The sequence below is a fragment of the Barbus barbus genome (assembly GCF_936440315.1).
Source record: "Barbus barbus genome assembly, chromosome: 4".
Lineage (NCBI taxonomy): Eukaryota > Metazoa > Chordata > Actinopteri > Cypriniformes > Cyprinidae > Barbus > Barbus barbus.
The window spans coordinates 36773660-36834607 of record NC_136732.1 but is presented as its reverse complement, the minus strand read 5'-3'; the positions used below and the strand labels follow the sequence as shown (position 1 = coordinate 36834607).

Sequence of the window (60948 nt, the reverse complement as noted above, 5' to 3'; positions counted from 1 at the left end):
TGCCTGAATTTATAAAAACTGTTGTATTCATTGAAGTGCAATAGACTGAGGAGCAAAAGGTAGCCTACTTCAGACTGAAAAATGTTGTTTTGCTACAAAATCAGTCTGCATTCAATCTGCACTTCTACCTTAAGTGAACAAAAAATGGTCACAAATACAGATTACTGAGACATGTTCATACTTGTTCAAGAGTTCAGCAGAGTTGCACACCACCTACAGTACCTTTGTGATCATGTCTCAGTCATTGACATACTCGCAACCACACTACCTGTCCTCTACTCCAGAGTGTGTTTGGGGCAAGGACATGTGAATCCTCCGCAGGAAATGAGAAACTTTATGTGGCTGGCTTACTGAACAGGAAAGAGGGAGTTTCCTTCCAGAGGATGAGGAAGAGGGAGGACTGCAGCGAGAAAGAAAGACAGACATGTGAATGTTTGTAGGCCTCGACAGAGACGGTGTGAAATATATCACTGAGCACATTCCAATAAATTTAAGCTTTTCTAACTGTTTTGTAAATGGTTTTTAGGTAAGACTTTATTTCGATAGTCCACTTTAGACATTCTACTAACAGTAAGTAACTTTGCAACTACGTATCAACTAGCAGTCATTAGAGTATTAGTAGACTGTCTGCCTAATATCTTCTAACACTTTATTTTGAATCTTTGCAAGTATATGTCAGCTTATTCTACTAACCCTAAACCTAACAGTCTATCCTGAGAGTTATTAGACATGTAGTTGCAAGTTAATGAGAATTAGTTGACATGTAGCTGCAAAGTTACTTATAGTTGGTAGAATGTCTATCAAAATAAAGTGTAACTGGTTTTTATAAAATATGGTAATATGTAATTGTAATAGTGTATAATAATCGGTTTGGCTGCATAATAAATAATATATTTTATAATAATACATTTTGATAGAGAAAATTATTTTAGTTTAAATTGTTTTATCAGTTTTGAATGGAAAAAAAATCACTGCTTTCCCACGCGACACAAATGATGTCTCACAGTTTTTTCCGAGGAATAGAAAATTGACCAACTATTTGAAAGACGTTACTAAATCAAACCTGTCTTATAGCGACAAAGTGAAAGCCTTAAGCTCTGTAAAAAAAATGTGTCAGGAGAGAGGCCCAGTCGGAAACGCTCTGTCTGCAAATCATTTTGCTCATTTAGGTTAGAAAATTTAGAAAAAGTTTTGCAAACAGCACCTTAAGTATTATGTACTAGCAGATCTATAAAAGGAAATCCAGGAGTTTCGCAAGCAGTACATAATTTTAAACTAAAAGAATCAGAGGAAACTATAGCAAGCAACGCCGTTGATATAGCATTCAACACACTCCATGTTTACAACCATGCTAAATGCACCATGTGACGTTAAACTGTCCATTATGTGCTCACTAAACAACGATGAGTAACTAGGACATTATTTTATGACCTAATGGCAGCTGATTCATCTCTTTATCCTAAAATAATGTAATATTAACCTTTTATTCCAGGACAGCATTCCAAGAGCATGCCCAAATGGAACATCACTGAAAGTACAGAGTCCAAAGGCATCAGTAAATTTTCTCTTGCCCCACCCAGAAAACATGCTTGCTTTTTTTCTGGGTTGGGGCATGTTGTCCTGCTCACAAATCTGAGGGTGATTACTAACCTCTTGGTTCCCGTTTCATCCTCAGTTCTCAGAACGAGATTTCTTAGCAATTATATTTAGTGGTAGTTCAGTTTTGTGGAGTCTAAAAGTGATCAGAGGTTGTGCAAACTGGAAGGGAGGGAAGAAACCACCAGAGCCCAAATGGGTGTGAATCAACCACTCGGTGTTATTCATAGAAACTGCATGGAGAGCTCTTGCAGTAGTTGATGTTACACATTCAGTGGTGCACGAGACTAAAGGAAATCTCTCTGAGATTTAGGATACCTTTTTGCTGCTCACTAGGACAGATGTCAAGAAATGTGTACTCACGTGAGTGAACAGCGATGAAAGCAGAAGTTTCTTTTTGCAGGTGAGAAGGCAATTCCTGTCAGTTGTATTCTCAGTCATGTGTTCCTGTCTGCTGGTTTTGTTAATTGATTTCACCCACCAACTTTCCGGTGACCTGATTTGTTGATGAGGTGCAACACAGCTTGAACCACATAGTAACATTGCAGATGCACCTATTTGATAAGGAACCTCATCTTGTCAGAGTTAACAGAGTTTATTGCTTTTGTGGAACAGCAATTGGTTAATAATTTTGTAAGGTTTTTCTTCCTAATGATTCAGTTGAACCATACCCTCATCTCTTTCTCTCTCTCTTCCTGTTGCTAACTGTCTTGCTCTTCTGAAGCTGTGATGTGTGTGCTAGAACAGGAAATGAATGCAGACAGAAGAGGCAGGCAAGCTGAAACTGGCACAAAGCTCTAGCGTGTATACACACTCGCCCACATACATACACACACTGGCCCTGAGCAACAACTGTCAGAGCTGGGACTTTGAGCTATAGGTGAAACGACTGAAGCCTGTCTAAGACATTAAGCGGACTGAGGAAGGAAAAGAGATTTAAAGAAAAAAGAAGACGAACAGGAGACAGATCTTACAAATGTAACTTGAAGAAGAAGAGAGAGAAACAAAGGTGTGGAGAAGATGGTGCGCCGATCCTGCCTCAGCAGGTAAACTTAATGAGTAATAGTTTGGTTACTTTAGTTGTACATATTATTCATTCTGTCTCGAGGTACTTTGCATTTTATTTTTAGTCTTATGACTTTTCCTTAAAATCTGAGATACCTCTTACAGCTACCTTCCCTTTTCCTGTCGTGTTGCATGACAAATGGCTATCTGTGCACATAAATAGCAGCTTTTTGCAGTTTACAAAGAAAAGGCGAAGTGAGCCATCTTACGCTGCGATGTGAGACCAGTAAATCAGTGCATAGTGTAAGCAGCACTTGATTTTTTTGTCGCTTTATGTGCTGAATCTGTAATAAGGATAGGAGTTTTGTCAGAAATTGATCACCACTATCACCGTGAAATGAAGATAGACTATATTGTGATGCCAGCATTCAGCTTCATATGCTCAATGGAACCTGTGAAGAAAGATAAGAATCATTTTGCATGCATGCTTAATCTATTCTAAGTGTGTACAAACAAGCTATTCCCTTTGAGAGGATATGTTTTAGACATTTTTGGTGATGTGTAAACTGCACAGTGAGTAAGTGTGCTCTTTCTGCATTCCTGAGGTGACTGGGTTGGTGGGTGTGGGTGTGGAGGAAAACTGGAACACCGCAGATCTGGTACAGCTGTCCGAGTACACTACACATTCTGAAGAGAATCAAATTTCTCCCTCAGGTCTTTGCTGTGCGCACACCTCAGAATAACCCTTCTGACTTTCTGAGGCCATTGCTTTGTGTGGGTTAAAATCTGAAAGCACAGCAGGTTTTGTTTGGATATTTTAACTGTACACATCTGAGATTGGCCAAATGGTTAACTTTAGAAAATTCTGTCGTTTACTCACCCTTCTTTCTTTCATGGGACACAATAGGTGATGTGAGGTAGAATGTCCAGGCTGTTCTTTTCCTTACGGCAAAAGCAGATAGATAAGTGGCCCAGATTGAAAAAGAATTGTAAATGTAGTCCATATGAATTATTCACTACATTCCAAGTCTTCTGAAATTTTACGATAGCTACACATGAATCAACCAAAAGATAAAGGTTCCTTATTGGCATCAATAGTTACATGAAAAACCTTTAACATCCATGGAACCTTTTTAATGCACAAAACATTCTTTAGATTATTTGAATTTTATTCACACAAAGAAAAAAAATTCTTCTATGGCATCACTGCAAAATCCCCTTTTTGGAACCTTTATTTTTAAGTGAAAAGTTGTTTGTTGCTGAATAACTCCTCCACTTTCATCTTGTTGATTTCCATCATGTTTATGCAGACAATGAAGTTGGAGATCACTGACATCAAACCTGGTGCATGTTTGAATGCCCACATGCACAAATTAGATTTGATCACTTTCAACAAAAAAAAAAAAAGTTAAGGCTGGAATATAAACTAAACGACTTTTAAAATCTGAACATTGCCGACTTTAATAGTCAGCGAGGAAAACTGGCCATCATGGATTAAACGACTGAGAATCATACACTACCAGACCTTAAAGTCCTTCCGATCACAACAAACTCACACAGAAATGTGCGCAATGTTACTAGGAGACACTTGACAAATGAAAACAACGTGTTCTAAAATCAGCTGTATCGTATGTTTAAAATCTTCTAACTATAGAATCAGAGTCGGACCCCCCAAATATTGTCTAACCATTATACACGACATGACTTTCTATGAAATCTGTCAACTCAAATCTGCAGACTGGCTCTGATTTTCTGCAACTACTCTCAACTTATCCAAACTAAATCGGGTGAAAATGGGGGGCAAAAGGTGCACTGCACCAATATACCCAAACTAGCTAGTTCAAACTTATGCGCCCTCCAGAAGCTTGCCTTGTGGTGCCACCCCAAAGAGACACAAAACTGACCTTTTCCTGGACTTTTCCCAGCTGGTGGAATTACCTGCCTATAACAATATGAGCAGCATTTTTAAAAAATGTCTAAGGACACATCTTTTTCTCCAGCACTTCACCAATTAATACTAACACTTACCTATTCTATTCTATTCTATTCTAAATAAAAAACCCTAGCTATGGGTACTCTGCTAGACTAACTGAGACTTGTCACAGTACTTGTATACTGTTGCTCTCTAATTGGTCTGTTTGCGTCTATTGTTCTCCTCATTTCTAAATCGCTTTGGATTAAAGCATCTGCTAAATGATTAAATGTAAAAGTAGTGTAGCCAGCTTTTAACAGATTTTTTTTTTTGTTCCGTATACTTGACATACAAAGAACTATTCAAAACATAATAGGGATGCTGAAGACCTTGGGCTGACTATATGTGACAGGAGACAATATGAAGTGTTAGGACAACCCTAAATCTAATTTTAAAAATGACCGGGTGCTGGGGTGAGTGAACACATCACATAAAGACCCATTTTCCCCTGCCTTGAACATCCTGTAAGAGAACCAGACAGCACAGCAAGGTCAAAGCAAGCCAGGCTACAGAAAAACAAGGAGTTTCCGTGTTTAAACAGTGTCTAAATGGGAAAGGCCTCCTCCAATTGTTCTACGCTAACAGACATTTTTAACTGGAAGGACCCCTCCTCCAACATGATGAATCACGCATTGATGTTTCTCTCATTTTTGCTCTGCTGCTGTTCATCTCCTGGCTTGAAAGTTGTCAAACAGGTTCTGGCTCCCTGTTTGTGAAATACATTAAGTAACCAGTCTGAAATCTAAGTTGATATACAGTAACTGCAAATCAGTATGGAGAAGATGCATTCTCGGAATCAAATGTATAACAGTGATTTTGGCCACTTCCTTCTTGGATAATGCAATGTCCTCCCCTTTGGTAGACCGCAAGGCCTCCTTTCGATCCATTGCCACCCCTTGGTTTATGAAGCGAGAAGGTGGTCTGGCCTTCTGTTTACTTCCCCATTTAAGAAAGGACTGCTGTGTTTGTCTACAAACTCTCTTGGTAAAATGTGCAAGGGTGGTGTTTCTTCGTCTTGTCTGACTCTCAGGAGACTTGTCTTGACTTGTTAAAAAACAGCAGCTGATGTTGTTTTGGCAAGAGGCTGATAAAGTCTACTACAGACTACAAAGATTTTTCTCCTTTCATATGGCTAAGAGCCAAACTTGATTTTGCCTTATTTTTTCATTGTAAGGCAATCGATTTCCAGTTTCCAATGGTGTGATGCAGGATCAGTTAAACGAGTTATTAAATTCATCTTTCTGTGAAACATAAATACCAAATCAGTTCATAATATATAGTTGTTTCAATTTACATTACATTTCAGGCTGTAAGGGTGCAAACTGCTCACTTAAAGAGTGCTTTACATATCTCACTAATTAACTTTTGAGAGTTTCTCAGACATTTTAAATTTGAAAAATTGGCTTCCTTTTAATTCACGAGTTGGAAAATGAACACAACTGTCCCGTATGAAGTTGGAATTTGAATGATGGAATGCATAAACTAAGTACAAATGTATCCATATCAAACATCAAAGCTTTTTAAACTTAAAAAAAAACAAACTTTAAAATGCCAAGTCTCATATAACAACTACGTCACTCACTCTCATAAGATAAAGACATCAGGTCTGACAAGAAATTCTTGAGGCCCTTTTAATGTTAGCTTACATACATCTATGTTAAGTGATTAAACAAAAGCAAATACTCAATGTGTTCAATACATGATTTGTATAATATTAAAATAATTATTTAGAAACCATTTATATAGGTCTATTTTGCCCCAATAGTGTCTGAAATGCTGCTTATATGTTGAAAGAGTCACACACAGAGCATATGCATCTGCATGGAATCAGTGCTGTGACTAGAGATAAAAGAACTGCATTTAAGATCCTTGGAGAATTGTTTGATTGAAGAAGCAAGCTTGCTTTGATTTGACACCGCTTCAAACAACTACTACACACTGAATGTTTAAAAGGAACATGGCACATTGGGGTTGAGGGACTTGACATCTTAGCATGACAGGAAGCTCCTGACCAAGTTCTGAAGCTTCACATTTATTTAGACAACCATGCATATACTTATATGACCATAGATATAACCGGAACACACAAATCAGCAGAAAGCAAATTTGTGTTGCTGACAGTGCAGCATGTGTTCCTTTCTCTCTCTCATTGTATTAGACATGCAAGAGGAAGGAAGTCTTTTATAAACAGCTACCACGAAAACTAGACTTTTAAATTATCAAGTGATATAGTGGTCATCAAATAATAAAAAAAAAAGGTGCAGCAATGTAATATTTACATTCGAACTGACAAAATGCGTCACCTCTCCAGTGCTTTGGCAATCAGATCAATCAATGCTCTTTAAAATGTCAGTGACATAATATCCTGTGTATATCTCAGATCCAAATTTCTTTTTTTTGTTGTTAACAACTGTTTATTGAGTTTTATTTTGTGGAACAGTAGTACAAAACAAAAATCAGCTGTACAAATTTAAAACCCATCCCACCCCTTGGTAGACTTACAAAAAAAAAAAAATCAATAAAATAAAATTACAAATAATAATAATAAACACATTCATTAATATTAATAGATAAACTAATAACAATAAGTTTACAAAGATTTTAGAAAAGAAGACACAACATTAAAAGCTGAATGCCATGAATTTACAGTTTTCATGTTAGATTTATGCATGCATTAAGTAGAGAGTTCCATTGAGATAAAGTCCAACAAATACACAGTCCAGGTTCATCTGTCCATTGTGTGAGGAGGATTCCAACGGTTGACAAACAATTTTTTTGTTGCTGTGAGAGCAGCTAACATTAAAGATCTTTGTTGGACGGACAAGGTGAAGTCCCAAAAGTCATTCATGAAAAAAATGGCGCGGAGTCAAACATATCTCAGTACCCAACAAATATGATAGGTCCTGTGTGAGCTGAGTCCAAAAAGGTGAGAGAGGGGGGCACTCCAAAAAAAAAAGCAAAAACTTGCCTAAAACTCCTTGGGAACAGAGATTACACTTAGGAGAAGACGACAGATTCATATAAACACGTTTCATTGGAGTCAAGTAAACCCTATACAGAAATTTCCAATGAATCATTTGGTGATTAGGGTTTTTAGAAGATAATTTAAAAACACACCCCATACCTAATCGGAAAATAAAACATGCACATCCTCATTAAGATCCTTAGCCCAAATAGTTGTAATAGATAAAGGTTTGTATGAATGCTCAAGAAGAAAGAGATAGATGACTAAAGCTGAGGAGGGAGATTCCTCAGAAGGAAGGATTAGTTTGTACAAAGGATGAACAGGCAGTTGAGAGTTCCAGGGCACCCCATACGCCCGTAGGGCCAATCTAATGCTCAAATACATAAAAAAGGAGGTGCCTGGCAGATTATATTGAGTTTTAAGATTCTGGAAGGATTTTAAACCACTATCATCATAGATATCTCCCAGAGTGTTTACCTTACTATGAGTCCATTGCGCACAATGAAATGGAGTACTGCCTGACAAAAGGTTATTATTGTGGAAAATAGGAGAATGCCTATGCCATTTTGTAACTAGTTGTGAACATCTTTCAACATCCCTCCATGTGGAGAGGAGGTGGGTTACAATGGGACCAAACCGAGATTTACACTGCCTAAGCGGAACTCCCGAAAAAACAAGATGCTTCAATTTATACGGCTAAACAATAGATTCCTCAATTGCTCTCCAAGACACAGAAGCGTCAGGATCAAACCAAACTGCTAAAGGGCGGAAGGAAAAGGCTTGAGCATACAGTCTAAAGGCTTGAGGGAAAGAAAGACCTCCATGTAATCTACTTCGGGTAAGGTAGTCAGTTTAATACAAGGACGTTTCCCATCCTATATATACCATGCAACAAATGCATCTAGTTTATTCCAGTAGCCAACCGGTGGAGCAAGAGGAATCATGGAAGAAAATAAATTAATACGTGGGAGAACATTCATTTTAATCACCGATATATGGGCCTGAAAAGAAGTAGGAAGACGAGACCAATTTTCCAAATCTGAGGATACTTTGGCTAGAATACTATTATAGTTTTTTTAGATGATTTCCTGCAGGGAAGGAGAAACATCTATCCCCAAGTACTTAAAGTTTTGAACCAATGGAATAGATATAGAAGGGACATGGAATCAATTTAGAATTGAGGGGAAGTAAACATGACTTACTTCAATTAATTTTAACCCCAGAGAGAGATCCAAAATGGTCAAATAAATTCAGCACATGAGGAATAGAATGTGACGGCTTCTCCAAAAACAATAAGATATCATCAGAAAACAAAGAAATATGATGATGAGTATTCTGTATATTTATGGGAGAAATAGTTTCAGATTGTTGGACCGCTTGAGCTAAGGGTTCCAAGGATAGGGCAAATAACAGAGGAGACAGCGGGCAACCCTCACGAGTACCTCGATGTATAGAGAATGGGTTAGAGCGAACAGCACCTGTTAGAACAGTGGCTGCTGGATTGGCATACAGAACTTTTATCATATTTATGAAACTCGATCCCAGACCCAGATGCTGTAGAACCGCCCATAAATAGTTCCATTCTAGCTGGTCAAAATCTTTCATCGCATCTAGAAATAATACTGTGCAAGGGGAGGACAAACTATTATTTGAATTAATAATATGATTAGGGCCGGGACTTTATCGCGTTAATTTAGATTAATTAATTACACAAAAATAACGCGTTAATTTTTTTTAACGCATTTTAATCGCACTTATTTTTGCACCACGGAACGTTTCTCACTGGATGAGTTTCGGTGGACCGATTATACTGGAGCACCAACTAGCGTTCAGAATTCCAAGAACGCAAAGAACGGACTTGTGTTCTCGTGGAGACCGGTCTTGCCAGGCTTCCTTGGAAGAACGAACTCGGAAGGACGCGAGAACACAGAACGCACACTTATGAGAACTGAGATGTCCTGCTTAACTGACCGCATAGTCTCAGCATAAGAAACGGCCAATGAACAATAAATATTACAAAATGTCATAACTTATTAAAACATTTCATACTATTATAGATATTACTTTCATATAATTGTATTGTTTTATTTTACAGCGTTATATGTTTTACTGTTCAGATTCATTTTAATATGCCAATAAAAATGCAGACTTTCTCCGGGTCTTATAACTTTATTAAAATTAACCAAAACAAAACGATAAATGTTTACTTTCAACTTGAAGAGCCGTTAAGTATTTGTGAGAGCGACTTTAAAGCTTACAGGCTTCCGTACACCGGCCACCCACAGCGTTTTCTGGGATTTCTAACGGCTCGATTCTCTCAAGTCTGCACTCGATGCATCCTCAGTTTCAAGAACATATCCGGGCACTTTCATGCATACTCTGTACTTGCGTTGTCATTCTATATATATCTATGCTTGCGTTCTTGAGAATTGGAACTGAACTTCGACGGTTAATGATGACGTAGAACGAGAACACAAGGACGCAAGATCGCTGAAGAACGCATACCTCATTTCATAAATGAGCTTAGAATTATTGCTTCTTCTCTACATACACTTGAAAGTAATAAAGCTATTACATTAGCTAATTTTTTCAACCAATTTAGTGACTCATAATATATTGTAACCCCTTCTGTATTTTCTTTTTATTTATTTGTTTTATTTATTTATTTAGTTTATTTCTAAATCATATTTAATTATTGATGTTAATGATGTACAATGTAAATAACTTAGTTGTGTCTGCCTTGTATCTGAAATTGTGATTTTTTTCTATGTCTTAAGTTTGTTCAGTTAAAGCCTATTTTGCTTGTACATTTTTTGATTTTCATAATAAAAAAAATAAAAAAAACCCAGAGAAAAATTCAGCAAGAATCCAAAAAAAAAAAAAAAAAAAATAGCTGAAGAACGCATATTGAGAAACAGCCAAAAACAAACCGCAGTGAACATGGACGGGATGGGAAATGTAAAAATCCATATAAAAAAAAACTTACTTCTCACTGTTCTCAGGTCAAATATTTATATGCGATTAAAATGTGATTAATTTCGATTAATTAATTACAAAGCCTCTAATTAATTAGATTAATTTTTTTAATCGAGTCCCGGCCCTAAATATGATATAACCTGCATAAGTTATCCGAAGCTGAGCGAGATTTAATGAATCCTGTTTGGTCATGATGAACTAGCCTATTCATAAATTTCTCTAGACGACGAGATAGTACTTTAGCATATAATTTAACATCAGTCCCTATCAAAGAAAGTGTCCAGTAACTATAACAGGAAGTCGGATCTTTATCTTTTTTTAACAAGAGAGAAATAACAGCTATATTAATAGATGGGTGAAATGAGCCTTGAGTAACTGAAAAATGTATCATATCTAACATGAGGGGGCCTAAATCGGACCAAAAAGTAGTGTACAATTCGATTGGAATGCCATCTATGCCTGGGGATCTCTCCTTGTTCATAGATCGAATTGCTAACTCCAGCTCCTGAAGAGAGATCGGTTCAGCCAGGTATTCTGAATCTGAATCTGACAGCCTAGATAAATCAAGGTTGGACAGAAAAGATGCAAAAGAGTCAGGGTCACCATCAGCAGTAGTAGTATAGAGGTTAGAGTAAGAAGAGTGAAAGGCGATATTAATGTCTTTTGGGTCTGTCATAATGAGCCCAGATTGGGATTTCACTGCTGAAATATTAGCAAACTTTTCACTGTTGCGTAATCTTAGGGCTAAAAGGTAACTTAGTCTACTCCCTTGAAAATAGTAATTCTGCCAGGATCTTTGGATCAGGAATTCTGCCCTGGATCTCAGTAATGAATTGAGTTCGGACCTAACCGCCATGATTTTACTGAGTGTATTGTCTGAGAAACAACGCTGATTATCTCTAGTCAGATTCTGGAGCTGTGATTCCAGTTCAACTATCTTTTTGTGTCGGTTTTTCTGAAGGAAAGAGGCATATGAAATTGAGTTATTCCTTATAAACCCTTTAACTGCATTCCAAAGTGTTCGAGGATCATCCACTGAACCTTGGTTAATTTCAATAAACTCAGCAAATTTATTTCTGAATTGACTGTAAAAGTTTTCATCCTGTAACAATTTAGGGTTAAATTGCCATCTAGTGGCACGAGATGGCCGAGGGATCAAAGATAATCTGCACAAATTTCCATCATGATCCGACAAAGATAAGGAACAGATATCGGCATCCCGAACTGCTGAAGATAAAGAAGTAGAAATTAAAATATAGTCAATTCACGAATAGGATTTACGAGTAGCAGAAAATAAAGTGAAAGACTTAGCAGAAGGGTTTAATAAATGCCAACTGTCCACCAAAGAGGATGAGGTTACACATTGCCGAAGTTTGTCAGAACACAAAGCTTGAGAGTGTGATTCCTTTGCTCCAGATCTTTCTAGGATATGCAACATTACAGAATTAATATCTGCACCCAATACAATTTCAAAATCTGAAAACTTCAAGAGATAGGTTGACAAAACAGAGAAAAAAGTAGGCTCAGGAGTACAAAGGGCATAAACTGAGAGAAATACAATATTCCTATTCTCCACTATTGTTTTTATGTGTTATTCTACCATCTGTATCACAATCTTTATCTAAAATAGTAATATTTAAAGTCCTCCGCATCAATATTAGGACACCCTTGGTTTTAGTATCCGAAGATGAGTGAGATACCACTTCATAAAACGTATTATTACACCTGTGTATGTCCTCCTCTTTCAAATGGGATTCTTGAACTAACAATATATTAATCTTTCTTCTTCGCAAAAAATACAGAAAACCTGTACGTTTGTGAGGGCCATTTAGCCCATTAATATTACAACTCAGAAAATTAAGGTCAGTCATAGGTATCAAACAGAATTACTGCATAATAAGACAAAATACAAGTTTGAAAATAAAACCAGTTGAGTCACACGGTGTACACACGATGCGCTCGCTCCACTTCAATCTCTTTGCCCGCCAGAGACGGGAGTCCATTCGGTAGGGATCTTTTCAAAAAGCCCATAGGGTCGTCCTTTTCAGAACATTCTGGCAATCCGAGCAGACGCAGATTGCTGCGCCTATTGCGATCCTGTAAGTCCACAACCTGTTGCTCGAGCGCAGCAACGTGCCTATCGTGATCAAACTTTCTTTTGCTCTCTCATCTCCCCTGTAAGAAGATCCAGTTTAGAGCATAGCGACTGAACAACTGACATGTGAGAAGCAAACTCGTTCCCCATAGCCGTCAACTCGGTTCTTAGAATGTCCTCAAAGTGTGTAACAGTGTTCGCCATCTTGTCCATCATATCGCTTGAGTTCGGTGACTTGGATTTCTTCTTAATCGGAGAAGTCGACGAAGACAACTCCTGATGTTTATGACTGCATGCCATCAGGTAAAGCACAACCAATGAATAAAACTTAAAACAAAACGAAAAAATCAGCAAAAAGAGGCCAAACGTATGGAGCTCTACGCAAGTGCGACTAGGTTCATGAGCACGTCACGTGACTCCCTCAGATCCGAATTTCTACATAAATTGCTGGCAGCTGATTCCAAATAGCACTTTGATTACTGACACTATACTGTTAGCTGTCTTTCGTATTACAGTCAACTTCCTTTCCTTTACAGGCAGTAGTCAAACCACATACAAAAGATTACCAAGTGATAGAGGTCGCTGAGCAAACATTAAACTGCTGTTGTGTCAAGGGTGAATCTCTTTAAGTACTTTGAGTACTCTGTAAACCGAGAAACTGTCAATTAATATAATCCTTTAGACACATATACATTATATAGATGTAATACTACTAATAAATGTAATACTAATAACTTAAAATATATATAAAATGAATGTAATTATAATGTGATTTGAATTACTATTACATTCAAAAAAGGTGCTCTGATCTTTCTTGAGAGCCTGTGGAGGTTATGCTTGATTGATTGCTTCAGGTCACTGATCAGAACTGGGGCATTTAACCTAAGTTATTGGTCCATATCAGCGCACCATATCACAGTTGCCTGCCTTAATTCTCTTAGGTTAAACATCAGCTGTTAAAAGGTGTAGGTTAGAGGTCTCCACTGTTAGCTAAAAATGACTCAGAGGTCTTGGAATGTGATACCGATGCAATGAAATACTGTGCTTGATTAGAATTAGCAGTGACTTCACCATGGCAACACAATTTTGCAACAGACCCTTTCAAAAAATGTATTTTATTTATTTATTTTTGGACACAGTCCTATGGTGAAAAGTAAAAAAAAAAAAAAATAAATAAATAAAATCCTCGCTCTTTCAGTATTTTACTAGCAATTTCTAGTGTACTTTGTTTTCTACTATGTATGACAGTTCATACAACTTGAATATATACCACTGTGCGAGGAGCAAAATGATGGCTTGATGGGCAAAGCCTGAACAGCTGGACCCGTAGAAAGGTTAGCCAAAGTGCTGTTGTTTTTGCATTTAAACAGCAGGTGCCCTTTGCTCATGACTCAAATGTGAGGCAGCAAATAAACAGTAATCCGTGTCTTCTGCTCAAATAGTTTTTTATAATCCTCTCATTTGTTTTCTACCCACAGGAGGGCCTTTTATGAGCCTTGATTCCAGCTTGATTTCCTCAAGGGGTGAATGGGTGAGACGGGTAAGATGACGTCCTTACACAGTCTCGGCCTGGTACTGGTGGAGTTTGAATATGAATATGAGGGCCGGGATGGTCACATGGTGTACATTAAACCCAATGAGCGCTACATCCTCCTGGCCAAAACAAACGATCATTGGTGGCATGTTTGCAAAGATGAACGAGCCAAGCCATTTTATATCCCTGCTAAATATGTCAAGGAGCTTCCACCCAACATCCCTTCACCTCTAGACTTCAGAGAGCCTCCAGGTCCTAATGTGAAGCCAGTGGTGCCTGACCTCACAGAGGCCCGCAAATCCAATGAGGTGACAATTAGACCTCGCTCCAAAGGGAATTACCACAAGACGGAAAACCGCATGTCTACATTTGGAGTTCCTTTGGATTTACACGAGCCTCCTTCTTACAAACATGGCGGACCATCAGACTCCCTCATCTCCCTGAGCACGGTCTATTCCTCAGATTCATCGCATCAGAAGAAGAGGATGAGTCAAGCAACCAATCTGCTCTTCGGCTCTCGCACTGAAACAGCGCCTGATAAGTTTCGAGTGCCTAGCTTCAGCCCAGCTGACCCTCTCCATAAACCCATCCCTGTCAAACCTGTGGAGCTCCCCGTCATCAAGAACCTAAATGAGACCAAACCTCACACGAAGTCTCCCGAGCTGGAATCCCCAATAGAGCCAGAAAGTGAAAGCTCTAGCTCAGAACCACTGCCATCACCAGACTCTGAGAATATTTATGAATCCATATCGGATCTGAATCTGGACCTGCCCACACTGACAGACAAAGCACCTGCTGGATTGCCAAACCCTCAGACCAACACATCATGCTCAGCCCCAAAAATAAAGGTACAGTTTTAGCTATATTAGAAAAATTCTTATTCCTTTCCAGAATTTTAAGGCAGCAAATTTAGGGAAGCAGAAAATAAATGAATTGAAATTTGACAAACAAGTGTAATTCTTAAAGGGATAGTTCACCTAAAATGAAAATTACGCCATGATTTACTCACCCTCAAGCCATAGGTGTATATGACTTTCTTCTTTCAGATGAATACAATTGGAGTTATTGAAAAAAGCTTGGTTTCTCTTTCAAAATGTCACTGTTAATGGTTCCTTAAACCATACTGGCCTATTTCTGCACAGACACAACCAATGCTGATGCTAAAAGATATAATAAATAATTTAAACCCAGTTACTTTCACATACAATGTAATTTTAAAATTTGTCTACTGTCTTGGACAGAGAAAAGTATGAAACTTAGCTAGAATGGAATATCATCATACTACAAACAGTCTGCTTTTATACAAATTAAGTTCTGTATTGGAGTAAATAATGACTTTTGACATTTAAACTTTGTGTATTTTTGACATATATTATCTCCGCTTGGCAGTATTAGTATGCAACAGGGCATAAATCTGTATGAGGGAAAGCAGTAGAACAGGAAGTGTGTATCAAAGGAAATGTTATCAAAGTGGGCCACTAAGAGGCGATGTTGGCATGCTGCATAAATCAAAGCAAAGCAGTGCATTTTTCGTTAAGAACTGAGTTTCAATATAAACGAACTTGCACACATAATCTTCTACTTTCACTAACAGAGTTTACAGACAGACAGCCATCTTGATGTGATCAGGTCACCATCAAAGTGGCATTTTGTCCACTTAAGAAGTAGTTACTCAGCTGTTTTTGGAGCCATTATAAAGCACAGGAAACAATGGGAAATAAAGGAGAACCGATTTGCAATAATGCTCTCCGACGCGACATCAGAACAGGATATTACAGCTTTTCCTACAGCAAGGGAAGGATATAGTGCAGTGCTTTAGCCAATGAAAGACATCTAGAACTCTCATCCTATAAAAACCATGTGTACATAACAGCATGATAGCCACTGCCCTGCAAACTGACAAACCGTATCCAAAGAAAACATAATAATCCATTTGTAATGTTTATAATGCACTTGCCTGTTGCTTACAGGTTATCAGGCGCCCATCCCTTTTTCTTGTGTATGTGTGTGTGTGTGTGTGTGTGAACAAATTTTAGAGGTTTGAACACACTGTGCCACAGAGTTCAATTAATAAGAGCAAAGGCATGTCACAACAGGGTTAGGTTTTCTTTTGTGTCAACTGTCTCTTAAAGAATACAGAATAGAAATGCATCTCACTTCTAGCAGGCTATGTTTTCTGAACCTGAAATATAACATGAGACTACATTTATAATTGTGTTATTTGTTTCAGAATACATTTGTGCTGGTAGAGAAAAAAAAGTATTATTTGGCTTGTTGCATGTATACTTCAAAGGGGAACATGTTAATCTCCTGGGACACTGTTGGGATCTGAGTCAGGCTTGGTGTTGCAGCTGCAAGGCTACTACTGTTGGCACAGATGTTTTTAGATTCTCAGTTTCAAAAACAGTAAATGATCCTGAAGCTTGAAATTCGTCAGAATGCCAGGGAGGAGATAAAGACGAGTATGAAAAGATAGAGAGAGAGAGAGCGAGAGGGGTTTTTATTGTCATTTTCAAAATTGTGTCATTCTCTTCTACATTGGTAATTTAATTTGTTTGTCATAAAGCCACTGAAACATTGAAACTTTGTGGGAGGAGAGTGAGAGTGAAAGAGAAATGTTTGGCCTACTTTTTTTTATATATATATAAAAATAGCTTTCTATAGAAAAATGATTAAAGATGAAAATTTTCATTTTCATTTCAGTTTCATAACAGAATTCCAGCATTTGTACAAAATTCCAGGGAATCTAGTAGTTCATTCTCATGCTCTCAGTTTCTCTAAACACTGCCTCATTTCAAAGCATTTAAGTCAATCCGTACCATGATGGTAGATGAACAAACTCAGAGTTACAGGATTAGATTCGAGTTGACAAAACCAAACCACTCCAATCCGGCTTTGTTGGTACCATGATTCTGATCATCAACTTTCTTTGTCAACTCAGGCTTTGATCCTGAGTTTGTGGAGCACGTGCACATGAATGTGTGACATCACTGGTGAACAGCCAATCACGACCCTTGGTTAAGAGATTGAAGAATAGGATTAATTGAAATGCATTTACAATGAAAATAGTACTTGTTCATGAAAGAGTACAAATAAAAGAAATGACCTTGCTTTATCAGTGAATTCACAAGTGAAACTTGTTAAGATATATAGTTGGGAACATTAAGTGATAGAGACTCGAACATGTAAGGTCACATAGTCATTTTAAAAGCTTTATCTATTGTTTCTACAGCTTATTTATATTATATTCTAACTGTTTATATATTAACATTCATTTAAAATAAATGATTTATAAAAACTGTTAAACTAAAATTGCTTGTGTGTAATGGAGTAATAATAATATAAATCATATAATTATATAAATCGTATAAAATAACTAAATTTTTGGTTTTGGCCAGACATTTTTTTTTTTTTTTTAGTACTAGTGACCTTTAATTCGGAGCAAGAGAAACTGGGGGAGTGACTTTTTTGTGTCAGACATGTGTCACTTTGCTCACATCTGACTGGTCCAATTTCAATTTGAAATCTCGAACTCTGAACATAACCTGCCCCGGAGCAGGTTAGCTGTGGAGTGTAAGTTACTATGGCAATGAACGCAGATAAAAGCCAAGCCACTTTCATGGTACCTAAAACCAAGGATTGGTGCAAACTAAACTGAAATGTACCTGGCTTGCAGGCTAATCCAGCTTCATGGTACAGGCCCCAGATCTCATGAAAGTGCGTATAAACGAGAATCAGTGCAGTTCCACTCTTGTTTGGGAATAGCTAGGAATGTGTTTGGAAATGAAGGGGAGCTCTCAGTGCACCTGTATCAGGTTTCAGAGCCATTGTTAGACTGTCTACATCAGTTGCAGACAAAATGTTTCTCACAAAACCAGCACTGTATTAAGCTTCAAATATATCTGAAGGTCCTCCGATGACTTCATGCTGCTACATAGTTTACAGAGGCTATAATTCACGAGAATGACCATGAGCTTAATTCTGGTGTTAAGGGAACATCAACATATTTCTATCATGGACTTTTACCGAGTCACTATATGCCTATAAGCTATTGTAATTATACCTCTATTTGTCTACTGGCAACAAGCAAGAGATCATATGACAGCTGGTCCAATCCTGCTAAAATGCCTCTCAGCCACTGGCACGTTTACAAAACAAAGGAGGAGTTCTTCCTGAAGTCCTTCAAATCTCATTTCAGTGCTTTAAACCCAAACAAGTTCAGAAGAACTCCCACCCTCTACCCACACATAAGCACTGTGTGAATACACAGCCAACCGTGTCGTGTCCTCTGCCTCGTCCATGAGCGTGACAGATGGCCTGGATACTGTTAAGAGCTAAATGCAGGAATAAACTTACAAAGGACACACCACTTTCGGTTTACCCCGCAAATATTCTTCGTATTTGTCTTTGTGAACCATAAAACGCTGGGTGTTTGGGAGAGAAAGAGTTAAAATAAAGAGCAAGCTGGGTCGCCGCTCCCTAGTTCACCTGCACAAGCGACTCTCTTCTGAGGAGGAACAGGTGAGATTCATCCGAGACGTCCGGCGGAAATCAAAGACAGGTATTATTGCGAATACACACTTTTCTTTTTTACTGGGTTCTCGACGCGATGAAGGCAGAACTCAACTGAGTCGCATGGTTTTTAGAAGGATTTAATGATTATAATAAAAGAGTATGCTAGACTCCACGACTTTGAGCGTGAATAGTCTATTGTTTACAGGAAACTAGGAATCAGTTTTATTTGTATTGCGCTTTTCACAGTATATATTGTTTCTAAGCAGCTTTACAGTTGCCTTAGTATCTACACCTTTGGTTACTTGCATCTGTGAAGTATAACACTGCTTTAAAAAACGATCTTAAACCAGTGAAAACTGTTTTTACTGATCTACCTTGTATAATCTGATCTCCCAAAATTGCTACAACAGGCTAACAAACCAACCTGACCAGGCTAGGAGATCAGCAAACCAGCTGTTTTTCCCTCTTAAATTAAACATTTACAGATATAAATATAAAGTGGACTTAATGTCCACACCTTGTTTTACCATTAAGTCCAGGTTCATTATTGCTGTTAAATGATTGCCATTACTGTATGTTTTTATTAGACAGGATAATCAGTTCTCACTATTCATTATAAATACTGAAACAATACTGAAATTAAAACTCTTAAATTCCAGGTTGAAATTTATATTTTTGTGTAAAATAATATTGGGTTTTAATTTATCATTTAAACCTGAAATAGGCCTATATTGATATTTAAAAGAAATCTTAAGTGGCAACGGAAAAGCTGGAGAGCTTTTGTAGACTCCAGAGCAGATTTATTGTGCTTTGCCTTTGAGGTATATCTATTATTTAACTGATTAATTGTGCATCAAATTAATCTGTTTTGACCTCTCAGTGAGGTGGAGCTGTTTTGAGCAGATAAGGCCACTTGCTTTCTGAATTGCTATAGTATAAGGATTTCATTGATTGATTAAATTGCATGCAGACTGTTTAATTATTACTTATTATGGCCTTCTGATTTTTTTTTTTTAGCACTTTTTTTTGTGATTTAAATTTCAAATTGATCAATTCTGCTGACTCTTTTGGATATGAATATTATGCAGTTACAACATGAGCAAGCTAAAACCTCTGAGATGCATGCAGATGTGTTTAAATTTAGCATGGTATCCTCAACTTTAGATAATATTTTGACCTGTAATCAACCTTTTAATGAATCAGTGGGATTTATTTTGTGACTAATATTTGTGTCATCTGGTTTAATACAAATTCTTTTACTTTTAATCAGACACGTGTATTTATTCAGACCTAAGTGAGGAAGCGATGAGGAAATCATTTAAAGTACTTTGTTTGTGAACACCGGTATAAGAGTTCCTGGACTCTGTTATTGTTTGAGTTGCACAAGGAAGAACTTGGTGATCAAGAATGGAATGGGGTCACTCTGGAATGGCATGTCATAAGACTACTTTGAGACTATGGGCGATGTAAATGATTGACCAAACAACATATTGTGCATTGAGTTTTGTCAGTTTACTGTAGTTTGTGGGTTTAAATGAAAAATATACCATTTTAATTGTTCATTCAAAATCAAAGTGTTGGAAGTTATTTTATCATTTTATTATTATTATTTTATTATAACATTTATTTTTATGTTATTTTATTTTATCTAAAACACGAACTCAACGGTAAACACTGGTTAATTTGTTGGGCTGCTGTCCTTCTTTACAGTTTTTTGGTCTGTAGGTCAGTGTGTTAAGTTGAAACAAGATGGCATGAAACTCAGTTTCCTTGGCACCAGTGCTGGTAGAGTGTTCTGCTTTTTCAATAAAAATACCAGAGTACATTAACATTGCTTGCCTGTGCAACACACCCAGCCACAATATCATAGATATGGCTTGGATCCCTCGTTCAGTGAAAGTCTATGGGATGTTTTGGGACATTTTATCGTTAATTGGCCAAAAAGATGTTTGCATAGATTGCACATCTCTAATCAACTATTTGAGGTTTGAGCTGAGCCAGACTTTAATAACTTGATTTGGGGGTTTAGAAACATCCCTAAAATATGAGCAATAACAATAGATTTTGAGCTGAGCTAAATCATACCTGTTTGTAAACCTAACACTTCTAATTGCAATGCTGGAAGAGAAGGTCTGATCCATTATAAGACATTTGTGTGAAATACAGATCATCACACAGGATCAACTTTAAAGTGAAATCAGGTGAGTTTCTAAAAACTTTTGAGGTTTTATTTGAATGACAAAGCTTTGGCCTTTAATCTAGATTTACCGTTTGATTTGGTTACACTAGAATCCCGTCTCATCCAGTTCTTCGCACATAGCTTGTTCGGCAGAAAAGAGGAAGTAAGGGGAGAGACGAAATTTGTGTTATCAGGCTGCAAGCACTGCTTCCCTTATTGGAAACACTAACCCCCAGTTTCACAGACAAGGCTTAAGCCTAGTCCTAGACTAAAATGTTAGTCTGAGCTGTTTCAACTGAAAGAAACTTGCACTGACTGATCTTAAAATATATCAGTGCCTTTGTTGTGTCTCAAGATGCACCTCAGTAAAGTTTTTTTCAAAGGCACGTTTATAAAAAATTACTTAAATGTCTTAATTGAACTATGGCCTAATCCTGGTTTAGGCTAAACCCTGTCTATGAAACCGGGCCTAAAGGTTATTGCTTTAAGCATGGCTTTGATTTTACTTCAAATTCTTGTTTGTTGTCCATGTACCCTTTTTTGACAGATCGCAGGATGTTTACCTGATTATGTTTGTTTATTTTAATTCGCATTACTCCACCTCAAGAGGAAATGATAGTTTAACATGAGTCCCTCCACCCACAGCAGTTAGTTTGTGTTCCCAATTGAGGTTTCTGTGTTTGTATGTGCACACATACATGCGTGTTGGACCCTCAGGAGATCCCCTTTTGCTTTCCTGTCAGATAATCTGATGTGCCCCTCCCCTAAGGCCTGATGTTTTTTTTGTAAATTCCCAATTTATGCGAATCCTGTACTGTACTGTTAGCCAGAACAGAAGCGGTGTTGTAGTTCAGCAGAAAAGCCTTTCCAGATCTTCTGGCGTTTTGAAACTCTCTCCTTTCAGGTGGGACCTTACGTGGTCAGAACACGATAGTTAAGTTTTGATAGGCCTCCTGGTCTTGTTTTTTTTTTTGGATGGTAGCTTTATTTTGCTGACTGCTCAGATGGAAGTAAAAGAGGTGATCCTCAAGGCTTGCCATGCACTTATGCCAAGGCTGCAGACCTTTCTGAGGTTTCGTAAGGTAAGCGCTAAACAAGGTAGCATTGTAAGACTGAGACTGGGGTTTGTGGGAATGCTGTGACAGATACGCAGATATTGTGGACTCACTGATTCAATCTGTGCTTGTCAGAGACTACCCTGCTTTTGTTTCCTTAAAAGAAACTGTTGTTTACCCAACCATTTTCTACTCCAAGTGTGTTACTGCTGGTTAAGAAGTGACACCGGTTCAGATGGTTTTTCGTTTGTTTACTGAATCCATCAGTAAATTGTAATTGTTAATGGGTCATTCATGTTTATAGATCTTGTAAAAGAGATTTTGGATGACAATAATATAGCCTTTTTTGTAGTTAATGCAAATCTATTACATACACTGAATAATGTTTATTTTAATACTATGAGAATATTATGGGAAATAATGGATTATCGGTTATAGTAGCTTGTTCTGCATTTATTTTTTTTTTTTTTTTCAAAGATATCTAAAGCTATGTGACTTGCTATAATAAATAAAATAACATTTTTCTAATTCTCGTGTAATTATGCAATTGTATTATTGTATATTAATTAAACGATTCATACATAATTATTTGTTCTTTGTCAAACTACATGATTTTAGTGAATAAAAAGCTCAAATAATTAAAAATGCTGTGTTCATTTACAGCACTTGAAATATACACATTATCATTATTTACAGAGAATGTTTTTCAACTTAAAATAAACTTGTAAAATTAAGTTGTTCTCTTTGCTGCATTGTAAACAGACAGAGTTTTTATTAATTTTATATTATTTTGATGTACTTGTTTTTTTTTTTAAGATGACGCATATATCAGATTATTGTGATACTCCATCAAGTACATTTTGGCAGTGGACCACACTCCAGCGCTGTGTGTGTATCATGCTCCTCTCAAATGTACATCATGCAGCGGAAACCTCAGCCCGTTGTTATGTTTTGAACTTGGCTTCCCTTCCCCAGAGACTGTGCTGTGGAAAACACATTATCTGGATGCTTCCTCATTTTGGAAGAACATGGTATCCAGAGAAACTTTAATTTTGACTAAACAAACACAGATCTTCATTAGGATGGCCTGTTGTTGATGTTTTCAGACCTCACATTGTGGTTTCCAATGAGCTTCCACAGGTCACCAGTCTTCTGGCCAGATATTTGCGACCATGCCATGATAGTTCTAACACAAATTAAAATTGCAGCTCACCTTGATGATGGTTGAACCACTAATTATGCCTTTTTTAACTAGAGGAGTTAGCTAGCAGAATGTCCAGGCTGTGCTTTTTCACACAAAGGGTGTGTACTCTTATGTTTTTACAACTCTGCATTCTTATATAACTCTAAAAATGTTTTAAATAACATGAGGTGATTCATTGGTTTTAATGTTTTGGGCAAACTTTCCAATTAAATGCAGAGGTCTGTTCTAGTTTATTAAAATTCCACTGAAGAACTCTAAAGAGTGAAGGCCTGACGATGAAAGCTGGTGAGATATTTGATTCCACATAAACGTCCTTGTGTTGTTCCTGAATCGAGGGAGAGGTTCCAGCAGGATTTTCTTCCCATAGCTCTTTGATTTCATCAGGTTTCTATAGACCTTTGTTCAGATGAATAATGGAAGTTCTTGCATGGGACAGAGACAGATACACTCCTCACTTTGACACGATGTCATGTCAGTGCCATGTTTTGTGTGATGTGGTCTGTTTAATTGTATGTGTCCATAAAAGCTTAATATTTACTTGGTTTTCAATACTTACCTACACAACAGAATTCCTGAAGTCCAATGAAATGTAAAGTGCAATGCTTTCAGTATTTGCTATGAAGTACATTTGGTTGAACTAGTCAAACTAAGTCAGATCTCTGAACTAAGTCAGATCAGAAAGGACTATTTTTGGCTGTTGTAATTCAGTCAAACAGGTGAATTTTCATTTAATTTGATTATAATATAGAATACTCCATAAGTACTTCAAGTACTTAAATTTACATTGTTATTATGTTGTGTCCTTGATGGTCATCAGATGATGAAGCTGACACTATACCCCGCACATGATCTTTCTTCTCTCTCATCAGATAGAGAATGACCCCACCACGGCAGTGTATGCCAATGTTACTGACCTGAAAAAGACCATTCCTCGCCCTTCAAACTCCTCTACTTCAACTTGCTCGTCGCCTGGCATCGCCCTCAGCCCTGCACCGGACTCCGCCTCCCCACCTAACTCGGCCGAATGGCAGGTCCATACTGACCACGACAGCGGTAAGGAGTACTACTACCACCCTGCCACAGGACAGAGCAGTTGGTCTGATCCCCGTAGCCCCCCAGCAGGAGCAGGTATGGAGTCTGTGAGCTTCCCCATACCTTTGTCCACCCCGTCCTCAGCACACTCGCTGGGCTCCGACTGGGAGCAGCTTTTGGATGAGAACACTGGGAGACATTATTATTATAATCACGCTTTGAAGCAATCCTCTTGGACTGCCCCGGAGCCATCGCCACCTCCGTCCTCCACAGATAAGGCACTCAGTCATGGCAAGGAGGCAAAGAGGCCGGTAAGATAAAAAATTAAAGATAAAAAAAAAATTGTGATTAATACGATTATTTTAAAGAAATTTAATCATTTTATTTAGCAATAAATTGATCCAAACTGGCAGTAAAGATTTCTGTCTCTGTTTTTTATTCACTTTTTGCTTCCACAGCTGCCTCTTCCAGAGGAGGACTACCCATCAGATCAGTGTGAGGATTCTCATATTTCTCTTCAGCTCCCTAAGGATTTTCAGTTGCCCCAAATCAAGCGCGCCATCATCCCTAGGGCTGTTGTGGACATGCATAAAGACGTCCCTGTGGGCTGGACTCCCTCTGTAGGGGCTGATGGAAAATCTGTCGACACAAATGAACTCTCACATGAACAGGTAATGAGAGTTCATCACAACACACACTACGTAGACTTGGAAAAAATACTAAAGAGACCCTTGGCCCAAAACCATGTGTTTTATTTATTCAATATTACTTTTCTAAGTGGAATCCTGAATTATCTTTTTGTTTTTGTTAAAGCAATACATTATTAATTTATGTAAGAGCTCTTTTTGATTTCATTTTTAAGATTTCAAATGAGATTTAGCAGATTTATGGCTATTGGTTTTGTATGTATTAGTGTCCCCTGTTGGTGATTTTATGATACCACAACTGTGTGTATTACAAAAAAATAAAAAACTGAGTTGTTTATTAATCAGATTAGCTCCATATAGAATCTGCAGACATTTTCCAGTTTGTCTGCACTAATTTTAATAGACAGTCATTGGGGATGATTTTAAACATGTTGCAAATGGAGCTGGGGTTGCTATTTTCTTATTGGAAGCAAAAATTGAAATCAAAATAGCCAGCGCATTTAATATATGAACATGCCAGAGGCAAGGAATGTGTTGATCTTTGTGAAAGATTTGTCAGATAGTTCTGTAGTCGGTCTATATCTCCCCATTGCATATGCTCAAATATATCATTTTATTTTAATGTAAATCATTTTATGGCCAAATCTTCTTTAAAATAAGTTGCTTAATAAATAAACCGATACTTTTGTCTCCCAATCGCAGTGGATCCAGTCTAAGGATGACAAAGGGAAGATGTATCACTACTTAAAAGATGGGTCTAAATGTCAGTGGACCCTTCCAGAGGTCTGTGTATGATTTTGTTTGGACGTTTAAGTTTCTGTATTTCATTCTGTATTTGAGTGTTGTTGTTTTTTTGTCAAAAATATTTTTATATTTTTTACAAATGCATATCTCACCCTGAACTCTGCATACGACCTTTATTGACTCTGTGTAAAGGCTTCAGTCCTGCCTGGTCAGCCGATCAATGGAAATGGCACAGACCAAGATGCTCAACCTGTTTTGAACAACTGGAGACAATCCCAGTTTATCATATCTCAGGAAGACCTGGTGAGTTTCAGGACACTCTTAACCTGGATCTGTTCACTCGTATAATTTAAGATATACACAGTTGTTTGACTTTTTAAAAATCCTGTCCTTTGTAAATCATTGACCTTTATCTGAACCCTTATGGTCAGCGACAGCTAGACATAAACCAAAAAGTTTCTTCACAGTTTCAGCAGATTGCGTGAGGGATGCCCTCTCACTGTTCTCTCTCATGTGAGACATTTCATTCTCAGCTATTTTTGCAGCTTACATCAGTGACTGCAACAGGAAGGAAGGAAACATCTGGTACCCGATCTGACACACCACCGCACCATTTTCCACCAGCTAATATTCATTTATTTCTCATTCTCTTGTTTTCCTCCTGCAGAAATTTTCCCCGTCACACAGGCGGATCGCCTCTGACAATGCCAGTGATGCATCAAGTTCAGGGAATTCACCAGAATCACAGCATTACGTATGTAACATGACCTCTGTTTATTCCAGCCCCCAGTGGAGCTTTAAACTCATGTAATTTAGTTCACCTAAACTCATTCATGTTTAACAGTCTCATTCTTGTAATTTTGCTTTCATTCATGTCAAGTTCCCCTAATTGAACGCTTTTGCATGCATGATCTAAAACTAATTATAAGCCATTGTTTAAGGTCATGCTAATAACAAAGATGTATTTAAGTATCAAGTAAACGATTTCCTCCCATTATCAGGTTTTTATAATGTACTTTAGTGTTTTTATGTAAAAAATAAACTAGTTGTTTATCAAAAATATGCAATCTAATGTGATTTGCTCTACAAAAATGAAAATAAGTCCAAGATTTTGTTCCTTTTCTCAAGGATAAAAAGTTAAGGCGGCGGAGGAACCTGTCCAGTCACAGCACAGATTCACATTCTCATCATGTGCGTCCTGAGCTTGTTTATTGGGCCTGTTAAGTTGTGTGCATTGGGGTCCAAAACTAACATGTCGTGCATTAGATGAAAACTAACATCACTGCTTGTTGTCCAGTGGCTGGAAAATAGTTTTGCTTCATTTTAAAATGTGCGTCTTGCATCAGTAGCTGTAGATGGTGTTGTTTTGTGGCATGCTGTTCTGTCATTGTTCATTTAACATGCTACCAAACGACCTGCAATAACACTTTTTAAAGGCTCCTTTTTGACTTTTGTTGTTTTCTGAAATTTAGCTCGTATTTATTTGTCATTATGAAATGGGCAAATAATATATTTTTAACATTCACAAAGAGCTTTTATGTTTGTTCTCATGTGATGTTTTTTTTTTTGTTGTAATAAATCCGATCCCTCTAACAAACAACCCCTTGTCTTTTGCATTCATCAGTCATCACTGGAGAAGGCTGGGATTCTCAACAAGACCAAAGTGGCTGAGAATGGAAAAAGGCTGAGGTGGGGCTTTAAACTAACAGCGTCTATCTGTGGTTAAACAGTACAGTCATACTTAAAGTAGTAATAGAAAAAAAGCATGCAAATTAGTCATCTGTGTAGTTTTTATCGCAGGGATTCCCAAACTTTCTTGTCAACCAAACCCATTTATTATAAAACATTTACTTGAAGTACCCCCTGAGATTTGAATAATGTGACAACATCCGCAGGATCATCAACATGCAGGAAAACAAATCCATTTAATTTTTAATTTCATTTTATGACTTTTTTTTTTTTTTTTTTTATGAATTAAATAATTATTAGCTTTTCAATCAACTCACAGCTGCAGTTACCTTGAAAACCCTGGTCTGGGAAAATTACACTTTTAGCTAATGGTAGTTTATATAAAGATTCCCTTTTATATATTGCTCAGATGCTGAGAACAGAGTAAGATTAGTACGGCTTTGATTAGTAGTAAGATTGAAACGGCTGCTGCTGTCATTGCAGGAAGAACTGGGCGCAGTCGTGGACTGTTCTCCATGATGGCGTACTCACTTTTCACAAAGACCCTAAATTTACACCCGCTGGGATGTCTGTAAGTTTACTTAATCTGTTTACTAAGTAATTTGGGATGCACAATAGATCAGTAACATATCAGTTACTGATCTATTGTGTATTAGACTTTTTTGTTTTTTTAATGTATTATATTAGTCGATATTGGATATATACTGTTTATTGGTTATCAGCACCCCTAGTTGGTCTGGTACAACATGGATTTTGAGAAATCACATAGAGTGGCACTTGTCGATTAAGTCTACTAAAAAGAAGACATTTAAAATAAACTGACTGACTCCTGCAGACCAAGAGCAATCAGATCGTCCCAGAGTTCACAGCGGAACTGAAAGGAGCGACTTTATCATGGGCATCTAAAGAAAAGTCAAGCAAGAAGAATGTTCTAGAGGTGAGCACTGTGACTCAGTACAGTCTTTTTTTGTTCATAGCTTATGCAAAATAAATGAACAAAGGACTGCATCCTGTGAAATTTATTTCATTACTTTTCCACGAATTAAGACTGAATTTGTTTCTCTGAATTCCAATATGTTCCATTGTGATCGGTTTGGTCATTGGCAAGTGCGACTGCTGACCTTTGTTTTGGCAATAAAACACAAATGCTGCTAGAACTCTTGCACTATTAGTAACATGTGTTGCAGTTAAGGGAGTGGTGAAGCTGAGAAGTATGTTATCTGATGCACAAATATTTTAATATTTATTACCTTGACATGCATTGATACCAGTAATTGTTGGCTTTTGCCCTCAGAGATTGTCAGCATATACACTATATTGCCAAAAGTATTGGGTCACCCCCGTCTAATGAACAGGTTTGACTACTAATTTCCATGAGTACAAATCTTAATGTTTAAGCATACAGTGGTGTGAAAAAGTGTTGGCCCCCTTATATTTGTCACACTTTAATGTTTCAGATCAAACAAATTTAAATATTAATCAAAGATAACACAAGTAAACACAACATGCAGTTTTTGAATGAAGTTTTTTATTATGAAGGGAAAACAAAATGCAAACCCATGCACATGGCCCTGTGTGAAAAAGTGCTTGCCCCCTAAACCTAATAACTGGTTGGGCCACCCTTAGCAGCAACAACTGCAATCAAGCGTTTGCCATAACTTGCAATGAGTCTGTTACAGCGCTGTGGAGGAATTTTGGCCCACTCATCTTGGCAGAATTGTTGTAATTCAGCCACATTGGAGGGTTTTCGAGCATGAACCGCCTTTTTAAGGTCATGCCACAGCATCTCAATAGGATTCAGGTCAGGACTTTGACTAGGCCACTCCAAAGTCTTCATTTTGTTTTTCTTCAGCCATTCAGAGGTGGATTTGCTGGTGTGTTTTGGATCATTGTCCTGCTGCAGAACCCAAGTTCGCTTCAGCTTGAGGTCACGAACAGATGGCCGGACATTGTCCTTCAGGATTTTTTGGTAGACAGCTGAATTCATGGTTCCATTTATCACAGCAAGTCTTCCAGGTCCTGAAGCAGCAAAACAGCCCCAGACCATCACTTTTTAACACAGGGCCATGTGGGTTTGGATTTTGTTTTCCCTTCATAAAAAAAACCCCTTCATTTAAAAACTGCATGTTGTGTTTACTTGTGTTATCTTTGATTAATCTTTAAATTTGTTTGATGATCTGAAACATTAAAGTGTGACAAACATGCACAAAAAAAAAAAAAAATATCAGGAAGGGGGCCAACACTTTTTCACACCACTGTATAAAGATATTCTAGGGAATTGTGTGCTTCTAATTTTATAGCAGCAGTTTGGACATGACCCTTTTCTATTCTAACATAACAGTGCCTCTGTGTATAAGACAAGGTTCAAAAAGAAATGATTGGTTCAGTCAGTGTGGAAGAACTTGACCGGTCTGCATAAAACAAAGTCCTAATCTCAGCTGAACACCTCTGGTGTGGCTTTAAATGCAGACCTTGAGCCGGAAACTCATCACCAAACACCAATGACTTGTATATGCACTATATGGACAAAAGTGTTGGGACACCCCCTTCTTTAGAACAGAAGAAGGCACTTCCAAAACTGTGGCAACAAAGATAGAAGCATACTCATGTATTTCATGTAATTCATGTATTTAAAAACTGTATTTCCATCTCTGTTGCAACAGTTTTGAAATTGTCTAAAATGACTGTACCCATATACAAGTCATTGGTGTTTGGTGATGAGTTTCCGGCTCAAGGTCTGCATTTAAAGCCACACCAGAGGTGTTCAGCTGAGATTAGGACTTTGTTTTATGCAGACTAGTCAAGTTCTTCCACACTGACTGAATCAATCATTTCTTTTTGAACCTTGTCTTATACACAGAGGCACTGCCATGTTAGAATAGAAAAGGGCCCTGTCCAAACTGTTGCAATAAAATTAGAAACACACAATTCCCTAAAATATCATTATATGCTTGAACATTAAGATTTGTACTCATGGAAATGACTAAAGTAGTCAAACCTGTTCATTAGAAGGGGGTGACCCAATACTTTTGGCAATATAGTGTATCAGTCCATATTTTTATACTAATAAAGCCTGTGATACTGTCCATGTCGCTGAGCAGCTCAAGACACGTCACGGCTCTGAGTATCTGATACAGTATGACACAGACAGCATCATACACGACTGGCACAAGATCATTCTGGACACCATCAGACTGCTGGTGAGTGCCACAAACAGCGTCACAGGAAAACACAAAATCCCATCATGTTTGCTCTTAAAACGATGTTTAAAAAATGTTGTGATCTTTCACAGCAGGACCATGGCCATTACTCCGAGGATGAAGTTGAAGATATCCCAGAAAAATCTCCATTGCCTGCAGATAAAGAGAGGAAGAGTGAATGTCAGTAACTGAATCAGATGCACATCAAGCACATTGCTGTTACTAATGATTTAATTCAGCATTTTAAATATTCTTCTTACAGCAACAAGACTGAGTTCTACGAGTAGCATAGACATAGAACAGGGCCGTGTTCGCACCAAGCTACGCAAGTTCCTCCAGCGGCGGCCCACCCTGCAGTCAGTCAAAGAAAAGGGCTACATTAAAGGTTAGTTTCGACTTTTGCCACTTTCAATGTTGCTGTGATTTAAAGTGCAGTCCGTTAATATTGAAGACTCCCTTTCAAAGTCTCGTCGACTTGTGCTCACAGTAAACCATTTTGACTTTCAGTTTGTCTTTGTTTACAGAGAATGTGTTTGGCTGCCACCTAGACACCCTCTGTCATCGGGAAAACACAACCGTGCCCAAGTTTATGGAAAAATGCATCAGATCTGTTGAGAAAAGGGGTAAGCGTTGATTTTGGTGTCTGTTTATGAGTTCATTAGTGAGACAAGTTATCTAAAGTGTCAGATTCTGTTTGCCTGGTGCAGGTCTGAAGATAGATGGAATCTACAGAGTGAGCGGGAACCTGGCTGTCATCCAGAAGCTGCGATATAAAGCTGATCATGGTAAACAAGAGCTAGACACATCATCACAGTCACATTAACTGTGTTTACTAGGGCTGGGTGTTCTGTATTTATAGAACGCTGGAAAAATACACATTTACCATGGTAACAATCTGCCAAAACACCTTAATTACTGCAGTTATAGTTAAGGATTTCATTTGGAATGGTAATTGATCTTTTTAAAAACTTCTCATGAGGAGGAAATTTTAGAGGTCAAATTGAAAGAGCTTATACAGTTTTTCTTACAATGCTGTAAAAGTATGTTTCTAGTTATTTTTTTATCGTATATCTATAAATGTAATATAAATAATATTAATAAATGGTTGCTGCTGTAAAATCACAAAATCATGTGGAATCTCCTTAAACAGTTAAGTTTTCCGAATTTATTTATTTATTATAGCAGTGGTGGACTATAGAAAACTGTATATTCCTTTCTTTCTGTAGAAGAGGATCTGGTTCTGGAGGACGGACAGTGGGAAGAGATTCATGTGATCACAGGAGCTTTGAAGCTTTTCCTGCGTGAACTTCCTGAGCCTCTTTTTCCCTTCAGCTTTTTTGATAGGTTCATCGCTTCCATTCGTGAGTGTTACTGTCCTATTTTAGAGAACAAAAATATACAAAAATAAATATTTTTGACGAGAACTATTGATGTACATTTACTTTGACAGCAATTTGATTTGGTCATGATGCTTTTTTAAATTACGCAATGCGTCATGCACTCTGAAACGAATGATTCATGATTCCACTTGACTCTATTTGATTATTATGGAAACTGTAGGGAGTATCTACAAAAACAATACACTGTTTAATTTCCAAGACCAAAACCTCATTCATGCATGTATAAGGGCTCAAGAATTGTATTTGTTTTCTAGAAATGAGTGACTACAGCCAGAAAGTGTCATATATTCGAGATCTAGTGAGAAACCTGCCTTTGCCCAACCATGACACCATGGAGGTTCTCTTCAGACATCTTCGCAAGTATGGACCTATTTTTCATTCAGTGTAGTATGTCAGTAGTATGATGACTGTCTTAGTTTTATTTTGTTAGTTCTATCTGTCTTGGGTATTAACAGAGATCAGATAATTTAAATAAAATCTGCAGAAGTACTAAATGCATCCTCAGTCTATTTGCTGAAAAGCATCTCTGACTATACACCCATCTGTCCTACAGAGTGATTGAGCATGGCGAGCTGAACCGCATGTCTATCCAAAGTATGGCCATCGTGTTTGGTCCAACATTGCTGAGACCACAGGAGGAGTCCAACATCACCATGCACATGGTCTTCCAGAACCAGATCGTGGAGCTCATTCTCAACGAGTTCAATGAGCTCTTCCAAACCAAATGAAATCACCCGATGGAAAGGAAGGCAATACACCCATCAGCACCATCTTCTCATATTCCCAAATGAACAAGGTTACTGACTGTTTTCTGACTACTGATTGGATATTGGCTGTCCCAGTCAATCAACACAAAAATGTCACAACAAATAACTTCATTGTGAAAGAAGCACCTATAGCAAATCAAGAGAACAAAACGCTCTGCCGATACGATCAAACAGATCTTATAAAGAAAGAAAATGTCTAATTTGTCAAAATGTTATGACCGTCGTGGAGTCCTTAATAATAAATAACTTACAACAATTGCTTTTAAGGTATTACACATACAGAGCACATACTTGTACATGTTACTGAATAATATATTGTGTATTATTACTACTCACCAAAAACTGTTCCTATGGAACAACAACACTTTTCAGCTAGCCAAACGGCTTTTTCCTTTAAGTTTCCAGTGCAAATGTTGTATGAACAAGTAAAGATACTCAACACAGGTATGGATATTTGGTTGATTTGTAATGTTCCTCTGAACAGAGATCTCGAAGACACCTGGACTTAATGTGTGCTTAATCACCAATATATGGGCACTACTGGTTAAACCTTATTGTTCAGGAGACTGAGAAAAAAAGTGTTTTATTAATCAACTAACATTTTTCACTGTCTTTAGTCTCTAAGATGAAATATTGTTATAAAATGCTGGCAAAACATTGTACAGAAGTATGAAAACATATAATGAGCAATGGAACATTTTGCAGTAAAGTAAAATATCTGTTAAAAGCAAACTGTGGATGTAGACTAAAGCTGTACATATTTTAAATATGTTGTTTATATAAAAATACGGTTAAGAAATAATTGGCAATTTCATTTTATTACAGAGATAAATATTCTGTAAATAAGACAGACCATATTTAATGTTATGCAAATATGTGCATAGTTTTTACACTGGTAACTTCAGAAATCTAGGAAATAGATATAATAATAATAAACAATTGTTTTTAGTATTACAACAGTGCATATATACAGTCATTATGTCAAATAGAAAGTGTGTACATCAATTTAAAATAGAGAAAAGATACTATCACTGGACTATAGATCAATGCAATATGAGAAATTATAAATAAATATGGTGCCTTCATTTTCACTCTTCGGTTCCTGACTGTTTATTGTTCCCTGAGATATTTTCCAGCTTTCAATCACCAGTTGGCCAGATTGTTTGACCTCTCAAAAATATGAGATAGTTTTTTTTTTTTTGTACATATTACACTACAATATACTATGCTAAAGTATACAGGTCAAGGTCAGCGATTTAAGACAAATTCATAAAACACAAAACATGCATTAAAACGGTCTATGAATACGTTTGTCTTTTTATGGACTAAAATGAGGCTTATAGAAAATTTAAGAAAAAAAAAAAGCCTACATTATACAGTGTGTAACTGTTATACATGAGAAGTGAGAAAAAAAATAAATGAGAAGTACAAGTTCAGAATATTTAAATATTTCATTAAATAATTTTAGAATTTCAGGTTTGGCCCTCCATAGTGAAATAGCAGTCCATTATAAGAGGGCAAGGGGTTTTAATTTAATTTCTGTCAAGGCCTATTCTTCATAGTTACACAGCGACACCTCCTGGTTGTTGTCGAGGTATCTGACGTATCCGCATTTAGATTATTTGATTGGTGCAGCGTTTAAAGTCACAGAACACGAGACAAACATGGAGGACGCGTCCAAACCATAGACTGTAAAAAAAAAAAAAACACACACCTGCTCAGAAGCAGCTCCTTAAAAGACAGCAGGAGCTGGAGCACTGGAAGAGGCACTCAAAACAACTGCGGAGCCGGAATTTGATCACGGGCCTGACCATCGGAGCCTTTGTGCTTGGCTTATGTATCCTTCATAGTTTCATAACAAAAAAAGTTGTTCTGTCGATTTGTGCTACCCTGTCAGATTTAGCTACCTCCCATTAAAACAGTAGGTAGTACAATTCGACAACGAAAAATCCTACCTGTTAAATTATGATTTATTAATGTCTACACCTACCACAACCCTAAACCTACCCTTACAGTAATGCAGATACATTAAATATTGACGTGCGCATGCGCAGTAAGCCTCGGTATGACAATCTGACGGGTAGGAAAAAATGTCAGGACACAGTTTAGCCTCAACTGCTTTATTTTAATAAGTGATAAACATCTTTTTGCACATTTAATTCAAAACTGCAGTAAAAATGCATTCGATGTAGGTACTATTCAAGCTTTCCGACTCCTAGTTACTGCAGTAAAAAGGTGTTTACCTGGGATTAACCACTGATTTCGTTTTAGACGTTTGCAGGGATATCTTGAAAACTCTAACGTTATTACTTTTAATTTTATTATGATTTTAAGGTAAAACTATAATTAGCATGACGATTTTTCATAAGAGTACCAAAGGACAATGATGATTATGATATGCTTCCTTGATAATATCAAGTTAAATAGTGATTACCATAGTCATGTAGCATGATACATTAAAGATTACCATGGGACAAAAAGGCATGGTATTACCATAGTAAAATAAATGGAAGCACCATGACTTTTGTGTTTCTGTAAAATGTTATTAGCACATTTTCAGGTGAATAGAGACCTAAATATATTTGTTCAGCCTCTATGAAAATGGTATGAAAAAGAATGCCTACTCACCAACTATGAATAACTACAAATCAATTATTAACTAAGTTATAATATGTCTAGCTGTGTGACGTAATGGCCTTGACCCCTGCACCACTCCATCAGTCAGCTACACCATTCTCTCAGTCAATCATGGATGAGATTGACGATGAGGCAAAGATCTTCGTCATGAAAGGCCCTCGGACAGGGGCCAACTCTTAGACGCTCCTCTGTTTCACTGATGCCAATTTTCCAATGTTGGCAGGGCAGTTAACATTTGTCTTGCTGTTTGAGACTGTAGATCTCTTGAAACGTTATCAATTAACATATTTTCCGGTGGCCACATTAAATGGCACAAAGCAAAAAGCCCTGGTGAACTTGTTAACTGTTGTGTTTTTCACTAAGGAATGATTTATATTAATCATTCCTTGCCTGCCTTTTCTTGTGTTAGTTGCTGTAACTTAAAAATAAAACAAATGAATATTGACTTTGATGAGTTTTATTGGCTATTTCCAATGTGACTCATCCAGTTAATATTTCAGTTTATAATATTCTATTGTATTCCAGTAGATGGCAGTATATAGTAGGAGGTGATAGGAGCTAGTTTGTTTATACAGTATACAGGCATAGCTTGATAAGCTTACAGGACACACTGTACCTTTCTGGTCATATGTCACTCAGGACAAAATTGACTAGTTATATAAAACATTTTACATTTATATTTAGTCATTTGGCAGACGCTTTTATCCAAAGCGACTTACAATTGGGGAATAAAAGGCTTGATTTTCAGAGAATATCATAACAAATGTCATATAATGGTCATGTCATAATGAAAAATTGTACATAATGTATTTAACGATCCTAAGGTCTGCAAAACCTTATCCCATAGAGCTATGTTAAATTTAACTTTTGCAGCATTCTCCACTCTGATAGAATTCTTACTGGGGATGCTTAAGGAATATTAAGTGTTGCTTACCTTTAAGATCAACTGTGGCATAATTTTGATCAAATCGATTATGAATTTTTCTTCCATTTCTTGAAAGAAAATTTAAAATCTGGGACACAGTGGAAATATAATGGAAATGATGAATAGGGGCATATAGAAACATGATTTTACTATTTAAATAGTCTTTTATCAAGACATAAACAATATGTTTTATGCATATAATGTTTTTTTTAAAGACCTAGAAAAAATGCTTAAAAAGTTCAATTTTATTACCATGATGATGCAATCACGCAAATCCTCTTAATGCTACAAAATAACAATTTAAACAAACGTATAGTTCAATTTTTACATGATAGACAACCATAATTTATATGTATTAAAAAAGGAAATATATAAACAAGAATCAACAAGACTATATATATATAAATATGCAACAGTTATATTCAGAAGTTTCATTAACAGATTTTTTGAGTATAACTATTGATGCTAGCATGGCAATAAATTAATACAATTATTTATTATTAATAATATTATTATAAAGAAAAAAGGGGCAAGTAAATTGTGTGTGTGTGTGTGTGTGTTAATGCTCGTTTTGAACCTAGAATATTCCTTTAAATGCAAAGGGCCATCTCTATTTTGTGAGAATAACATCATGACCTCTCTCACATGACCCACTTCTGTTGCATGATTATGTATATATATGTTGTCTCTCAATCCAACAAGCTGTTCTTAAGATGAAATATGATTCGGCAAATGTTTTACAAGGGGAGGGGGTGTTTAGAACGAAGTGGAGGCAGGAGGCCCAGCTGCTCACGGAGCAGCAATATGTTCATACTGATAAGCAGACACACACACGTCCTTCTTTTGAGTTTGTGTCCCTTTAGGCTGTTCAGAGCCTCAGGCACAGCCATGCTGTAACACGCTCAGGGGTCGGAGATATCTGCTCCATACAAGCTCATCTGTAGCTCCATTCTGGTCCACATTCATATATTTATCATTTTTAGACACAAGTTTTTGCAAGATATTCGGTCATTCAGCTTAAGAAAGTTTCAAGCGAAGCTGTCAGCAGTGTTGTTTTATTATTAACGATACAGAATATGTTTTGAATTACTTTTCATTTTTATGTTTTCCATTTTAATTTTGAAATGTAGCTAGTTACAGTAATTTTACTGTTATTTGTTTTTGTTGTATGTATTTTTTTCTGATTTCAGTTTTAGTCATTTTAGTATTAAACTAGCTGAAATAAAATAAGGTCAAATGTTTTATATTTTATTACAGTTAATACTTAAGTAACTTTATTTTTGTTAATGGTTTTAGTTTTAATTTTAGTTTTAGTCAAAAGAGTAGATCAGCCAAATATTAGCATTTGCTGAAAATGTACCATTTGCTTCATGAGAGTAGATTTGGGAAAATTTAGCATTACATTATTTGCTCGCCAATGGATCCTCTGCGGTGAATGGGTGCCGTCAGAATGATCACAAAAATCCACAAGTAATCCACACGACTCCAGTCCATCAATTGACATCTTATGACACTAAATGTTTGTAATAAATCTGTAATAAAGTCACTTTTGGCCATTGCTTCTAGCTAAAATATGAGCCCTCAATCCACAAAATTAGTTTTTCTAGTGAAAAAGTCATCTTGTCTGAACCATGAAGTGCAAGTAGTCCATGACAGTTTTAAACAAATATGTCTGTGGACAAAAGGGGATGGACTTGTTCACTGGAGGAATCATTATTATGGATTATGGATTTGTATTTTGCCAAATTGATGGTTTAAAGTTAAAATGCCTTAATTATCAATGTTTTTATCAGCGGTTTTGATTCTGACGGCACCCATTCACTGCGAGGATCCATTGGTGAGCAAGCGATGTGCTAAATTTTCCCCAATTCTATTTCTAAATCTATTTAAGACACATTTACATCTTGGATGGCCTTAAAGTGAGTACATTGTCAGCAAATTAAATTTTTTGGGTGAAATACTCCTTCAATGATGATAACTCGACAGCCTTTTGTGTGCATGTTCTGATATTTCTTTAGATCACATTTTAAGTGCATTGTTCATTTTGCAGACTAGGGAAAATTTATTACAAATCCCCCCCCCCCCCCCCATACTGTCAAAGTCTATGGGGTCCAATGTTTGTACATAAGTTGAGAATGAAAAAAGTATGACAATGATCACTGTTGTCTAAAATGAACATAAACACTGTTGTCAAGTCACCTGCTGCTGTGGATGAAACCTCCCCGGTGGCCCACTGGTACATGGCCGTTTAAAGTTAATACTTAGAGTATTTAAGCCAATAGAAACACAAACAGTCAGAAACAGATGACCTATGCATGAGTGGTTAGACCCTTGCTGACCCTCATGCTTCTCTGTAATCACAATCAGTCCATGTCCTTTAATTGGGCATCAGCTCATTGCTAGGAAACAAAGCCATCATAACAAAGACACTTACAGTGAGAGAAATGGAGGCTGCTCAAAATAGCCACCATGAACCTATACAGATAAATGACTTGGTATGGATATATGCATGCTGTATGTGAACGGGATAATTTTAACAGTCACATGAACACAATATACGCATTTATCATGTACTATGTTGTATTGACAGTCCTCCACTAAACAGCTAGTGTGATACTGATGTGTATGGAAGTGTGGCACACATCTGAGCTTATATCAACATGCTGTGAAGAGGATGTAATTACACCTGATGTCTATGTTTATGCAACTGTGATACTGCTCATCAGCTGATCAGTTATTATTAATTTATGTTATGTGCTAGCTACTTACTGTAACATGTTCGTGGAGTCATGACCACATTGAGGAGGACATGTTATACTCGATATTCAGAATAGTGGATGACTGATCGCATACTGATTCTTAAATTATTTTAGTCCCCTCCAACCTAAATATATAGTTATATTCTTGAATGTGCGTCAGGCTAATGGAATACAGCAGGATTGAATCCTTCTCAGTGCAGAATGACAGTTTTAAGCTTGACTAATAACATGAATGTCATTAAGGATTCTGACTAATCAATCTCATGGGAACCGCAGAGAAATAATTCCATCTGTTACTTTTAAATGGGAAGGTTTTGATACTTTGGATTTGAATTAAGCAGCCGTTTCTTGAATTCAATGCTTCATGATTTCAAAGATCTGGGGTTCCCTGCACTGAGTTTAACTTGTTGACTCTGTAATGATCTTGCAACAGACAAGCAAAGTAACTTAGGCAATAGCATGTGGCAAGACGTTTCAACATTTATTCCTTAAAACTAGAGTCTTTTTAAAGGATTTTTATTTCTGATTTCATTTTAGCTAATAGTAATTCTGATATTTTCAGCTCACTAGAAATGATTATTTATATTCTAGTACATTTTCTATTCAGTTATTCACTAGTGTTTATTAATTTATTCATAGTCACTTTACCAATAGCAACAAGTAACTTTTTCATTCTTACGAATAAATTGCAAAACTTTATCTGTGCCCATATCAACTATAGCTGATTATAGACAATGAGTTTGAGCTTTTGCCTTCAGGTAGAAGATTTAGGATAACGGTGTTTTTTAAAAATAGGGGGGAAAAATCTTTTATATCACTGGCAGTGAAGTCTTTAAATGAAAGATAGGTAGAAAGAAGGCTTCTTTCTTTCTTTCTTTTTTCTCCCCTTCAGTGTTGTTATTTTTTAAATTTAATTTTGTTTTTGTTTTTTACTAAATGCAGTGAAATGTGTATTGTCCTACTGTGAAATCTACATTCACCGGCCACTTTATTAGGTACACCTGTTCAATTGTTTGGTAACACAAATTGCTAATCAGCCAATCGCATGGCAGCAACTCAATGCATTTAGGCATCTAGATGTGGTGAAGACGACTCGCTGAGTTCAAACCGAGCATCAGAATGGGGAAGAAAGGGGATTTAAGTGACTTTGAACGTGGAACGGTTGTTGGTGCCAGACGGGCTGGTCTGAGTATTTCAAAAACTGCTGATCTACTGGGATTGTCATGCACAACCATCTCTAGGGTTTACAGAGAATGGTCCAAAAAAGAGAAAATTGTGTTGTGTATAGGTTTATAGTGTTTTTTACTTCATTGTTGTATGTCTGTATTTATGTAGCACCGTGGTCCTGCGAGACACGACATTTCGTTCCACTGTGTGGAATGACAATAAAGCTCAACTTGAACTTGAACTTGAACTTGAAAATATCCAGTGAGCGGCAGTTGTGTGGACGAAAATGCCTTGTTGATGTCAGAGGAGAATGGGCAGACTGGTTAGAGATGATAGGAAGGCAACATTAACTCAACCAAGCTATGCAGAATACCATCTCTGAACGCACAACACGTCGAACCCTGAAGCAGATGGGCTACAGCAGCAGAAGACCACACCGAGTGCCGCTCCTGTCAGCTAAGAACAGGAAACGGAGGCTACAATTCGCACAGGCTCACCAAAATTGGACAATAGAAGATTGGAAAAACGTTGCCTGGTCTGATGAGTCTCGATTTCTGCTGCGACATTCAGATGGTAGGGTCAGAATTTGGTGTGAAGTACATGAAAGCATGGATCCATACTGTCTTGTCTCAACGGTTCAGGCTGGTGGTGGTGGTGTAATGGTGTGGGGGATATTTTCTTGTCACACTTTGGGCCCCTTAGTACCAATTGAGCATCGTTTAAACGCCACAGCCTACCTGAGTATTGTTGCTGACCATGTCCATCCCTTTATGACTCTTCTGATGGCTACTTCAGGATTATGCACCAAGTCACAAAGCTCAAATCATCTCAGACTGGTTTCTTGAACATAACAATGAGTTCCCTTTACTCAAATGGCCTCCACAGTCACCAGATCTCAATCCAATAGAGCACCTTTGGGATGTGGTGGAACGGGAGATTCACATCATGGATGTGCAGACGACAAATCTGCAGCAACTGCGTGATGCTATCATGTCAATATGGACAAAAATCTCTGAGGAATGTTTCCAACACCTTGTTGAATCTATGCCACGAAGAATTAAGGCAGTTCTGAAGGCAAAAGGGGATCCAACCCGGTACTAGCAAGGTGTACAGTACTTAATAAAGTGGCCAGTGAGTGTATGTTGGTTTGTTTTTTATGAGAAACGGCATATGGACAAAATTTCCCCAAGGGGATGAATAAAGTTACTACTACAACTTTCGAGGGTGAACTGAAATGGTCTGGGGTTGATTTATTTTATTTTATTTCAGATCCTCATTATTTAATGACACAAGTTGGCAATTTGTTACCCAGTTACAGATGCTTGCATCAAAAAAAGTATTATTATTATTAATATTATTATTATTATTATTGTTTTAAATAAATACTACTAATTGAAGAGATATAGTCACTTTGGCAACAAGCACTAATATCCAGTGAACCTTGTGAAAGTGAAAGATACTTGTCATTATTAAAATGACTAGTTATTAAAAAACAACAATAAAGTATTAAATAATAAATGTTTCACCAGCTTGCCATAATAGACAGATGTAATCTATCTGAGACGTGAGGGACTGCACTTATGGCATTGTAGCTTGACTGTTTGTGGTCCCTCGCAGACTAATTACTAAGGTGTTTTTCCACGGGGAGGAGCAACCAGAGCAGCAGAGTAGCGTAGCGTACTAGACACTTGCGCTTGGAAAGCGAACGCAAAGCGTTGCGCTCCGTGGACGCGCTAGTACGCCACGTAGTGATATTCGAATTATTAACCAACAGTTGATTGCTGCTTGCTATTTCTACAGAACGTTAACTTGCGTTCGCATTTATTTTACAGTCGCGTTGATTTTTATAGGCTATATATATATATATATATATGGTATATAGGCTAATCTGCATTGCGCTCTTGGAGAAGTTCGTTCTTGAACCTGTTGTTATGGTTTGGAGGGGCTAAATGTTAACGCATCGTTGTTATGGAGAAATTCTTGAACGCAAAGACATGTAATGCACTAGATTATGCGCTGCAGTTCTAATGTTAACTACACAGATATCTACTACAATGTCACAGGCTGAGGTTGACATGGCAGGTCTTGGCTTCCCGAAGTTGCCTGCGGGTTTTGACGCGGACTCGTTCTTCCCAGCGCGCCTGCCGCCGAGACGGAGGAGACACTCGGCGAACTCAAGGAGAAATGCCTACAGGATTAACAAACTCCACACCATGGACGTTGAGCACCAGGAGAGCATCTCACCTCTGACAAAAACTCTTTCGTGGTCAGCCGACAACATTTTATCGGAAGGTACCAACGAGGAGAAAAAGACGGACTCTTCTCCTCCAGTGTCACCTGTCTCCAGCTCGCCACCTGAGACGCAAGACTCGGACCCGCAGCCAGCTGATACCTGGGCCACCGAGGAGCCAAGCGCGCAGGAGGCTGATTCCAGCTCGGACTTGGATGAAGAAAACACCCAGAAGAAGGCTGTTTTGTCAAGAGCCCTGTTTGAGAGCAAACGCGAGCAGGAGGAAAAAGATGAGGTTGAGACTAAAGCTGTGGCGACTTCACCTGATGGAAGGTTTCTGAAATTCAACATTGAGATCGGAAGGGGGTCCTTTAAGACAGTCTACAAAGGCTTGGATACGGAGACCACCGTGGAGGTCGCTTGGTGTGAACTACAGGTAAGAAGTTGTACAGGTCAGTAAACGTCTGGATGCAGTTGGTTAAGGTTCGAGTAACCCAAATTGCCGTATGGCGCCCCATAGCAACTTCAGGTAACTGTGAAATTGCTCAAACGGTAATTCTTTTATTAGCAGCAACTGTATGTAGCAGTTCATAGATGTGCATTGGGTCACCAGGTCAGCAAGTGTTTTAGGAAGGGTTCTGTATGGTTACAATCTTATGATGTTGAGGAAGTGGTGATGAAAAAGGGTGTAATTAAACTAAAAAGACTAAGTTAGATAGCATTTAGATTGGCTTTGTGTCATACAATGACTGCGACCAGCTGATATCTAACTCACCCTATGATGAATGGACGAATAATGGCTTTGTTATCTTTGCACTGTTAGTAATCAGATGCATCTGTTCTTTAATGCAAATGAGAGTAACACTAATATCAGGCAGTTTTCATCAGCATGTGACATTACAGTTTAATCAAGGAAGTGATTTTTTTAAAAATCACATTTTTGTTTTGATAGTAGGCTATACTGAAAATCATTATCTCATCCTAAGAGGCAAGATGTCATCACGTGGAGTGTCAATAGGATGATTAATGTGTGAGGCTCCAGACAGGAATGGCTAGATCAAGGTTATGTCATGTTGAATGTTTTAGTGTTAAATATAGATGGGTCAAACTATTTTTATTTTCGCCTCAGACAGTTATGTTTTTAAGTAAGTTTGAGCTTTACTCTAGTTTAATCATTTTGACTGGGTTGTCAAATACATTTTATTTTTAACTTTACAAATTGATCTTGATTGAATGGAGTGATGGCCTGATCTATCTTTCATTTTAGGTGAATGTTCTGATATTTTTTTATACATTGAATACAAAACCTAGAATTCTTAATAGGAACTTTCTTCTCCAGTGCTGAAAGCTGTGTTGGCTATTATGTCCACAGTCCCAGGTAACCTGAGTATTGGGCACCAGACCCTCTCCCAGGCTTCCTTATGGTGTGAGATGCAAGATGTCACATGCTGTGGTTACTAGGCAAATTGCTGGGATCATTAAGTACATTTTTCAAGCAAAAACTTGTTCATACTACAGATGAAATTGGCCCACATCTTCAGCACAGATGTGATTCTAAGGAATACTTTTCAAATCTGATTTAGGCTAATTCAGTAAATCTCCCTAGATCTGATAGTGTGTTTCTTATTTGTGACCCTGGACCACAAAACCAGTCATAAGTGTCAATTTTTTAAAATACATAATCTGAAAGCTTAATAAATAATCTTTCCATTGATGTATGGTTTGTTAGGATCGGACAACATTTGGCCGAGATACAACTATTTGAAAACCTGGAATCTGAGGGTGCAAAAAAAAAATCGAAATATTCAGAAAATCGCCTTTAAAGTTGTCCAAATGAAGTTCTTAGCAATGCATATTACTATTACTAATCAGAAATTAAGTTTTGATATATTTACGGTAGGAAAGTTACAAAATATCTTCATGGAACATAATCTTTACTTAATATTCTAATGATTTTTGGCATCAAAGAAAAATGTATAATTTTGACACATTCAATGTATTATTGGCTATTGCTACAAATATACCTGTGCTACTTAAGACTGGTTTTGTGTCACATTTGGTCTGATTTGATAGGATCATGGATAACAAGCAAGGAAACAATGCTAAATGCAAATAATACAATTTAATGAATTGCATTTAGGATAGAGAATTACTGTAAATCAGCTTTTTAAAGGGAGGATCAATTGCTTTCCATATCATTTGTTGTTGATGTCAAAGGTGGAATGTCTAAACTTTTCAAGCATCACTTGGTAAAAGTTAACCAAATCAGCCAGATGCCAGCATGAACAGGTTGGGTGACATACTCTCATCCTCGAAAAGAATGAACGAAGCTACTCCTCTGAAAGAAAACACAACCTAGATGACTTTCAGTACAGGTTCACTTGCAGTTATGATTATCATATTTTTACTTAATATTATATTCATGTTAAAAAATTTGGAATGACAAGATCGAACATGTATATATGGCTACACAAATAGCTATTAAAAATGATCTCGGTGTACCCCTTAAAGTTAAGATTTTCAAAACATTTTTGTTTATTTTGTAAGCTAAACTATTTTGTTTCGATAAACATTATTGGGTCATCACTTCATGTAAAATTTGGGCTTTGAAACAAAACCAGTTGAAAACCACTACTATGCAAAGAGCTCAGCATAGACTTCAGTTCATGTATTTCTTTAACTTCACTCATCACTGTGCAGGTGCACAATCGTCGTCATTCATTGCCAGTGGCACTTTTCTGGTACAAAACCTCTGTCAACACAATTACTGATGAATGCTTATTTGGCTGTTTTATTATTTTTCCTTGATGCATTCAGGAAAATATAGCAAAATATTGGATTTGAGTTAAAAAAAATAAATCTTCAAGGGAAAATTCACACAAAAATTTAAATTCTGTAATTATTTACTCTTTAGCCTTCACTTGTTTCAAACCTGTATTAGTTTCTTTCTTCTGTAGAACACAAAATAAGATATTTTGAAGAATCTTGGTAGCTGAACAACTGGAGGGTGAGTAAATGATGACAGAATTTTCATTTTGTGTGAACTGTCCCTTTAAGGCCTGTAATGTAAGTGTAGCTTTAGTGGAGGCATTGATTGTTCTGCTGACAGTGCTGTCTACAGCACTTGGACTCTTTCTTTGTGCTCGCAGGACATGTCTGTCTTGTTAGAAATGGATGCTTGTTAATCCTGTGAACGGCTGTGAACTGTTTTGTGACTTTCCCAGACGGCCCCTGATCATTCACAGAGAGCTTGTTTACCCCTCACAGTTTTATCTGAGAAAGGCAATGTTCAGCGACCCTTTATCCCGCAGTTCATTTTTCTGCCTGCTCGTCACACCGTCACACCAGAACATATATTTTACACAGAATGCAATGCCTAATTAACTCGCTAAATGGTCATCTGGTGAAGAGGAGCTGCCTTGGTGACGGTGGCTTGGACCACTGAGGATGGCTCCACGCTCTGTGAAAATGACACAGGGTTTGCTTTGAGACTTAAGGCGGTTAATGGGATTGACTGAAGTCTCTCACTCAGTGATCTGTCTTTCATGATGCTAACGTGAGGGGAGATCAAGGATAAGAATAACTTAACACAGAGCTTGGCTCATTCAGTGCATGCGTGTTTGAGTGGCATGACTCCATGAGTGTTGCATATAATTTTAGGGGGCAGTAGGTTTTTACTTGTCATTTGTGTGGCACAGTTTTTTTTCCCAAATTTGTTTCAGAATAATATTTATTGTGAAAAGTGCTTTATAAACACATTAAAATTGAACTGAAAAAAGTTTATTATATTCAGATGTTGGGTAAAAAGTCTCTCTCTCTTTCTGCATATGATGTGTTCTTAAAAATTATTTTAACTTTTTATTTCTAAAAATGTTTTTTTATATATATATATATATATATATGTATATATATATATATATATATATATATATATATATATATATATATATATATATATATATATATACACTCACCGGCCACTTTATTAGGTACACCTGTTCAATTGTTTGGTAACACAAATTGCTAATCAGCCAATCGCATGGCAGCAACTCAATGCATTTAGGCATCTAGATGTGGTGAAGACGACTCGCTGAGTTCAAGCCGAGCATCAGAATGGGGAAGAAAGGGGATTTAAGTGACTTTGAACGTGGAATGGTTGTTGGTGCCAGACGGGCTGGTCTGAGTATTTCAAAAACTGCTGATCTACAGGCATTTTCACATACAACCATCTCTAGGGTTTTTCTGGAGAATGGTCCAAAAAAGAGAAAATATCCAGTTGTGTGGACGAAAATGCCTTGTTGATGTCAGAGGAGAATGGGCAGACTGGTTAGAGATGATAGAAAGGCAACAGTAACTCAAATAACCACTTGTTACAACCAAGGTATGCAGAATACCATCTCTGAACGCACAACACATCGAACCCTGAAGCAGATGGGCTACAGCAGCAGAAGACCACACCGAGTGCCGCTCCTGTCAGCTAAGAACAGGAAACAGAGGCTACAATTTGCACAGGCTCACCAAAATTGGACAATAGAAGATTGGAAAAACGTTGCCTGGTCTGATGAGTCTCGATTTCTGCTGCGACATTCAGATGGTAGAGTCAGAATTTGGCGTAAAAAACATGAAAGCATGGATCTATCCTGTCTTGTCTCAACGGTTCAGGCTGGTGGTGGTGGTGTAATGGTGTGGGGGATATTTTCTTGGCACACTTTGGGCCCCTTAGTACCAATTGAGCATCGTTTAAACGCCACCGCCTACCTGAGTATTGTTGCTGACCATGTCTATCCCTTTATGACTACAGTGTGCCTATCTTCTGATGGCTACTTCAGGATTATGCACCAAGTCACAAAGCTCAAATCATCTCAGACTGGTTTCTTGAACATGACAATGAGTTCACTTTACTCAAATGGCCTCCACAGTCACCAGATCTCAATCCAATAGAGCACCTTTGGGATGTGGTGGAATGGGAGATTCGAATCATGGATGTGCAGACGACAAATCTGCAGCAACTGCGTGATGCTATCATCTCAATATGGACAAAAATCTCTGAGGAATGTTTCCAACACCTTGTTGAATCTATGCCACAAAGAATTAAGGCAGTTCTGAAGGCAAAAGGGGATCCAACCCGGTACTAGCAAGGTGTACAGTACTTAATAAAGTGGCCAGTCAGTGTATATACAGGTGCTGGTCATAAAATTACAATATCATGAAAAAGTTGATTTATTTCAGTAATACCATTCAAAAAGTGAAACTGGTATATTAGATTCATTCATTACACACATACTGATATATTTCAAATGTTTATTTCCTTTAATTTTGATGATTATAACTGACAACTAATGAAAGTCCCAAATTCAGTATCTCAGAAAATTAGAATATTGTGGAAATGTTCAATATTGAAGACCCCTGGTGCCACACTCTAATCAGCTAATTAACTCAAAACACCTGCAAAAGCCTTTAAATGGTCTCTCAGTCTAGTTCTGTAGGCTACACAATCATGGGGAAGACTGCTGACTTGACAGTTGTCCAAAAGACGACCATTGACACCTTGCACAAGGATTTCACACTCTTTATCTCGCTGATTCCAATGAAGTCAGACATGAAACGGATTTGTAAAAGGATAAAGGCAACAACAGCTGGTTAAAAGAAAATGTGTTGCTCAACTTATCATTGGAGGGCTGAGGCCGTGTCTTCCTTGCTTCGCCACACGTTCTGCTCTTGAATGACACTCTTCCCTTTTCATCATTGTAGAGACTTCTCACACAAAGGAAATAAACATTTGAAATATATCAGTCTGTGTGTAATGAATGAATCTAATATACAAGTTTCACTTTTTGAATGGTATTACTGAAATCAACTTTTTCATGATATTCTAATTTTATGACCAGCACCTGTATATATATAAATAAATATATACATAATTATTATTATTATTAAATTAGATATGTGTACGTGCGTGTGTAAATTATTTAATAATAAAAATGATAGTTACACGCGCACACACACACACACATATATATGTATAAAACCTTATTTTTCTTTTTATTGTGTTTTAAATTCTTTCTTTTATTATTATTTTTATATGTTAATCATATATTTATATATATATATATAAAACCTTATTTTACTATTTAAACATTTAAGACAGTTATTTTAAATTGTAATAATATTTCACAATATTACTGTTTTACTGTATTTTTTATCAAATAAATGTAGCATAAGTGAGAGGAGCATAAGAGACTAATAAAAAAATCATAATTATTCTGTAATTGTTCCTTTTGTCCAGTAGTGTGCGTGTGTTCACTATTGAAAATGTAGATTATAGGTCTTATATTTCTAAAATGATGTATATCTCAAATGTACTTAAAATATTTAATATATGATTAATATGATTTGTTTACTTGTAAACCATGTCCTGATAAAGTAAATGTGCATTTTTAATTTGTCTTTTAAACATATAGACTTATTCATCTGATTATGTTTACATTCATGCGTATCTCTCTGCCTCATTTCTGCTGCTCGCTGATTAGAAGCTGAGCATGCTGTGGTCATGTCTCACTCTTGTTGTCTAATTCATAGCTCCACGTGGCTCAGCTGTGGGGTCTGATGTTCTGTTTCCTGTAGAGAGGGGCACATGGGTGGAGGTGAAGGGGCTCACATGTCTGTCAGGTGGTCGAGCTGGATAGAGATAGAATGTAATTGACAAGCTGGATGGAAAGAGGCCATTGGCCCCAGAACTTGGGGGAGGGTGGAAGTATTTCAAAGTGTGCAACAGATGGTCTATGCTGTGTTCATAGCTAGCTTAAGGTCAGCCAGTTGTGTAGGTGGGTTCATTTAATGAAAGCCGGGTTTGATATAATTACAATTATTTAATGTTTTAAAAATCATAATTATTCCAAACTTTGAAACGATAGATTAAACATGTATACTTTTTTCTTGTTGTCCATTCATGTCCAAATTTTTGTCACATCACTGTCTATTTTTCAATAGCGCAGCACCAATAGATCTTCTACATAATATTTATTTTCACTTGTATTCCAAAACGGAGCTGCAGGCTTGTGGCTTTTGAAGGTGGATTAACTCAGAAAAAGTCATTCCCTCCCAAGCATTCATCATCTTCCTGAGCTGCAGGCTGCATAAGAGTTTACCAGCTCTCCAAGGCTTTAATAACCAGCCTGAATGTCTCTTGAATTTCCCTTTAAATCCCAAATGAACAGCTTCGCACACTGCTTCAGTCCCTACTTTTCAATGTAACTAATTTTCCTCTGTGTCAAGTCAATATTTTTCCTTAATAACTGTGTGATTATAGATAGCAGTGCATGAAAGTCATAATTCTGATGGCTTGAATACAACCCATTGTAATTCAGCACAGCAGGTGGATTTCACCAGCTGATCCTTCTCATTTCACACTCTTTATCTCACTGATTCCAATGAAGTCAGACATGAAACGCATTCGTAAAAGGATAAAGGCAACAACAGCTGGTTAAAAGAAAATTTGTTGCTCAACTTATCATTGGAGGGCTGAGGCCGTGTCTTCCTTGCTTCGCCACACGTTCTGCTCTTGAATGACACTCTTCCCTTTTCATCATTGTAGAGACTTCTCACACAAAGGCTGGGGCCTGAAGGCTTGTGGCATCAGCATATCAGTATTTTTCGAGGTCCCTCAGTTTTGGAGTGTACAGCTTGTATAACAGTGTAAATTTGCTGTCCCCTCAAAATAACTCAACACACAGTCAGTAACGTCTAAACCGCTGGCCACAAAAGTGAGTACACCCCTAAGTGAAAATGTCCAAATTGGGCCCAAAGTGTCAATATTTTGTGTGGCCACCATTATTTTCCAGCACTGCCTTAAACCTTGTGGGCATGGAGTTCACCAGAGCTTCACAGGTTGCCACTGGAGTCCTCTTCCACTCGACATCATGGCTCTCTTAAAGCAAAAGTGTAAGGGCAAATTCTCCCACTAAGGTCTTAATCAAACAATAGTAGATGATAATGAGTTGTTTGAGTCACACATCCAAAAAATCTCCATCTGGATAGTTGTTTCAGTGGTGCAACATTCCTCCTAATTGCAACTTCCTTTGGTGGTGGTGTTGGTCACCCGCTGTTTTATGAGGCATGTATGTAGCTCAGACCCAGAATACTGTATTTCATTTGACAGTATCAGCAGGTAATGAGGTGTTATCACCACCAGCCATGAGACTGACGGCAGATGACTTTAACAGCGCTCATGCTGACGTTGTGTGTGACTGGCTTCGGAATGCCAAATTGGTGTGCTGGCTGTGTTAATATTAACTCTCTCTTAATATCATCTTCCATTGGCATCGGATAATTCATATTCATACTTATGGACATCTTTGGAGATTATATTGCTTATGACCTTCAGTCTGCAACATTACAACTAATTGCGCTCAGAAATTCTAATATGCACTACCTGTCAAATGTTTGGAATATTTAAGACTTTTTTCAGTGTTTTTGAAAGAAGTCTCTTATGTTTACCAAGGCTGAAATTATTTGATAACAATGACATAGAAAACAATTAGTAAAGACATGTATAATGTTATGAAAGAATTCTGCTTCACATAAATGCTGTTTATTGAATATTCTATTAATCAAAGAATTCTGGAAAAAAATGTGTCGTGGTTTTAAGCACCAAAAAGTTTTTCAGCATAGATAACCATTATTAATAAATGAGCACCAGTAATAAATGATAATATTTGTGCCCCGAATCATAATATCAGAATGATTTCTGGAGGATCATGTGACACTGAGGACTGGCGTGACGGATGCAGAAAATTTTGCTTTGCCATCACAGGAATAAATTACATTTTAAAATAATAAAACAGAAACCGGTTCTTTTAAATTGTAATAATATTTCACAATATAACTGCTTTTACTGTATTTTTGATCTAATGCAGTCTTGGTGAACAAAAGAGACTTCTTTCAAAAACATTAAGAAATCTTAATAATTCCAAACTTTTGACCAGTAGTGTAGATCCAAAGGTGTTTTCTGTATCTTGACCGTGGCTAATATGTTTACACATAATATCTAAAAATTGTATCTTTTGTATATGCAAACAGGTTTAAAGTCTTTTCCCTGATGGATACATGAGACCTTTCCACCTGTTTGTACTTTAAACAAACTATGGCTCTGCCCTGCCCTTGTTGCTTAATGTCAGCAAGACTGGGAAACCAGACACCAAACGCAGGGAAATACTGTTCTTGTGACAGGTTTTCTGTCTTCAGGCATCTCATTTAATGATTAAAGGGACAGTTCACCCAAAAAATGAACATTTTCTCATCATTTACTCACCCTCAAATTGTTCCAAACCTATACGAGTTTTTTTCTTCTGTTGAACAAAAAAGAAGATATGTTGAAAAAAGTAACCAAACAACTGACGGTAGCCATTGACTTCCATAGCATGGAAAAAAAAATATTTAGAAGCCATTGGCTATACTTTTTTACCAGCAATCTTCAAAATATCTTCTTAAAAGAAACTGGAACAAGTGGAAAGTGAGTAAATGGTGACAGACTTTTCATTTTAAGGTGAACTATTCCTTTAAACACTGGCAGTTTTGAAAGGGAGCTGTGAGAATATGGGCAGCACTTCAGCCTTAGGCTATTCTTGAGAAAGACACAGTAACAGTGTTTGTGAGCAGAAGGTTAAATATGCTTGACAAACTGGTTCGAAATTAAATCATTTTGCAAATAAGCAGTAAATGGCCCATGACATAGAACAAGTCTTAGCTTCAGATGGCACCTACATACACTTTTTTTCCCGCCTATAACTGATTTCAGAACCCGCCCCTACATGACACGTCCAAATAAACTGAACTGTGGTTGGTCACTTCACATGTCAATCAAATAGTTGTCTCTTCCTGTATAATTCGACTGTTTTTGACAAGAATAAGGTGCATTGTGGACATTGGCTTTCAGAACTAGGTTAGGATTTCACCACTGTAAATCACGAAAAGAGATTTGTCTAAACCAGACGGAAGAAGTTTTATTGGCTTTTAGCATTTGGCCACTACACCCTGTGTTGTTCTTTTATTTTTATGCATGTCTTTCTCTCTGAAATAGTGTCCGCTGATGTGGACATTTTCCAGATATTATGTGTCAGTGAGGAGCCAGTTGGATTAGCATCAGGTGAATGTAAGATTTTCTAACAGTAGAGTTGCTATTGATGCTATCTCATCAGATCCGTTGCTGTTGGAAAATGGCCAGGGCTGGATCCCGTCTGTCTGTATTACAGTACCCGTGGTCTTACATTTTTTCACCCTAGTTCCTAGTGCATCTCTCCTAGTCTTTTCAGTTTGAAAAAATGTCTTGTCTTCTGGAAGATGTTATGATGTTTTGCAACCCAAAAATATTGCCTGTTACAATTCAGTACAGGTGTTAGAATGGCTGTCTCCTTGAAGCAGATCCTTATTTGTGTTCAACAGAGGAATTCCTGGCTCTGTTTTGACCGCCTTAAACATTTTATAAGTGGATCTCAGCTGGTTTTAGTCATGCTACAGATAGTTAGTCTGTGTGAATGAGATAACATATGCAAAATAGGCTATGCATACCATTATCATTGTTGCATAACCATTTAAATATCTGCCCATTGACAAAAATACACTCGTGGGCGTTAAAGGGATGAGGACATTCTGAAACTTTTTTTGTGCAATTTTTGTACTCAGAGTCTGCAACACTGTGTATTTTTGTGTAGTGACTTAAAAACATGTGACCTCTGTGTGTCTTTTGAGACTACATCAGATCTGGTGTTGTCATACTCCGATCACTCGTTTACAGTAACACGAGTATTTTAGTACAAAGTGTTGCAAATTCAGATGAGTCAGAAGAAAAAGTTGCCATATATCTGGATCCTCAATATGCGAGCCATTATATTTTTAATATGGTTGTAAATATAATAATTTGATTGAATAAATGACATGAGATTAGTTAACCATTACCTGTATAGTTGCTTATATTGTATGTAGCTGGAGGAATACATAGGGAATAGTTTTCTTTTTTTAATGGTTTTAATGTGTATGTTAATTAGTTAAATTATTTTTGCAATCTTTTTATCCCACTCTAGTAGTATTTTTAAAACAATATATAAAAATATCATACTTATGTCGACTTTTTTTTTTTTTTTTTTACTAGAACAATTACTAGAAAATGTGTAACATACTCAAAATGTAAATAATTTGTAATATGTTTTTCTTTCCCCCAGACTCAAATCTGATATAGTTTTAGTTAAAAAAATAAAATAAAATATTTTTTACGAATCCGTTCCAAGCCACAACTGAATGGAAATCATGCATTGCAGTCAGATTGGATTATATCAGATGATAAGTAGTTTTGTAAATATTAGATTGAAAGTTTTACATCATTCAGGATGCACTACAATTACAGCATGTAATAATTCAGCTGCTCAAACTTGTCCTTAGATACATGCATACAATTTACACACGCCCCCACGCACGCAAACACACACACACACACACACACAGTTTCTGCATTAGTGTTTGTTCTGTTGTACGCACACCCTGCAGTCCTCTGTACGGTTCACACATTCATTCGGCCTTTTGTAGGGCCACGGCTGCTCGCTGTTTTGTTATAATTAAACAACAGCAGCTGTCCTCAATGGATAGTGAGAGTTCACATTCAGATCTATTACCCAATTAGAACACGTGACCCTGCTAGATTCAAACGTAAATAAAATCTGAGCCGTACTCTGATATATTGTTTAGTAAATGACTAAACAAGCATGTAGAATGACACAATTTATGGGTTGTTTTGGCATATTACTGTACCGGAGCCTTAACTTTGTAGAACTCTTAAAGGGAAAGTTCACTCACCTTCACATGAAACCTGAACTATACTTTTAAGGACAACATACATGCATGTATACGTGCTATTTCTGTAGTATAATTATGTACACAATATCTAGCCTAAATGTCTATATGCATGCAATACACAACCTACTACAGTATTATTATATTACACCCCACAATGTGATTGACCTGACTTTTCATTTCCAGCTTGATTCATTCGTTCTTATTCACTCAGGTCCAGAGCAGTGTACTAATGCTTGTTCTTTTGGGAGGTATAATTTCAAAATATTGATTCTACCAGAGGTACTATGACAAACATATGAATGCCAAACAGAGGGCTGCAAGGCAATTAGTTTTGAATTAAGACATTCATGTTATTTTTTTAATCCCACATGAAATGTTAATTGCAAAATGAGCTTCCAATTGATTTTGAAATGACCTCATGCTGTGTTCAAGTGATCCTGGGAAGTTTGCATTTATGAGCTCATAATTACGATTTGATGTGCCTTCTGAAAATTCATCTTGAAATGATGATAATTCCAACATGACTTGAGTGCAATAAGTTTTAAGAGGTCATTTTCGACCGTTGAGTGCGTCAGTGCTCTGTAGTAAAAGTGTTTTGATTTATACGGATTGCATTAGTTACAGTCCAAACTGAGATAAACCTGAAGTTTATGATCCCTCTGGGGAGATGTTATCTTGTATTGTTGGCATTGCATTTAAATCAGAATGTCATGGGTTAAACTGTACACTGGGACATCCAACCCTTCCTTCTGTTAGGGTCGACGGAAGTGAATATGAAATCGATTGCTATGACGTTTAAGATCATGCTTCATGGACACAGTGTTTAACTTCCACGCTTTATAATGTCTGGAATAAGAAAAAGAGGAATAAGCTTTCCTCCTTTGACAAAACAAATAGACCATTATTTTCATTGATCTTGATTAGTTAATAACAGAGGTAATTTACACGTAGAAGCCTTAAAAGTACAGTAGCAAAAAAAGTTTTCAGTTTAGACAGAGAGAGGGTGGAAATGATTTACACAATTATGACTGTTTTTGATGCAAAAAAAAGCCTTATTAAAACAAATACACTTCAGGGAAAATATAAAAAGCTACAAGTGTACAATATGTCTTCTTACGAAAGATAAGTGTGTAGGGAAGAATCTGTGGCCTTGCTCTTGTATTTCATGAGTATATACTTAGATAAGGAAAGTTAGTTACAGGAGTGTTTAATTGTTATCTTGCACATACAGAACATATAGCAGTATTAGTCATCTGTTCCACACTGAGTTTCCATATAGTGTTTTTGGCCGGATTGTTAGCTACACTAGCAGTGTTTAATTGCTGTGAAAGATTTATTGCACACGCCCTGTGCATATTAGAACTGTGAGTCATGGTTCCTTCTCTATGGATGGATAATGTGATGGACAATGACTTATAAATGAATGAGAGTAATTTGTCATTCTGTCAGTTTGTCTCCGATTTATGTCAATAACTGGTACTGTCACTGTGGACCATGCATGTGGTGATGCTTTTTCAAACTCTATTAAGTAACACTTAGGGGTGAGAGAGAGTTACTTTTAAATCTTTTTAAGGTGTTAAGGAATGTAAAAACAAAACAGACAAAAAAACTGATTAATGTCATAATGGTTTATATTATAGCCTATTATTCAGTGGTTAGAAATTTGTTGTTTACATGTTGTGCAATAATTTGAGCTCTAATTAGAATTATTTAATTTGTATCAGTGTATCATTGTGGTGTCATCTACAGTGCATTCCAAAAGTTTGGAAACGCCCTTTGTTTCAAAGTGAGCATTTGATTAATATCAACATAAACCCTTCCCCATTTTCTTGCCATAAGTGGATTGTAGTAACTAATGATTGTCTTTATCACATAATACAGACAGACTATGATGCCTGATTAATTCTGTGATATGGACTAAGCATACTCAGTGTTTCTTTTTTTTTGAAGAGTATTGGGTCAGTTTTACTTGTTTGCCAATTAAAAGTATAGTTCACCAAAAAATTTAAATTCTGTCATTATTACCAATTGTTCCAAACCTGTAAGACCTTCGTTCATCTTCTGAACACAAATTAAGATATTTTTGATGAAATCCGAGAGCTTTCTGACCCAGCATATACAGAAAGGGAACTACCATCTTCAAGGCCCAGAAAGGTAGTAAGGACATTGTTAAAATAATCCATGTGACATCAGTGGTTCAACCATAATTTTATGAAACTGCGGGAATACTTTTTATGCAGAACGAAAACAAATATAACGATTTCCGGGTCCGTCCACTGCCATTCATGAGAGTGCCACAATGCATGAATGATGGTGGACTGACCCAGAAGATAAGAATGTGTTGAGTAATGTCATTATTTTTGTTAACAACCTTAATTTTATGAAGCTACAAGAATGCTTTTTGTGCGCAATGAAAAAACAAAAATATGCAGTGAAGACTGAAAAAGAAGAGAAGAAATTGTTGAATAAAGTTATTTTTGTTTTTCGTTGTGCACAAAAAAAGTATTCTTGTATCTTCATAAAATTAAAGTTGAACCACTGATGTCACATGGACTATTTTAACGATGTCCTTACTACCTTTCTGGGCCTTGAATGTGGCTGATCCATATCTGTCTGGGTGGGGGGGGGGGGTGTTATCTTAATTTGTGTTCCAAAGATTAACGAAGGTTTTACAGGTTTGGAACAACATGAAGGTGAGTAATTAATGACTAGAATTTTAGTTTTCGGGTGAACTATCCCTTTAAGGTTAGAAATAGAATGCAACAGATTGGTTGCCAATCCACTTGTTAAGTCTGACGTCACTTGTCGCTGCTTACGGTCCAAATGCTCTATCAGATGCCATGAGAAAACAACAAACAGTGCTAATATACACTCACAATGTGATATAATGCTACCAAAAAAAGTTATAATCCTAATCTTCTAATCTCCTAATCCTAATATATATAGTGCCCTCCAAAAGTATTGGAACAGTACGGCCAATTCCTTTATTTTTGCTGTAGACTGAAACATTTGGGTTTGACATCAAAATATGAATATGAGATGAGAGAAGACCATTTCAGCTTTTATTTACAGGTATTTTCATCTGGATCTGACACACAATTTAGAAGATAGCACCTTTTGTTTGAACCCACCCATTTTTCATGTTACCAAAAGTATTGAAACATGTGACTGACAGGTGTGTTTTGCTTCCCTGGTGTGTCCTATTAATTGATTATTCAAACAATAAATAGCACTGAATGTCTGCGCTCAGTTTCAGATCCGTGCAGACTGCATTTATAGTTAATTAGACGTGTAACCAACATGAAAACCAGAGAGGTGTCTATGGGTGAAAAACAAGCAATTGTGAAGCTGAGAGAAGACGAATAATCAAACCATTGCACAAACACTGGCAATATCAAGTACAACCATTTGGAATCTCCTGAGGAAGAAAGAAACCACTAGTGTACTAAGTAACACACCTCAAACGGGTAGATCAAGGAAAACACCTGCAGTTGATGACAGAAACATTGTGGCATCTGTAAAGAAAAACCCTAAAACAACTGTTAGTGACATCAGCAACAACCTCCAGAGGGCAGGAGTGAAGGTATCACAATCTACTGTTCACAGAAGACTTCATGAATAAAAGTACAGAGGCTACACCAGAAGATGCAAACCACTCATTAGCAAGAAGAATAGGAGACGAGCCTCAAAAATTCTGGGACAAGGTTTTATGGACTAAAGTTTGGAGAAAGAAAGGATCTGCTCATGATCCCAAACACACAAGCTCATCTGAAACACAGTGTACACAGGTGTGCATTATAGTACATATTACACAAGTAATGTAATGGCTTGGGCTTTCATCGCTTCTTCTGGAACAGGCTCATTAATCTTCATTAATGATGTAACACGTGATGGCAGCAGCAAAATTAACTCAGAAATCTACAGAAATATTTTGTCTGACAATTTACAGAAAGATGCAACCAAACTGATTGGAAGATCCTTCATCATGCTGCAAGATAATGACCCAAAACACAGTGCCTAAACAGGAGTTCATCAGGGGCAAGAAGTGGAAGGTTTTAGACTGGCCAAGTCAGTCTCCACACTTAAACCCTGTAGAGTATGCATTTTACCTGCTAAAGAAGAGACTGAAGGGAGTAACCCCCCAAAACTGAAAGAGGCTGCGGTGAAAGCCTGGAAAAGCATCACAAAAGAAGAATGCAAAAAAAAATATTTGGTGGTGTCAGTGGGTCACATGCTTGATGCAGTTATTGAAAGCAAAGGATTTGCAACTAAATATTAAGTCTTTTTCACTTTAATCTATGTTAATTCTTCAAACAAAAGGTGCTATCTTCTAAGTTGTGTATCAGATCCAGATGAAAATACCTGTAAATAAAAGCTGAAATGTTCTTCTCTCATCTCATATTCATCTTCTACAGCAAAAATAAAGGAATTGGCCTTACTGTTCCAATACTTTTGTAGGGCACTGTATATATATATATATATATATATATATATATATATATATCTATATATATATATATATATATATATATATATATACACACACACATACACTCTCACTGTTGCTGCAGATTTGTCGTCTGCACATCCATGATTCAAATCTCCCGTTCCACCACATCCCAAAGGTGCTCTATTGGATTGGGATCTGGTGACTGTGGAGGCCATTTGAGTAAAGGGAACTCATTGTCATGTTCAAGAAACCAGTCTGAGATGATTTGAGCTTTGTGACATGGTGCATTATCCTGCTAGCCATCAGAAGATGGGTACACTGTAGTCATAAAGGGATGGACATGGTCAGCAACAATACTCAGGTAGGCTGTGGCGTTTAAATGATGCTCAGTTGGTACTAAAGTGGGCCCACTTTGGGGCCCAAAGTGTGCCAAGAAATATCCCCCACACCATTACACCACCACCACCAGCCTGAACCGTTGAGACAAGGCAGGATGGATCCATGCTTTCATGTTTTGTATGCCAAATTCTGACCCTACCATTTGAATGTCGCAGCAGAAATCGAGACTCATCCGACCAGGCAACGTTTTTCCAATCTTCTATTGTCCAATTTTGATGAACCTGTGCGAATTGTAGCCTCCGTTTCCTGTTCTTAGCTGACAGGAGCGGCACTCGGTGTGGTCTTCTGCTGCTGTAGCCCATCTGCTTCAGGGTTCAACGTGTTGTGTGTTCAGAGATGGTATTCTGCATACCTTGGTTGCAGTGTTAATTTTGACAGCCATTTTTGATTTTGTCTTAGTCTTCATCTTCAGATGAAAATGCATTCTAATCTTAGTCACATTTTTGTCATTTTTGTCTTTCATAGTTTTAGTCTAGTTTTAGCCGACGAAAAGTAATTGCATTTTTGTCAACTTTTAGTCAAACTGCAATTACCAACATTACTTTTGGTAGCCATTTTATATGCAGTCTTTAGTCAAAAATAGTCATAATTTTTCTCTCTGTAGACCAATACAATTCTGAGAAATGTAAATCAAGGTAACAGGCTGTTTAGAAATTGTACTCTTAGCAGTTGTCCCTTTTCAGTTCAAAGCAAAATAAAAAGGATTTGTATTTTTTTCTTTTGGCGAGCACTGTATTTCAGATGTTTTGAAATAACATATAAAACAAAGTAAACAGTGGTTAGTCATTTTATATATCTGTCAAACATGATTTCCAGCTTCCATTCATATTCACTGGCTCCAAGCTTCTGTTCTTGGGCCAGAATAAAAAGACTTTTATGTTAAAAACCTGATTTGGCATATTTAATACCAAACAGTATGGATAAATGCTTATTACAGCCTACAGTTGCCAAAGAAAAACACTTTGATTTACATTAAGTATGATCACACACTTTATATCCTTATTCTCAGAGAGCAGCTTCTCATTGCTTGTTGATTTACTCCATGCTTTTATAATAAAAATGAACTATCATTCTATTGATGGATGATTTTGTTGTTGCAGACTCTGACTTTAGTTGTTTATTCGGGTGTGTGTGGTAATCTAGTCCAAGCTGCCAGAGGCTCCAGTGAAATCTTATAATAAGGAACATCTAGATGCGCAGGATCCCCAGTCCCCTTTATAGATCTGAGAGCTTGATGAACGAGATTCTGCTTTAATGAGACATTCCACACAGCCACCAGACGGCCTCCCTTCCCTCAGGCAGGACATACACACTCCGCTAGTGAAGAGGAATGAGTCAAGACAACACCTCGAGCACAACTATCTTGCTATCGTTTAGAAGCGCAAACCTCTGGAGGAAACTAGATGATAAAATCTGAAAGAAATGTGTTATTAACTGCTATGAAAGCCAAGAGAATACAAACAGAACATAAACTGTAATACGTCATTAGGTATATTAGTCAAATGACCCACATTCTTCACATATTTTGAGTAATGTTTTTAAACACTATAAATTAGTGATGCACGATATTATCGGACTGATATCGGAATCGGCCGATAATGACTTCAAATGTAAATATCGGCATCGGACTGATATGAAAAAATATGGCGATATGTCTTGCCGATAAAAGGAATGGATTAACTCACGTGCTCAGGGTGTGCTAGTGATTAGATCAAGTCAGCAGTGTGGCTCGTTCTTGAAGCAAAGTGTTGTCTGAATGATGATTAGATTCACTGTTTTAGATAGCTGCATTTAATCTGTGAAAGCACGTACAGAATATGTTCAGTAATAGCACGTGTAGCGGCAGCAGCGGCAGCCTCCCCCGGGTCCTAACGCCCATTCGGTAAGGAGATTTAATCTGTAGGGGGCACTGTTGGCCTACTTCTAATTAAATTAAAAGTAAAATAGCCTACACAAATAACA

General features: G+C 37.2%; 2 protein-coding genes across 4 annotated transcripts in view; both read left to right on the top strand.

The window, feature by feature from the left end:
• Positions 1 to 2322: 2322 nt before the first annotated feature.
• Positions 2323 to 33919, top strand: LOC306863034 (rho GTPase-activating protein 27-like). 2 transcript variants are annotated; one of them, XM_079406186.1, is made up of 19 exons: positions 2323 to 2642; positions 14088 to 14991; positions 23966 to 24439; positions 24587 to 24799; positions 25478 to 25558; positions 25712 to 25822; positions 26187 to 26273; positions 26648 to 26710; positions 27144 to 27208; positions 27692 to 27779; positions 28044 to 28145; positions 30310 to 30408; positions 30501 to 30588; positions 30671 to 30793; positions 30933 to 31031; positions 31116 to 31193; positions 31635 to 31769; positions 32063 to 32168; positions 32362 to 33919. In XM_079406186.1, the coding sequence occupies exons 2-19, from the start codon at positions 14137 to 14139 to the stop codon at positions 32534 to 32536; spliced, it is 3042 nt and encodes a 1013-aa protein (XP_079262312.1). In that variant the 5' UTR covers positions 2323 to 2642; positions 14088 to 14136; the 3' UTR covers positions 32537 to 33919. The 2 variants fall into 2 exon arrangements, with proteins under 2 accessions (XP_079262312.1, XP_079262313.1); XM_079406187.1 differs by lacking the exon at positions 26648 to 26710.
• A 7880-nt stretch (positions 33920 to 41799) lies between these two features.
• The window catches only part of LOC306863011 (serine/threonine-protein kinase WNK4-like), a 66305-nt gene continuing 47156 nt past the window's right edge, over positions 41800 to 60948 (top strand). For both annotated transcript variants that reach the window (XM_079406146.1, XM_079406147.1), the window contains exon 1: positions 41800 to 42729. In XM_079406146.1, the coding sequence (XP_079262272.1) occupies positions 42091 to 42729 (639 nt within the window). In that variant the 5' untranslated portion in view covers positions 41800 to 42090. The remainder of the gene's footprint in view (positions 42730 to 60948) is intronic.

What these genes read in the sequence shown, in the direction of transcription:
- LOC306863034 (XM_079406186.1), top strand. Translation starts at nt 14,137, where the DNA reads ATGGGTGAGACGGGTAAGATGACGTCCTTACACAGTCTCGGCCTGGTA. An exon ending in ATGAACTCTCACATGAACAG is followed by an intron (nt 24,800 to 25,477) that starts GTAATGAGAGTT and finishes TCCCAATCGCAG; the next exon opens with TGGATCCAGTCTAAGGATGA. An exon ending in TGGACACCATCAGACTGCTG is followed by an intron (nt 30,409 to 30,500) that starts GTGAGTGCCACA and finishes GATCTTTCACAG; the next exon opens with CAGGACCATGGCCATTACTC.